The sequence below is a fragment of the Electrophorus electricus genome, chromosome 20, assembly GCF_041902795.1.
Source record: "Electrophorus electricus isolate QZ-2024a chromosome 20, ASM4190279v1, whole genome shotgun sequence".
Lineage (NCBI taxonomy): Eukaryota > Metazoa > Chordata > Actinopteri > Gymnotiformes > Gymnotidae > Electrophorus > Electrophorus electricus.
The window spans coordinates 7,156,298-7,226,600 of record NC_137516.1 but is presented as its reverse complement, the minus strand read 5'-3'; the positions used below and the strand labels follow the sequence as shown (position 1 = coordinate 7,226,600).

The 70,303-nt window shown below is 43.6% G+C and overlaps 3 protein-coding genes, 2 long non-coding RNA genes and 4 other non-coding genes across 16 annotated transcripts in view; 7 read left to right on the top strand and 2 right to left on the bottom strand.

Annotated features, from left to right (window-relative positions):
- The window catches only part of bicd2a (BICD cargo adaptor 2a), a 37,685-nt gene extending 29,455 nt beyond the window's left edge, over positions 1 to 8,230 (top strand). For 2 of the 3 annotated variants that reach the window (XM_081703531.1, XM_035536352.2), the window contains one exon: positions 2,463 to 8,230. In XM_081703531.1, coding sequence (XP_081559657.1) covers positions 2,463 to 2,808 — 346 coding nt within the window. In that variant the 3' untranslated portion in view covers positions 2,809 to 8,230. The remainder of the gene's footprint in view (positions 1 to 2,462) is intronic. The other variant, XM_027015001.3, reaches the window with a different exon arrangement.
- A 1,730-nt stretch (positions 8,231 to 9,960) lies between these two features.
- On the bottom strand, positions 9,961 to 11,327 carry LOC145652580 (uncharacterized). The gene is made up of 2 exons (XR_014118803.1): positions 10,981 to 11,327; positions 9,961 to 10,572 (listed from the first exon to the last, which is right to left on the bottom strand). It is a non-coding gene; the product is annotated as an uncharacterized LOC145652580 (long non-coding RNA).
- A 734-nt stretch (positions 11,328 to 12,061) lies between these two features.
- fgd (faciogenital dysplasia) lies at positions 12,062 to 50,514 on the top strand. Of its 5 annotated transcripts, XM_081703212.1 has the most exons (20): positions 12,112 to 12,245; positions 14,478 to 14,649; positions 33,386 to 33,541; positions 35,232 to 35,385; positions 36,010 to 36,634; positions 39,273 to 39,368; positions 40,994 to 41,130; positions 41,380 to 41,536; positions 43,124 to 43,262; positions 44,340 to 44,398; positions 45,012 to 45,158; positions 45,393 to 45,485; positions 45,570 to 45,649; positions 45,911 to 45,941; positions 46,280 to 46,384; positions 46,748 to 46,798; positions 46,970 to 47,071; positions 47,439 to 47,573; positions 48,247 to 48,387; positions 49,409 to 50,514. In XM_081703212.1, the coding sequence occupies exons 2-20, from the start codon at positions 14,514 to 14,516 to the stop codon at positions 49,646 to 49,648; spliced, it is 2,784 nt and encodes a 927-aa protein (XP_081559338.1). In that variant the 5' UTR covers positions 12,112 to 12,245; positions 14,478 to 14,513; the 3' UTR covers positions 49,649 to 50,514. The 5 variants fall into 5 exon arrangements, with proteins under 5 accessions (XP_026870822.2, XP_081559338.1, XP_081559340.1 ...); XM_027015021.3 differs by lacking the exon at positions 14,478 to 14,649 and having other exon boundaries at positions 12,062 to 12,245; XM_081703214.1 differs by lacking the exon at positions 39,273 to 39,368.
- Positions 50,515 to 53,728: 3,214 nt separating this feature from the next.
- On the top strand, positions 53,729 to 58,570 carry susd3 (sushi domain containing 3). 2 transcript variants are annotated; one of them, XM_027014993.3, is made up of 6 exons: positions 53,729 to 54,218; positions 55,291 to 55,479; positions 56,788 to 56,935; positions 57,310 to 57,540; positions 57,700 to 57,758; positions 57,838 to 58,570. In XM_027014993.3, the coding sequence occupies exons 1-6, from the start codon at positions 53,792 to 53,794 to the stop codon at positions 58,068 to 58,070; spliced, it is 1,287 nt and encodes a 428-aa protein (XP_026870794.2). In that variant the 5' UTR covers positions 53,729 to 53,791; the 3' UTR covers positions 58,071 to 58,570. The 2 variants fall into 2 exon arrangements, with proteins under 2 accessions (XP_026870794.2, XP_026870793.2); XM_027014992.3 differs by having other exon boundaries at positions 53,732 to 54,218; positions 57,700 to 58,570.
- Positions 58,571 to 61,391: 2,821 nt separating this feature from the next.
- The window catches only part of LOC118242957 (uncharacterized), a 40,804-nt gene continuing 31,892 nt past the window's right edge, over positions 61,392 to 70,303 (bottom strand). Inside the window, exons 3-4 of the long non-coding RNA XR_014118772.1 lie at positions 62,659 to 62,822; positions 61,392 to 61,487 (exon numbers count right to left, since the gene is read on the bottom strand). This is a non-coding gene — a long non-coding RNA (uncharacterized LOC118242957). The remainder of the gene's footprint in view (positions 61,488 to 62,658; positions 62,823 to 70,303) is intronic.
- Positions 64,641 to 64,712, top strand: trnat-ugu (transfer RNA threonine (anticodon UGU)). Its single transcript has one exon. It is a non-coding gene; the product is annotated as a tRNA-Thr (tRNA).
- Positions 65,539 to 65,610, top strand: trnaa-cgc (transfer RNA alanine (anticodon CGC)). Its single transcript has one exon. It is a non-coding gene; the product is annotated as a tRNA-Ala (tRNA).
- Positions 68,079 to 68,150, top strand: trnat-ugu (transfer RNA threonine (anticodon UGU)). Its single transcript has one exon. It is a non-coding gene; the product is annotated as a tRNA-Thr (tRNA).
- trnaa-ugc (transfer RNA alanine (anticodon UGC)) lies at positions 68,977 to 69,048 on the top strand. The gene has a single exon. It is a non-coding gene; the product is annotated as a tRNA-Ala (tRNA).

Genomic DNA, 70,303 nt, shown 5'->3' with positions numbered 1-70,303 from the left:
AAATTAGCAGACTTTCAGGCAGGGGGCAGAACTCATTTTCCCACCCTCCCAGCGTGTACATATGGGATGCCGTGTACTGTTCTAGAGTCAGTTCTATCCACTTTTCTAAAAGTGGAAACTAGTAGACATACACTAAAGGCTCGTAGAAATCTGGGGCCAGGACTGTAGGCCTTTTTTAATGGGTTATCATGCAAATGTTTCTGTATCACTCTAGAAGAAGTGAAAGTGTAGGGGATTTGGTGTAGCTGGCAGCCTGGGTAGTATTTAGAGATGAAGCAGGGTGAGTCTCATTCCTTTTTCAGGCATGGCTGGACATGCTTAGGCCCAGAAAAGAAAACAAACACCCTCAGATGAAATAGCATAATTACCTGTATGAGTTTCATTTCCCCACATGCTTTTTAGAAATAAACCCCCAGTTCAAATGCTTGTGTGTACTTGTATGACTGCATCTTGTGCTTTGATTGTATGATTGGGTGCTTTTTTCTTTTTCATGTAACTCACTTTCATTTTCGACTGTTTTTGCATCACATCAGTCCCCATGTTGCCTGTGATCAGCTGAGGCGTGGGGGGGGTACCCATTTGTGAACATTTAAATCCCTTGTGTGCAGTCCCTTTTTGCCCGTCTTGAATATAGCGACCCTGCATCACAATACAACCCCACTCACCCTCACCCAAGCTCCAGAACTCTACTTTCTCTCTCTCTCACACACACACACACACACATATACAAACATGTCTTTTGTGCACCCCTGCACACCCCCCACTTTTCCCGGGAAAACTTTTCCCACCTCCATTTGAGCCCAGCTTTTTTACTAAAGGTTCCCAAGAGAACACTGCACCTAATGGGGCCTCACTGATCTCTATTGTCAGGCAGTGTGTCTGCACAGCATAGCTGACTAGCACACCCCCGTTGGGGGCCTGACCACCCCCAACGGGATGATGTGTGTTCGCCTCGTCTAGACTGACGCTTGGTCACCCCAGGGATCAAAGTTCATCCCGTGGGAAATGGCTGTTAAGCAGTCACTCAATAAAACCCAGAGCAACCAATAGCATCCCATCCTGCACAAGCACTCACAGCCGGCCAGTGAGAACAACCCTTTAATGTAATGATTTGATAAACTTTGCTCCTATTGGCTCACTCCTGTTTACATTGCCCGATGTTGCAGATGTTACTATTTAAATCAAAAAAATTTTTCATTGACCTTTGTATGTTCTTAGTAATTTCTCACCCAGTTACCCAAAACGAGTAAAATCAGTCTTGGCTGATTCATGATTTACAGCAGTAAAGTCCGAAGCAAGTAAGCAAACATTCCTAATATATGCACTCCATTAATCAGGCAGCGCCCCGGCGCGCCCGTCTCTTCCCCCGCCGCGGAGCCGACGTGCTCCGAGGGCCGGGTGGGGCGGCTCGGGGCGAGGGAGCCGCCGTTAAAAAATGATTGTCCAGGCGTGTTCTATCGAAACACGTTCGAGGCGCGAATGCAGAAATGCCATGTAACCTAAAGCCAGAGATGAGGGGAAGCCAGCTAATTAAAGAAAAACGTTACTATGAGTAAACGGCAGCCGGGACTGGTTAGCCTGGCTAATCGGCTTAACGCTAACCAAAGCCATGCTTGTTTCAGAGTGCAGGGTTGGTGTAAGTTAGCATGGGGTAATATGCAATGGGAGAGAGATTAATAAAGAGGGGGATTATTTACCCGGTGGAGGTGCATAAGGAGTGCCGTTTCGTCCTTCCGTCTGTTTATAGGCCGTTCAATCCCAATCACTGTTCAAACCCTAGGCCTCCTATAAATCCTATAATCCTTCATCTTTCTCATCTTCCTATTAAAATGCACACTGCATGGCATGTTTTAGTGAAACGGATAAGACGCTAGAGCCAACCGTCTTTTATGGTGCGTGAGTGTGAGAGAGAAATTGCATGCACTCGTGTTTTCTCTGAGAAGGAATTTGGCATGCTTGGCAACCTAAATGAATTGCAGGAGTCAGCACTGAAATGTTCATTTTGGCATGTAGGGGAAGAATTCTTACACTTAAACACTGCCATCTAGTGGTGTGATAGATCGTGGACTCCATAAAGAATTAAGCTTCATTTGTCTACCTGATCTAACGTGTGTTTATCACATTATTGTACTATTGTTATTATTTATACACAAATTACTCAAATACCCAAACTACTGAAATGTTTATTCAATTTTGTTTATTTAGCTTACTACAAGCTACAAAGACAGTGTCTGTCAGTATTTGCCTAACAGAATGATTCTGAATCAGTGAGTTTTAGAATCAGATGCAACCTACAGCTCATAGTTAAGATGCAAAAACAGTGCCCTCTGTTGGACCATAACTAGAAGTACAGCTGTACTGTCAATAATGTCATATGAAATGTACCAATGACATTTTCAATCACTTTCCCAATGTTTGTTTCAGCATTCTCTCTCATTCGCTTTCTCTTGCTCTTTCTCCAGCTGTGACGAGTATGTTACTCAGCTTGACGAGATGCAGAGGCAGCTAGCAGCGGCGGAGGATGAGAAGAAGACGCTGAACTCGCTGCTCCGCATGGCCATCCAGCAGAAGCTGGCGCTCACCCAGCGTCTCGAAGACCTCGAGTTTGACCACGAGCAGTGCCGCCGGGGCGGAGCCAACGGCCGCAACAAGTCCACCTCCTCCCGGGGCAGGTCCACCCAGAACACCGCCCACTCCAACGTAAGTCCGCCCCTCACCGCCACCTGTGGGGGCCGCGGCGAGCCCAACAGCCTTCTGGGAACGCCGGTGGTGTTCTGCAGCGAGAAGTACAAGATCTACTGCGACTAAAAGCTTCGGGTGTGTTTTAAAATGGCGCTCCTCGGTGTACAAAGCCCCACTCACATGCGCTCTCTTGTCTGCTCTTTTGGTGTATGTACGTGTGTTTAAGGCTTTGTATGGTTATGCCTACAAGTGTACTAGTAGCTAGTCGAATGAAGATGGCTAATATGATAGAGCTAGCTAATGGCTGCCACACAGGTGTTTGTTGGACACAGAGGGCAGGTTGTCTCCTTCTGTACTCATGGTGCTGTATCTTAAGTGGCAGCTTAGTATCTAAATGTGTGTGTGTGTGTGTGTGTGTGTGTGTGTGTGTGTGTGTGTGTGTGTGTGTGTGTGTGTGTGTGTGTGTGTGTGTGTGTGTGTGTGTGTGTGAGTGTGTGAGAGAGAGAGAGAGCGTACACGTTTCCCAATTAGATCGCTAGTCATGTTAGTGGGAGCTAGACGTGAGGGCATCATGTCGTGGTTTTGGCGTAAATCTAGTCGCCCTCCTCGCCTTAGCAGATTTCCTCTTTCTCTTTCACTCTCTCTCCTGGCTCAGAGAAACCAACCTGAACCCGGCAACCCATTGTCCAATCAGGTGACTAATGTTTACATTGATAAACGAACTTGTGAATATGCAAACGCTCCCCCTCCCTACTTACAGTTACGGGAGAACCATGGAAGGTTTTGATATGAATTGAGAAAACGACTCAAAAGTAAAACGATGGGTTTGCCAACTAATTTAGGACTACGGCGTGAGCGTTGTCAGTCCTCGGTCTCACTCAAGTGCAGGTGGGCAGGAGAGGGGTGTTTGTTGTTTTTTCTTGGAACGGCAAGCTTTTTGCCAAAATTCCAAATGGATCACATTTTTTGGCACTTGCATGCAATTTGCGATTGCTAGTGGATTCTTGGCTGCAAAAACATGTCACCCAGCTTTCTTATTAGTTTATTGTCTTAGATTGTCTCCACCTCGAGGATGTGTGAAAAATGGTCCTGCATGATAAAGAAGGGGGACATTTCTCACAGTTGCGCCCTCTCTTCATTGAATCGACCCCCCCCCCAAAAAAAACAAAAAAAACACCGAGGTTTTTCATAGCCATAACACTGGAGAATAAAGGGGACGAGGAAAATCAGCGCTCTCCCTCAAATTCAAGTGCACTTCAGCTAGGGGCCTCAGGTTCCACATTTTGTCGCACAAAAAAAAAAAATTAAAGACAGATTTAAAATATAAACACGCAAAGTCTGATCTGTGGAAAACAAGTTTTTGGTTGGTGGAGAGCCAACTGATCACAAAATAAGAGCACAACGCTTAAGGCACCCTAATCACGGCACCGGCCTAAACGACGATCCTAAACACCCCCGTTGTTAAGTGCCTGTCTCCTGCTTTCTGTCAGAAACTAGCTCCATTTTGGGCTTCGTGTCTCTGAACCCTAGCGCTAATCTCTCTCCCTCCTCTCTCTCTTCCTTCTCCACTTCTCCAGCTGCCTTCGCTAACTGTTAAATCATCTCCTGGGAGCGTGTGTGTGTGTATTTATATTCTCTCGGAAGGCTCTCTCTCTGCTACGCTTCCCATCGACGGCTTGCCGTCAGCAGCTCCCATCCGCCTCGTCGCGCTCCGTGAAATAACGCCAGGCCACGTTTCCGTAAACGCTGGCGCGTAGCGAACTTCGGTAACATGGCGAGGAATCAGTGTGACGTTTCTGTTTGCGATAAACTAGCTGGTTGCCTCGTGTTGTCAAATAAACAAAAAGCTTTAAAGACAGTGGTGAGCAGATTTAAAGAAAAAACAAAAAAAAACAAAACACGAGGCTGGCGCTTGTAGTAAAATAGTAATCCTAAAGTCGTGGATGCTGATTACCATGGTAATGAAAATCACTTTGTTAGCTTTATTACACTAAAAGCAGGGTTGGGGACAGACGAGGAAAGTACCTTTTCTTAATCATGTCATGTGGAAACGATTAGACGTTATTCTCAACGAGATAATAATAATTCAGGTTAACCCTTCCCTTCCTCCTAGCCAGAGGAAGCGTGCGAAGTGGGCAAGAGCCTCGGTCCTCAACTCTGCTTGCGTGTGTGCTGCGTATATGCCCTTGGTAACCTAGGCCTTTAGATAACGTACTGTATTAAACAGACACTCAGCTACGCGCTCATCTCAGACACACACACACACACACACACACACACACACACACAGCTTGGATCTGACCACTCTCGTTTTGTTCCTTCATCCATCCCCATTAGCAACGAGTGAAAACATGACATATAGTTGAAGGGTTTTATCAGACAAGGAGAGACTGAAGGTGCCAGTCTGTTGTCTGATAACATCATGAGATGATTGAGGGGAAAAAAGGCATTCCCAATTTTTGAGAATGGGCTAAAGTGGAAAATTGTTTCATAAATGGAGGTTTTGTTTGTTTGTTTGTTTGTTTTTGTGTTTGTTTGTCATGGGCTCAGAGGACATTGATTCAAATTGTGTTGCTTCCTTGTTATACAACTGATATGCCATTTAAAGTTTATATAGTATTAAGAATTATTAATAATATTTACTCAATGGTATGAAATCAGTGTCCACTGTCCTGAGCCCCGAACATGCTCCTAAGGAACCTACATGAGCATGCAGGCGACTTTTTTGCTCACACATACATTTATTACTGTACATCCCCATTGGTTTACACCACATAACACGCATGCAGAACACTAATTTTATTGTATATTTTTACTAATTTGCTTGGCACTTGAGAAGCTCCGCCCAGCTTTTTCCTATTGGAGGACAGTACGACCGGCGGAGCTTCCTCATGGGTGGAGGTTTGATACTTGTGAGCCCTTGGCTTCCAGCACCTGTCTGTTTTGCCTCAGGACTTTCTCAGTGTCAGCTGTGCTTGGCTTCTGGTGACTAACCCAGTTTTACTCTTGCTGGTGACTAATCTTGGCTCTCCAGCCATACATTTTGATTGCGCGTTCTCTACTTTTTGCTGAGTTCAGCAGTTATTTAACATGCTGCCAGCATGTCTCTGATTTTCAAAGGTGCACTCTTCTATGTTTAACAGTAATGTAATTTCTGTTATCTTTGTTTTTTCCATTTTGCAGTAATGTTCACCCCCTAGCTGTGCTGGGAAGTCGACATTCCATCACTGCTGACAATTTTGGTCTGCCGTAGCAACTAAATTTTTAGCCCAATGGAAATCCACTGGAAGCCTAAACATTTAAACACTATATATTAAAAGATGTGGATATTCAGTATATTTACAACTATTAATATAGCTGACGTGATAAATGATTAAGAACTAAAATTAGCACGGTTAGAGGGGTTTTTGTTTGTTAGTTTATTTGCTAGTTTATAAATAGTCTAGTAGGAAGCCATGCTCACAAATAAAGAAACTCCACCCGTAAGAATTGTGATTGGCTAAGAAAATCTTGCTAAATTAAAATAAGGAAGGAGTTGGGGATTAAATAGAACCTATGCTACATTGGGTTTTTGGTTTTGTTTTTTCTTAACCTGTGCACTTTTAATATAGGAGTATATAGCTTTTATTATTAATCTAGGAAAGGTTTGTAGTGCTTTGGTTTGTGAGTCAGTTCAAGTCTATATACACGTATATATTGATAGTAATAGATTTTTCATATATGCTCTCTGTATGCAAAGAACAGAGAACAACTCACTCACTTATCCAAAACTCACCTTACAAACCAGTCCTATGGTGTTCTGTGAAATGAATCTACATGCATTCATCATTTATATTTCATTTATAATGTTGACAATGTTTTTTTTTCATATTTGTGCTACTGCCATATTTTAAAACAAAATCCCGGGTGGTCAGATGCTGGGCTTTTTTGTCTATTTATTATTCTTAGGAATAGTTCAACATGAATGAGAAGAAACTTGACGCCGTTCTGGCTTAAACACGGTAAAGTGGGCTTCTGAAAAACAAAAGCCGTGCTGCGTGAGACAGTTGCGTGGAATTTTGTTTTTCCTCCAGTGCTTCTTTACTCGAGCTTTCTGGGGATTGCTGACTTCGTGAATTCTCTGCGAGCGTAATCAAATCAATTCCAAATTGGAATGGTCTCATTCTCTCTTTATTTATCGTGCCAAGTCTTGGTGCACCGTTTTACGTTTGATACAAGTATCAATCAATCAGTCCATAAACAGAAAAGATGGAGATCAGAAAGAAGATGGGAAGTTGTTGCGGTGGGTGTGACTGAGAGGCCACTGCTTTCATGCCCTCCATCTGGTTGGTTTTCTGTTTCTGCTCTTCGTTCTAACCAGTAGTGCCTTTCTTTATTTCAAGAGAGAATTCTAGTCTAGATTACAGGTTTTGTAGTTTTGTTTTTTTTTCTATCCTGAAGGTAAGGAAATTGGCAAGGATTTCTTGCCTTTCTGAACGCTTAGAAGCAGCAATAACTGCAGAAGACACAATCTGTTTTGCGACAGTGTGTTTTGTTAGTCTAAGACATTAGGTGAGTAAAACTTAAAATTTGCAGATTGCGGTGAATTCTTGAAATCAGCGATCCCTTTAGCAAATTCAGGGGTTTTAGCAAAAGGTCTTTTTTAATCAAGTGGTGGGAATTCGAGTCCTGTTTTGCCTCATAGTGGAAAAAAAAAAGACTCCACACATGCATGTGTGGTGTTTTGCTGGTCAAGACTGGTGTATCTATAGCTTTGGTGAAGGCAACGTGGTATTGATAGTATTGTTAACAAATGCGTGAACGTGCATCCTCTTTTTGCCCATTATGAGTGTCACTTTTTTGTTTGCTATCTGTTTGGGGTTTTTAAACCTTTTTTTACATAATATTTTTAAGCATTGTAAATTCAGGAAACAGAAAACATTTTGCATCAACAAACTTAAATGGTGCCATTAAAGTCACAGCTTGTTTGTTGAGGCGTAAACATAATTAGTACATTTGGGTAGCTAGTAAAAATGGGTGGTGGTCTGTCAATTAAGTGCAATTTAAAATGCTGATTTACAGAAATGAGGTTTTCTGTTTGCTGAAAGCGATAGCGTTGTGATATTCAGCTAGCCGTGCAACCTTCACATGGTCATATTGTGTTCCAGTATTGATCCGCAAGGAGTTTGATACCTTTATATAAAAACAATGATTACATCCATATGTTGGTATTTATTTGAAATGTCTTGCAGTACTGTATTCTTTATTAATAACGTGCATTACGATCAGTGGCAAAAAAAAGAGAAAAAAAAGAATTCAGATTAAGTCATATGCATGTTTTTCTTCAGCCATGGGACTTTTACACAGGACAGAAAACAAACGTAGAACTTTAAAGAGGTTAGAAAAGAAAAAGGAATCAAAAAATGAAATGTGTTTAGCTCTTAAGCAACGTATTACTGCTGAACTAACCTAGCAGAAAAAGTGTTGTTTTGTTTTCTGTAGTGGGTTTACTCAGTCTGTGTAAAGGTAGTCACGCTGGATTAAATCAATAAACGGGACTAAAACTTTGGTCAGTTTCCTGTTTTCATTTGCTCATTTCCTGTTCTCAGCTTGTGGTTGGTGGATATCCATGTCATTCACGCAAAAGGCTTCCCTCCTTTGTTTCCAAGATGGAAAGAAGGTGCTTTCCCAGCTGTGAATAATGAGCTCATCATTTTATTGGCACATATAAAGCACAAAAAATGAAGTACACAGGCATGGTGAAGGTTTGTTCAGACAAAGTTTGAGTTGTATTTTTTGCAGCAGAGCCCAGTGTACTGGATTGGAATTAGGTTGCGCAGATGAGATTTTAGCCAATCACCATGCTTCTGTCTAACATTTACGATACTAGCCGAACCTTGTTTGAAAAGGACTACGAGAACCACACTACTAGTCTTCTGTACGTTTTTACGTCCACGTGCAGACACCTGACCCAAACACACCCGCAATTCTCTGTTCGTCCAAAGCTACAGTGTCGTGCCAAAGAAGTGCAGAGGTGTTTACTTCATACACCTTCCCTCTTCCTACCTCATATGCGGATTTGTAAATATACATGAAGCTGTGTTCCGAACGGCATGGCGTCTGCATCTCGGAGCTGAAGTGTCCCAGGCCCAGATCAGACATACATCAATGAATGTCAAGATTTTTTTTAAATTCCGTAATACAGGATGGGGAATGTTGCATGCGATGGCCTGTTACGATCATACGCTGGGGTTGTTAGCACATTTCTTTAGTTTCTGAGACTCAGATGTGTAGATTAGGCATACTGGTCTAAGATAATGTCCTAAAGGATACCCATTGGTTGCCCATTACATCATCCACCACCACTGTATAAAAGGGCCCTTCGATCAAGCTCTTCTTTTCTAGATCACTGAACCCAAATTAGGGTCACTGGTGTGCAGTACCCCCTCTGCTGGCAAAGAAATGGAAGGAGAGCTCTCTCAGTGCGGAGCCAAGCAATTGGTCTTGCCATACTCGCATCTAACACAAGGTGGCACTGCAATGCAAACTAAGGTGGGTTCTGGAAATGTTGGCCTTTGACTACTCTTGTGTGTGTGTGTGTGTGAGAGAGAGAGAGCTACAAAGACTCCTCCTTTTCTGTTTGGTATGTCATATGAGCACACATGTGGTGCCCTAAAGGACCACAGGAGGACTCAAATAAGTTAACACGGTTCACCAGCCCTATTACAAATCTAGCAACACACTGGCCTGCAACCTGTTGGTCTTGAAGTTTTTTCCAAGTCCTGCCCTGGATTATATAAAAGCAATTGAAAATAAAATAACACACTGAAGAACTTAACCTCCAGATGCTCGAGAGCTTTGCCCTCCTCTTATGCACGGTTAATGAAATGATCGCACCCAACAGAAAGTGCTATGATGTTAGGACTCAAAGAAGCCAAGCTACAAGACTCTGTCCTGGCACCCAGGTAGGTGGTGAAATGAACTTCCCCAGCTCACCTCTTTACTGAGTCACTAAGCACTTAAATATGCAAATATACACTAAAATACTTTTACTTTCTTCTTTTTACTTTAGCCAGGGCTTTAGCCTGATAATATTATTGGCACTCACATTTCTATGCTCGCGTGAGGAAATGTATTTGATAGAGACTACAAAACACTTCTGTATGTCACCCTAGAAAATGTTGTCTGCCAAATACCGTAAATGTAAAACTGCTCACTTGGTTTAAAAGGAATGTAAGCTCTCGTTTCATGAAGACATGGGATAATTAAAATGTCACATGCCACACATGTGCCGAATACTTAAACAGGTGCCTTCTGCAAAAACCTTTATTTAAACCAGAGCTAGTGAGGCTTTGCAGTATTCTTTTCAGGAATACAGGCTTTATCTTTCTCTAGAATTTTTATCTGTTTATACAAGTTCAAAAAAAGTATTATGACTCGTTCAATACAACACACACTGTTATATTTCTGCCTTAGATCCCCATTTCTAATGTTGTTCTTATCGCTCTGAAACAATTGCAGAGACACTCACTCAGTTATACACGTCCTCACACACACATATAGTCACACTTTCTTTGGGTCTGTAGAAGTGTCTGGCGTTCTGTGTGCTTAGGAGCTAAATAATATTGCACGTGGCGACACTAAAACATCCCCCGATCAACATAAAGCAAAACCAATGTGTGTGCATGAATGTGAACGTCTTAACACTGAAAGGCCTCTGTCGTCTTCTTATCGGCGTGGATGGAAATGGCGTCGGACCCCTTTAAACAGAGGAGTGGCGTGAAGCAGAAAGGACGCTGGTCGAGATCGTCACTTAAGCCTCCACGGAGGCTATACGTCACCTGATCGACCAGCGTCATCATCGTAATCTTGCCCCTGCACCGTTACTAGGAGAACCTTACACTGTCTGACCTAATGCACACAGAAAGCAAAAAGTCTGCTGAATATCACCTTTAAAAGAAACACCATACGCTGAAATGTTTTTGAAAAATCATGTAGTTGACCAGAAGCACCATCCTGAAATGATTAGGGGTATGCTTTAGAGTATTTAGAGTATAATGAAGTATGATTATGTTTTTAAAAAAAGCATTCATTTGATTTAGTGACATTACACCTGGCCTTAAAACCGATTATAGCTATGCCATATGCCTTCATGCATTCGATAAAAAGAGAAATCTTGCTTGCAAGCTATATGTTTTGCAGAGCGTGCATGGAACACAGCCGCATGCCTAGCAACTGGCTAGAGAGGCGGCTATCAACCAGGCCGTCATTACGTGGCTCGACTGGCAACATGTGCGAGGTAATGACACAAAGGCTCACCCAGCCAAGCCCTCCAGCAAGCTTGAGAGGAGTCCCCTTGAGCATCTGGTGAACATCCCCTCAGTATGTGCACAAGGTGCAGGCGCGGGTCTGCTCTGGAAAAGTACCCACACTCAGGATGGGGAGATGTACACAAATCCCACTCTTGAGTTAAATACAGAAATAACATGGCATCACCGTTTAAATGACAACGTGTTCAGAAATGCACTTGAGTTAAAATCTTAAATTGCCTGTACAAAAATCTAAGCAGTGAGAAGTAAAAATTAGAAGTAAAAGTAAAACCAGTGTGTAGGAACTCAAGTATGTCAAGTTTCCTCTAGTTTGTTTGCTGATGACAAACAACATAATCTATGTAAGATGTTTCCATTCTTAAGAAGTAACATTTAATCTTTGGTGGATTAACATCTTAATCCTTTAATCCTGACTTCAGTAAAACTTAAAATGTACATACTTAATGAAGTCATCCCACCAACAAGTTGTAGGCCAAGTTGTAGGACCTCTTTACTGTCCACCCATAGCAAAGGAACCCATGGAGGTACCTAGAATGGTATGAATTCTGATAGGTAATGAACAAAAACATATATTTCAAAGTAAATAGATTATAACGAATAATGTGTGTGAAGAAGATACATGTCAGAAATGTGTCGCTTGATGGCTGACAATGTCTGTTTTGCTCTCTTACCGTTACGAGAGTGCAGTATGCTTAACCCTCCGCCACTGCAGTCAAGATAAACGTCTTAGTAACTGGCCTTAACCTTATCCAGTTTCAGCATATACTGTATTCGTCTTCCATGCAACATTTATGTTGTGCATAATAAAAATGCGTTATGATTATAATTATGGAGGCTTATGTTTCCTAAATGGTGATTTGGGTGTTTTGTGCAAAACTGAAAAACTTCAACAAAGGTTCGAACAGAGAGAGCGAGAGCGAGAGAGAGATTTGAGGGGCTGGAGAGAAGAGAAAAAGAGTGGGAGGGATACGACAGCAGTCCCTACAGGAAACCGGACGAAGCCGCGGGAAGGAGTGAACTAAACGGACTGATGCGCACATGAAAGGGAGAGAAAAGGCGTCAGTCGTGGCGCGCGCGAGGGAGCGAGGTGTCCTTTCCGAGCGCGACGACTTGACGGACGCAGATGGGGAACGACAGCGGCGCAGTTTGAGCAAACCTCAGGAGTGTCCGAGCAAGCCCTACTCGCAGACTGCTTCGTGGTGGAAGAGATGAGCAACTCTCTCGTCGACAAGATGCAGGGAACCCCAACGACCGGTAAATGTTTTCTTTTTCTAACTTTACGTTTGTCATGGCGTTTGGGGGTTAGTGCGCGCCCGGTGCCGTCCTTTACGTCGGTGGACGGCACTCTGTCTGCGGTACAAATCCAGTTTTAAAAGTCTCGGCTACGACGGTGAAACCGTGAGCCTTTCGGCGGTGAACGCGAGTGTTGACACTCGACGCAAAAGGCAGCGGAGTTCAGGATTCCTCGTCTCCGTGGAGCGAATGGTCGGGAACGCGCGCCGCCCGTTTGGGCTTGTGTTCTATAAAGTGGGCTCTTCTGTCACTCTCACGCGTGAGCTAGACGTTTTATTGTGCCAAGAAACAGTTTTGCACCGCATACTCGTAAAAAGAGGAACTCTTAACGCTGAGATTCAAGGTGGGTTTGTCATGAAAAGAGAAGCGATACAGAGAAGTATTAGGCGAATGTGGTTTTAAAAACAAACAAACATGTTCTTAAACAACACCTTCTTCGTGCCGAGGTGTGTAAAAGGTCCCTGCAGCAGCACTCGCTCCTCGCGTCAAGCCATTCGGAAACGTTAGCAGCCGTTTGGCCGAGAGCGTCTAAGCCTATCTTGAGACTGGTTTCCCTGAATGGCAGCTTTGTGTCCGGTCCCCTCTCCCGATGACTTAATCTCATCTGACGTGCGTCCAGCAAAACTCAAGACGTACGAGTGAGCGCTGCAGTAAACGTTTCTGCTGAATTCGGTGACGACGTGGTGACGCAATGGCGACGACATTCTGCTGGTGATTGTGCTCGTTTTCAATGCTCATTTTCAGAAACGGACTGTGTTGTGAATAAAACAACTGGTAACAAATGAATAAAAACATAGTTATTCCGAAAACAGGACAGGATTTCATGCATCAGAGTTTCTAAACTACTCAGAGTTGTCTTAAAGGGGATGGCTAAATGGTGAAAGTTTGGGTCACTGGCCTGGTGTATACTGCAAGCTGCTGTATCGCAGCCTGTCATTATATTTGCTATTGGCAGCTTGTGATTTTGAATGAATGGCTAGCCAGGGAGTTGTTTTCTCTATTTTGTGTGTGTGTATGTGGGGGGTGTAAGCCTCGACTTAGTCCTGCTACTCTTATCATGGGTCTTTCCCATGGGAAACCACATTTCCTCTTACAATCATTAAGCGTGAGAATATAGATTCGACCAGGAAGTGATCGGTAGGCTCTATGGGAGGCAGGGCTGAGGCAGGGACAGAGTGACACAGTGAAGTAACTGGGAGTGTGAGGACTATGCCTATGAATCTCAGGGGCTCTCTCTCTCTCTCTCTCTCTCTCTCTCTCTTCCTCCCCCACACTCTGTCTGTCTGCTCACAGCACCAGCTGGTGAATGAAAATTTGTATTATTATTCTTTTTTTTGGTATTATTATTCTTTGACCATGGGAGCAAGCCGTGCCCAAGGACACACACACATGTAAACACACATGAACACAAGCTGTGTACCCCCCCTTTAATTGTATAAGGAAAAGATTTATGTAAGGCCCTGGGGAAGGGAGGCATGGAGGAGCGGCTTTTTGCTCAAAATGAATGTGTCCACTGAACCCTTTAAAATAAGTCTTCTGAACGTCAAAAAGCAAAATCGTTTTAGCATGCCTAGTGTACCTCCTTCTGTCGCATATGACACTGACATGCAGACCTACTGGTGATTTTAATTCATTTATTTAATACAATTTTGTAGCCGTCTGCTAGTAACGTTGGAGTTGCTTTTGTTGCAGCCTTTAAGCCAGCGACTCATTATTAGTAACCATTATTAGTGACCACTTGCTCACCAAGTCTAACATCATTATATATGGTTGATACTTGTAGGCCTGTATGCACTGGAGCACTTGGGTATTGTAGAGAGGGATTGGAACTTGCATTACTGGGGTAACAGTAAACTTTGGGCCCATTGTCAAAATGAGCCATGTCCTTTATGAAATTACAACTGACAGAATGGCTTTTTTTGTCTGCAATTCAGTAAGTTTTATCGGAGGGCTACCTTTCAACTAGCAGCGTCTTCTCATGAAGGGTCATCCCTGCTGCCAGGCAATGCATGTCAGAGGGCATCAGCCACAGACAAGCAGCGCTTCCTTTTCAGACAGGATGTCTGACTGTAGCTCTGTTCACCCTACATGTCTAATCAAGCCCTGTGTGGCATGGGTGTGCTCTCTCTCTCTCTCGGTGCCTCCCTCCGTCTCTCTCTTACACTCTTCTCTTTCTCCCTCCATCATATTCAGCGACTCATTCAAGGCAGGAAGAAGAGCCCAGAGGATATGGAAGGAAGGAGGACCCTGCAGACTGTCGGTGCTTCATGCTCTAGCTCAGAGGTGCTAGCGTGCGCGCACGCGCTTCTGCATGAGACAGAAGTAGTCACTAGAGCGAAGGCACTGGATTTCAGTTCAGTGGCATGTAAGTTCACAGCAGCAGGTCGTAACGTATGCGATCTACCTCTAAGTAGGCCAGTTGGTGAGGCTGTGGGTGAGGGGTTGGTGAGTGTCGAGGTCGGTGGGTGGGTGGCTGTCTGTGTGTGTGTGTGTGTGTCTGTGTGTGTGTGTAAGCTCTGGCGGAGTGTTTATATATTCAGTATTAATAACAGAAGCTGTTGGCAGTGGCTGGATTTGACTATAAACACTCTCATTTACAACAGAGAGAGAGAGAGAGAAGAGTGAATAGGAGGAAGGGGCGAAGGGACTCCACAGAGAAGAATGGGAGTCGGAAAAGGAGTGTGTGTGTGTGTGTGTGTGTGTGTGTGTGTGTGTGTGTGTGTGTGTGTGTTCATGGGTTGAAAAGAGGATAAATACCTCACTGTCTTTCCATTTGTCTCTGCTTTTCTGTATCTCTCAGCGGACCTCTCCATTTCTCTCGCTCACACACACACACTCCCTTTTTCCTACAGTTTCTCGTTTTTTTCAGACGCTCTCCCCATCTCGCCATCAGCCTGGTAGCGTTCTATCATGACCACATGACTGACTATCCCCCCCCCCTGCTTTCTTTGTAGCTGCAGGACTGATCTCTCTCTCTCTGTAGCTGTAGCACTCTGCCCTGTGTCTCTGGGTCACACTAACATCTGTAATGTTGGTCAGATGGCTGGAGTAGAATCAGCAGAGTGGCTCTGGCAGCCTCTGGTGTGTGTGTGTGTGTGTGTGTGTGTGTGTGTGTGTGTGTGTGTGTGTGTGTGTGTGTGTGGCAGTTTTTGGAAGAATAATGTTTTTCCCCCTCATTGGTCAAACGGAAGGAACGGAAGCTGTTTCTGTTCGGGAGGGATGCACACGTGTGCAAGTGCGAGAAAGGGAGAGAAAGGGAGAAGACAAAAAGTCTGGTGCTTTATTGCGTACTACAGGTGCAATTAGAGGAATCGCACAAACGTCTGCGTAACTTTATTTCTTCCTGAAATAAAGTTTGTGTGCGTACATGCATATCTGTAATGTGTGTTCATGAATGTATGCAGGCAGGCTTGTGTCTTTGTGTGACTATCTGCATTTATTCATGTTTGAATGTAGTGTGTGTGTGTGCGTGCTTTGTGTATGTGCCTTTCCCTTTATGCATGCTTGAATATATGGAAGCAGGTGTGCATGTGTTTGTGACACAGGAGACAGGCTGGTGTTTCCTGTTATCTCCTGGCTTTTGGTCTCTCAGGCTGCCAATATGAGGATTGAGGTCAGCCCCAACACCCACACACCCACACACACACACAAGTATACACGCACACAAATAGGAGGAAGAAACACTGTGTTCTTGTATTGTACCTTGCCCACCTCACCTGCCCACATGCACTAAAGTGTCCGAGTCCAATACCGCGCGTGTGAGCTGCACATGCATGTGCCTGTGGCGTCAAACCAGTTCTAAAGGCCGTGCCTCAGAAACGGCGAACCGTGGAGGAGTCTGCCTCGCCCCGGGGCACTGCCTCAGCACAGTCAGGGTCCAGAGATGCTGGGTCCACCATACTCTGAATGCCATCACGTCACTGAAATGCAGCTGAACTTGAACTTCAGTCGAAATGCTTTCCTCCCCCTTTGACACCCCCTCCCTTAAAGAATCACTCGTACAGACAGCACCTGTCAGCCTGAATACTGTGGGCTTAAAAGAATGTCCTGAAATTAAAACTAGGCTGCCGTAAATGTGGGTGTCCCAGGAGTTTGTGGGAGATACGACGGCAAACAGTTCTGCTGAACTAATTTCATGCATGTTGATGCCTTTTCTTTGCAGTTTACACTTTGGTCTGGTGCAAAAGAGTTTCTAAAGCAACCCGTCGGACGGTCGGTCGCTGTGAATGCAGGCCACATTTGCGGGTCTGTCTGACCACAGCCTTTCTGTCACTCGAGGACCAAGCTGTCGTGAGCTGAGGTTCGGGTGTCCTCGTAGCCTCAGGGGCCCCAGTGAACCGCAGCCAATCGGAGCGTGAGGGTTTGAATTCAGGCTCGGGGTGCCTTGGCGGTGAAATGTGAGAGTAGTGTGTACACACACACACAGTCTTGACACCTGGTATTCTCAGGTGTGTTCAACCATGCACCTTCAGTGAGGTGCCATGGTTTGTATTAGGAGCCGTTTCCACAGATAGCTTTTTCATCATCTTTTTCTCTAGCTCTCTTTTAGGCAGAGTTTCCAGCCACAGATGAGCCTAGTCCTTTAGGGCATTTACATGAATAAACACAAAAGACAGTTACACTATATCTACCTTCATTTGTAGGTGTAAACTAGACCCAAAGAGTACTGTTTATAAATTATACCTTTGTTCCAAAAAAAATAAATAAATAAATAAAAAATCAGTGACATACAACTAAGAGCCACAAGTGCGCAGCAGCCACTCAAATGTCTCATAATATTGATTTTATTTTTGATTGCTAGTGATTTTGTGTCCGAGTGCAAGAGAGCACAAACGCCCACTCTTGAATTAGTGTTCTTTTTCTCAAACCTCCAGCTAATAAGACATTGAAAACTTTCAGCCAGTACTGTCATGGAATCTGGTTCCTCATAACACAGTGGCGCATCACAGGTCAAAAGGCGCCGTTGATTAAACAAATAGTACTTGCGATATTCATAATTCCCGATGACAAATCTCCCACCCAAATGCACGGTATGCATTTCTCTCTCTCTCTCTCTCTCTCTCTCTCAGTCTCATGCTGCCTTTTGGTCCTGTGTTTTCTTGCTCTCTTGTTTCTGGTTCTCTGCTGAGCAACACCAGAAACACAGCAGGCTTTGTCCGTCTTTCATCATCAAAAACTCCATTTCTCTCTCTCTCTCTCTCTCTCTCTCTCTCTCTATTCCTCTCCCCTCCATTCCACATATTTCCCATGGAAACCATGAGAAAAGATCCTGCGTTGGGTTTGGGCGATATATAATGGTATTGTCATGACAATACTTCACAGTGCGCTTTTTCGGAACACGACATGGTTTTCGTCAGTACTCCAAGAGCACAGACCAGTGGCACGATCCATTAAAAAAGTGGAGATTTAGACTAATTGGAAATTGGAGAGGGTCTGTAAACACTGTTGGTGTAACAACAGCCAGTTCATTCTAAATCGAAACAACCAGCCTGTTCCATGAAGGCCCATTATGCTGTTCTTATTTTAACTGTTGATTTCCTCATGTTTCGTTTTAAATGGTGATACAATTTTGTCAAAATTGCTAAATATAATACCCATGTATTTTCATTGCCTATTTAAATGTTGTAGTAGAAGTCATTTGATGGTGCATTGTAACTGTTAGCAAACCTCACGATAACTAAATATTGTGATGCAGATCATTTCATATTATTAGAATCAAGGATCATGATATTGTATTATTCTCTGCTGCCCAGCATGAATTAATATTTTGGAGGAAAGGTAAGATGGTATGAACTGACTGATGTTCCCTAGGAAACGGGGGAGGGATGGATGGAAGCGAGGGATGACACAAGGAAAAAGGAAGAGCTTTTCACAGGCGAGTAATGGCCAGAGAGAGCAGAAGATTGTCTGTCTCTCCGTGCGTGTGTGCGTGTGTGGGGACACGCCGGCCATCACGAGAGCATTGACGTTCCGCTCTGCAGTGCTGACTGTATAGTTAAATAGTTTAATTCTCCTTTTGTTACTTTGGTTCGATAATCTCAGTGCTTGGCTTATTCAGGTGTTTTTGCTATAGGCCATAACCTAACCCTAGCCCTAAATCTAGCACTACTCATTATAGCTCAAACATCAAATGGAAAATGTTTGTCCATGAATATGGAATAAACTGATCATACTTGGGTACCAGTAAAGTCAGACATGAAACCCGATTTAACAAGTTGGCCTTAGTCGGGTGCATCGACACTCTGTGACCACTAGGTAGCAGCACTGCAGTTAGCATGAGGTTAGCTGATTGAAGCCCTGCTCTGGCACACTCGGTACATGGTCTCAATAATTCCTTCCGTCGGCGACGATAACAGGACTGGAGAGATCATTTGTCTACCTGTCTCTACTCGTCTCACGTGGATGTTCTTGGGTATTTATAGGGGAATGCAAAGTGTGAGGATGTTAATGAGGGTGTATAAAGTGTGTGCTAGAGTGTGTGGTGGATTTATAAGTTAAGAAAAGATCAGAAAACCACAAACTGTTTTTTTTTGTTTTTGTTTTTGTTTTTTTGTTCAGATGAAACCACAACTTGCTTGACCACATTACTTGCTACCTTTCCAAATAATTAGGGACGTGACATTCCTAGTTAATCACACCAATTACTCTTAGTGTTCCACTTTAATATATTGCAAGTGTAAATGAGGAAAAGAGAAATATTCTTCTTTTTAAATCTCTAGTCAGTTCTTAGCTGGCTTTTTAACAGTGCTGCTCAGTCCAGCTCCATGTCTATATAAGGATGCGATGATTGTTCTGGCTCCTATATGCTGTGTGTTTCATTGAGTACTTCACTGTGTTTGTGTGTGTGTGTGTGTGTGTGTGTGTGTGTGTGTGTGTGTGTTTGTGTGTAGTCTTTGTCATGACTACTCTCTGTGCAGCTCCTGACTAGACCTGTCATGATCAATCAAAATGATCTGTGGGTGTGTTTGCGCATAAGAGAGAGGGACCTCCTTGTCCAAACAGCACGTACAGGTCAGGTATTGTGGGTTTTTCTGGGCTTGTTTGTTTTGCTCTCTAACCCCGTGTCTCCATCAGTGGTGGTGGGTAAAGGCTGAGGCTGTTCCACCTCCGAACGCTTCCTTCATATCCTCCTCTTCTCATCTCCCCCTCCCTGAGAAATCCCTCCATCGCACCTGTTCGTCTCTTTCCTAATCCCCCTCTCCATCTCTCCCACTCTGGCGTTTCCCCTGCTTAGTCTGGCTGATCCGTGTGGGACAGCCGGCCATCTGGGCCTCGGCGGTACCGCGGTGAGGTTCCCGCAGCCGTCCCCTCGCCCCGACGACCAGCTCCGAGATGGCACAATCTTGCCGGCTCTGCCCGTTTGCCAGCGCCTTCCGCAGATGGACAGCTTGCCTGTCACTCATCTGTTCGCGTGCCTCATCATGTCCATACCGATCCGAAACAGTCCCGCAGAGACCACGTCGTCCGTCAGCCACACCGGTAAATTCGCAAACGCACGGGCTCAGGTTCAGCATAATGCCGCAACAGAACGTGTCTCTTCTCTTGGTTAAACTGCATAATGGAAACAGCGGGGCCATAACTGAATCTGCCAGGGCTCACTGGCCTGTGGTGGTCATGCAACTGTAATGGCCCAAAGATGTTGATCCTCGCTGACTTTATTACGTTAAAGGGTGGACAAACGGCATTTAATCCGGAGTGTTTGATGTTCCTATGGCTCGTGTGTGTGTGTGTGTGTGTGTGTGTGTGTGTGTGTGTGTGTGTGTGGTTTTATTGTTGTTGTCTTATAATGAGAGTAAATGTGGTTGGTTCAAAGTTTAACCCGCCCCTCCCCCGCCTTCTCAGGGCTGGTGTTACCGGTTAGCTCTTCTTCAATGATTGTGGTACACGTGGGGTAGATCAAATGTTCATATTTCCTTAATGCTAAGTGTGTTCATATATTTAGAGCACTATGAGCATTGCTATTCAGAGCAAATTAGGTTGCTGCTAAAGGTATACACACACACACACACACACACACACACACACACACACACACACGTTTGTGTGTGTGTGAGAGAGAGAGAGAGTGAGTGAGTGTGTGTTTGTGAGAGTGTGTCTGCTTTAATAATATCCCTATATTCTTTTGGAGGAGTTTTGAGCACAATTAGAAAATGAAACATTTTGATAGGAAAACTAAACCTGACTTGTTCGTGTGTGTGTGTGATTTGTAGTGACTTTGCTGTAAACAAAATGCCATTGTTCCTGGTTTAGCACCTGGTTACATTTATTCAAAGCTAAATTTAAAAAATAAAATAAATAAAATAAAATTTAAAAGCTTGATGAAAGGTTAGCATGATGATGGTGGGGGCAGAAATGAAAGTCCCTGTTAGCTGGTAGAAAGGAGGTGTTATAAGATCAGACCTTTTGTGCAGGTCTGAGATTGTTAGGTCCTAGTGTGCGTGCGTGTGTGCGTGCGTGTGTGCGCGCGTGCGTGTGCGCGTGTGTGTGCGTGTGTGTGTGTGTCCTGACACAGATGTTTCAACAAGACACAGACAAACTCGAGGTCAGTGCAGAGGAACAGTCTGGTTGAGATATCACCGACCTTCAGCCATAGGGAGTGCAGTAGAGCCTATAGACACACACACACACACACGCCTCCACACATACCCCCACCCAAAATATAAAATGCTAAAATGGTCCTTAACGTCCAACAAACCAAATTAAACATTGAATAAATGAGGTGTTGTCATGGCACTGTGTCCTGGTGTGTTTGTCTTGGCTGGAGTGCAGAGTGGCCGGATGGTCCCGGAAGGAGGACACTGGGCTGTTGTCATGGAAACCCTGCCAACATTCCACAGCATGCTGACCGAACTCCAAGACTCCTTAATCGTACCAAAGCCAGGCAAACCTTCCTCTCACATTACGACGCCCAATAACCCTCCTCTGTCTGAACAGATCTATCTACACACACACTTACTTACTTACTTGTGTGGTGTCACTCTTATCAGGTTGATTCGTTTGACGTTGGTATTAGAAATCATGATTTCTCAAGAAACATGCACACAGAGAAAGGGGGGAGGGCGATGAAAAAATCTAATCACACAACTGATTGCATTGTGACCTCGGTGTGTGGGGATTTAAGATTTATAAAGCTACAAACATCCACCATGAAATGAACATCATGATTACTGATTACGGATACCAGCTGTTACTGATTCATAATACTGCTTAGTGGGGATATTTGTGTGTGTCGAGCTCCTGTAAGTTGGTAAAAGATCACCCTGACAAGCTTGTGAACTGTAGCAGTTCCATAATTCAGGTAAAAGGTTCCCTTTTTCATGTTCTGACCATTTGCCTCTACTTAAGTATATTGCATTACTGGAAGGCTGCGACCTGTCTTGAGTTCAGAGTTAAGATTCTAGAACATTTGTACACAAATAAACAAAAGTTATACACTCCTTCTTAGGCACACGTATGCATCCACACTCATGAATGCATGTGCATGCAGGGACATCCGAATATTTAGTCTGGACATGGTTACACTCTCAAATGGCCACATGCATTTGCTCACACACACACAAACACAGCCATACACCATATACCATCTACACACGGGATCAGCTCAAATCCTATTTCACAAATCTCATTTCCTCTCTTTTTGAAATGCTGTTCACCATTTCCCAGTTTCACTTTTGCAGCTGTGCCCAACAAACTTCTCCCACTTTCTCCTCTCCTCCGTAGCTAAATCCTGTTTAAAATGCCCATGGTTCTCATTGGCTCCTAGCGTTTCCACGGTGATCGAACCGATTCAGCTGTGACCATGTGACGGTGCATGTGGGAAAGCGGCGACGTCGCCGTTGCCTGTCCGTCACTCTTGGGTCTGGCTGGAGGGTGGGAGGGAGGGATGAAGAGGGAAACTGAGGACGAGAAGAAAGCAGGAACAATTGAATACGCTGGTGAAGGAGGCCCTTAGCAGCTTACATCAGTGTCACGGCAGCTTTTGTGGGTTTTCCGGTCTGACACACACACACACACACACACACACACACCCAACAAGTGAATGGAGAAAGTAAGAGCTTGTGATGATGCACGATAAAAGGAATTTGTGGATGCCCACTTTTTTCCAAGAAGGCAGGAATTATAGGAGCGTCATCTCTGATAAAATGCATTCCTTCTGTTTCCCTCGATCTGAGTGTCAGTTTCTCTCTCTCTCTCTCATTGCCCCTGTCCGTCTTCCTCCTGGCTCATCGCGCACCCCCCCCCCCCTCACTCTCCTCTCCCCCACTGTCATTAGTTGCTATGGAGACCGCTCAGTGGCATTATTGCGGGTAGGTTTGGTAGGTTGGGGGCGGGGTGAGGTGGGGAGGAGGAACATGCTCCTGAAAAGCCTGGCTGGGGGTGGGGTGGGGGGGCAAATTTTGAGGTCGGACCAAATTATTGTGTGGTGGGGGGAGGAGGAGAGGGCAGAGGGGAGGAGTGAGAGAGAGAGAGAGAGAGAGAGAGTGTCAGCAAGTAGAAGTGGTTGTGAGAGACCATGCAGCCGTCTGTGTGTGCGCACGTTCCAGAGAGAGAGTGTGTTTGTGTGAAAGAGCTTCAGTCCTCTCGACTGGTCCTGCTTTTGCTCATTACTTCGCAGATCCTTTTTATGGAGTGAACTCAGTCATGTGTGTGTGTGTGTGTGTGTGTGAGAGAGAGAGATAGAGAGAGAGCAGGAGCACGTGGAGGTTTGCTACAGGGTGAGCGCAGAGACAAGAAGTCAGAAAGGGTGAGCTTAGTCGGTGAGTATGTGCGCTTTTTTTATGGAAGATGAGTGTTGGCATGGAGGGTGTGTGTGTGTGTGTGTGTGTGAGAGAGAGAGAGAGAGGTAGATTAGTAGGCTCTGTGTGTGGTAAAATGCTGTGTGTTCTTGAGTGTGTGGCAGCAACAGGCTTGCTCTTATGTCTTTAGGTCAAATTGACGAATGTTCCCTGCCTTTGTATTCAGCTGATAGGTGTATGTGTGTCCGCATGTATGTGTGTGTGTCTGTAATAGTAGTAGTTATAGTTGTAGTAGCAGTAATGGTTGTTAATAAAGGTTATTGAACTCTGGCCCCCAGAAAGGAGCTGATTTATTCCGTAATGATGTCCGGGTGAATTTGCATTAATTATTTATTTTATCAGATCCATGGTCATACATTGGCTTGCAACATTCTACCGCTGATTTCCTCCTTTGAAAGAACACTTTGATAGGCTATTTTAATTTGTGTACAATTTGAATAAAGGACACCTGTGCTTGGGTGTGGAGAACTGACAGGACACAGGAAAAGGTTAACTCCTCATCAGGAAGTGCTTTCTTATCAAATGGGTGTATTTTGTAGAGAAAAGGTGTTTAAGTGTGAGACTTCACAGGTTTGAGGGTGTGTGTCTCCATCACCCAGCTGCTTGTGTCTGTGTGAAGCTGGCAGCAGCTGCCTCGTCCATGTTCAGTTGAATCCTAACTCGTGCCCTTTTGACCTTGGATCAATTAAAAACTTAAGCCGTTGCATGCGCTGACTGCTTTAACCAGAACCATGTAGATAAACTTTTACTTCTACTTTACTTGGCAGTTTAACTAAGACATAAGCAAACAAACAAGAAAATGAATGAATGAATAAATAAATAAATAAATAAATAGATCTGTTATTTTTGATTCTTTGGTGAAGGGCTGTGAGTAGGTTTGAAGCGTGTGGTGGGGTTGGGGGGGGTTGTTGATGAACACAGTGAAGGACTGTAAGTAGGTTTGAAGCGTGTGGTGGGGTTGGGTAGAGAGGTTGTTAATGAACACGGTGAAGGACTGTAAGTAGGTTTGAAGCGTGTGGTGGGGTTGGGAGGATATTAATGAACACAGTGAAGGACTGTGAGTAGGTTTGATGCGTGTGGTGGGGTTGGGTAGAGAGGTTGTTAATGAAAATGGTGAAGGGCTGTGAGTAGGTTTGAAGCGTGTGGTGGGGTTGGGGGGGGTTGTTAATGAACACAGTGAAGTACTGTAAGTAGGTTTGAAGCGTGTGGTGGGGTTGGGTAGAGAGGTTGTTAATGAACACGATGAAGGGCTGTGAGTAGGTTTGAAGCGTGTGGTGGGGTTGGGTAGAGAGGTTGTTAATGAACACGATGAAGGACTGTGAGTAGGTTTGAAGCGTGTGGTGGGGTTGGGTAGAGAGGTTGTTAATGAACACGATGAAGGGCTGTGAGTAGGTTTGAAGCGTGTGGTGGGGTTGGGTAGAGAGGTTGTTAATGAACACGATGAAGGGCTGTGAGTAGGTTTGATGCGTGTGGTGGGGTTGGGTAGAGAGGTTGTTAATGAACATGGTGAAGGACTGTGAGTAGGTTTGATGCGTGTGGTGGGGTTGGGTAGAGAGGTTGTTAATGAACATGGTGAAGGACTGTGAGTAGGTTTGATGCGTGTGGTGGGGTTGGGTAGAGAGGTTGTTAATGAACATGGTGAAGGGCTGTGAGTAGGTTTGAAGCGTGTGGTGGGGTTGGGTAGAGAGGTTGTTAATGAACATGGTGAAGGACTGTGAGTAGGTTTGAAGCGTGTGGTGGGGTTGGGTAGAGAGGTTGTTAATGAACATGGTGAAGGGCTGTGAGTAGGTTTGAAGCGTGTGGTGGGGTTGGGTAGAGAGGTTGTTAATGAACATGGTGAAGGGCTGTGAGTAGGTTTGATGCGTGTGGTGGGGTTGGGAGGATGTTAATGAACACAGTGAAGGACTGTGAGTAGGTTTGATGCGTGTGGTGGGGTTGGGAGGATGTTAATGAACACAGTGAAGGACTGTGAGTAGGTTTGATGCGTGTGGTGGGGTTGGGAGGATGTTAATGAACACAGTGAAGGACTGTGAGTAGGTTTGATGCGTGTGGTGGGGTTGGGAGGATGTTAATGAACACAGTGAAGGACTGTGAGTAGGTTTGATGCGTGTGGTGGGGTTGGGAGGATGTTAATGAACACAGTGAAGGACTGTGAGTAGGTTTGATGCGTGTGGTGGGGTTGGGAGGATGTTAATGAACACAGTGAAGGACTGAGTAGGTTTGATGCGTGTGGTGGGGTTGGGAGGATATTAATGAACACAGTGAAGGACTGTGAGTAGGTTTGATGCGTGTGGTGGGGTTGGGAGGATATTAATGAACACAGTGAAGGACTGTGAGTAGGTTTGATGCGTGTGGTGGGGTTGGGAGGATATTAATGAACACAGTGAAGGACTGTGAGTAGGTTTGATGCGTGTGGTGGGGTTGGGAGGATATTAATGAACACAGTGAAGGACTGTGAGTAGGTTTGATGCGTGTGGTGGGGTTGGGAGGATATTGATGAACACAGTGAAGGACTGTGAGTAGGTTTGATGCGTGTGGTGGGGTTGGGAGGATATTAATGAACACAGTGAAGGACTGTGAGTAGGTTTGATGCGTGTGGTGGGGTTGGGAGGATATTAATGAACACAGTGAAGGACTGTGAGTAGGTTTGATGCGTGTGGTGGGGTTGGGAGGATGTTAATGAACACAGTGAAGGACTGTGAGTAGGTTTGATGCGTGTGGTGGGGTTGGGAGGATGTTAATGAACACAGTGAAGGACTGTGAGTAGGTTTGATGCGTGTGGTGGGGTTGGGAGGATGTTAATGAACACAGTGAAGGACTGTGAGTAGGTTTGATGCGTGTGGTGGGGTTGGGAGGATGTTAATGAACACAGTGAAGGACTGTGAGTAGGTTTGATGCGTGTGGTGGGGTTGGGAGGATGTTAATGAACACAGTGAAGGACTGTGAGTAGGTTTGATGCGTGTGGTGGGGTTGGGAGGATGTTAATGAACACAGTGAAGGACTGTGAGTAGGTTTGATGCGTGTGGTGGGGTTGGGAGGATGTTAATGAACACAGTGAAGGACTGTGAGTAGGTTTGATGCGTGTGGTGGGGTTGGGAGGATGTTAATGAACACAGTGAAGGACTGTGAGTAGGTTTGATGCGTGTGGTGGGGTTGGGAGGATGTTAATGAACACAGTGAAGGACTGAGTAGGTTTGATGCGTGTGGTGGGGTTGGGAGGTTGTTAATGAACACAGTGAAGGACTGTGAGTAGGTTTGATGCGTGTGGTGGGGTTGGGAGGTTGTTAATGAACACAGTGAAGGACTGTGAGTAGGTTTGATGCGTGTGGTGGGGTTGGGAGGTTGTTAATGAACACAGTGAAGGACTGTGAGTAGGTTTGATGCGTGTGGTGGGGTTGGGAGGATATTAATGAACACAGTGAAGGACTGTGAGTAGGTTTGATGCGTGTGGTGGGGTTGGGAGGATATTAATGAACACAGTGAAGGACTGTGAGTAGGTTTGATGCGTGTGGTGGGGTTGGGAGGATATTAATGAACACAGTGAAGGACTGTGAGTAGGTTTGAAGCGTGTGGTGGGGTTGGGAGGATATTAATGAACACAGTGAAGGACTGTGAGTGGGTTTGATGCGTGTGGTGGGGTTGGGAGGTTGTTAATGAAGGTTGCCACAGAGCCACAACCTATGAGAAGCTCTGCCTGGAGGTTGGTTGTCATAGTAACAATGGTCCCTATCTTAGCTCGGTCTGAACTTTCTCTCAAATACCAAGACCTGTCGTGTGTGTGTGTGTGTGTGTGTGTGTGTGTGTGTGTGTGTGTGTGTGTTTTTTTTAGTTTTTTTTTTTAAATATACACACATATATATAAAAATACATACACACACACAAATACATACACACCCGCATACCCACAGGTATCGGGCTGAATTACATTATCTGTCCTGTAGTAAAATGATGTACTGTAATAAAAGTGAACTTCAAAGTACAGCTTCCCCTTACTGTGTGTGTGCGTGTGTATGTTCATCACTGTAGTTGGCTCTCCTGCAGAGAACCCTTAGCTTTTTTTTTAGCAGTTATTTCACACAGACACACACACACACACACACAGACAAGAAACCCTTAAAACCCTTGGTCTGTTCCACTCACACCCACATAGACACCTTCCTCTTAGGAGGGCTTTTAAGTAGTCTCTAATGCTGAAATCCAGTATTGGCTGTTTCAGATCCCCATCGCACCCATACTGAAGCCCTGAAGTGAAACAGCTGTGTGTGTGTGTGTGTGTGTGTGTGTGTGTGTCTTTGTGCTTGCCTTATTAAGTTTCTTTGGGGGAATGGTGTGTATTCATACATCATTACCCTGATGTGCTAAGATTATAGGCAGTTGTAGATAAAGCATGATCTCATGACATCCAGTGACTGTTTAACCAGTGGACTAAGAAGGATAAGTGGCCATTTAAGATCCATACAGAATCCAAAAACCATAAAACACTGATATGAGCTCCACCTAAAATGAACTCTGAGGTCAATTCAAACATTTTGTATTTGTTTCTATTTTTAAATGCTGAATTTTAAGAGTGTGTGTGTGTGTGTGTGTGTGTGTGTGTGTGTGTGTGTGTGTGAACCATATAATCTTTTTGTATTTACATACATACTGGCATAATTATTTCTCATTGCCTGGCCCTTACTGCTTTTTCCAGTTGCTCATGATCAAACTGCCCTTTCTGCTCTGAGTCATCCTGATATTAGCACTGTAGCATGGGCAGACATTTTGGATCAGAGTGGAGCCAGGGTAGATGTAAGGAGGCCATGTTGTATTTTAGTCCTGATTTTTAGTATCTTAATTACTACAACTGAATGTAATACTTAATGGCAATTAAGGCAAGGAAAAGATGTACAAGCTCACAGTGCAATGGCCTGTGTGTGTGTGTTCACTCAGTAAGGATCCCTTTAGACCAGTAAGACTTTCATCAGAGAGGCGTACTCAGGACACACCTCAGGACATCTCTCTCTCTCTCTCTCTCTCACACACGTGCACACACACACTCTGCGTCAGAAAGGGTCAGAGGGCACTTTTTTGGGCAAGACCGTTAGGAAGCATTGGTACACCCCTCGTCTCCTTTTTGCTGACCCGTTTCCGATTTCAGCCATCCAGAGAGAATTTAGGTCGGCTGTGTGTGGGTGGCGGTGCTTGAATCTCCCTATGTCTGTCAGCTGATGTTTTCGATGCCAGCAGGATGAGCTGGGTGGCTTGCAAGTCCTTTTCCAGCTGCACATGCGCACTGCGGTGCACGTGTTGGTATTTGTTGCCTGGAGATATTTGGTTCTCGCTAGCTGTGCTAAAGGTAATTATCGGGTGGCATATTGTGCATCACACAGACTGCTTCTCCCCCCCCCCTCCTCCCTGCGGAGATGATGGTCTGCAGTCTCTCCTTCTTCCCCTCGTTAGCTCGTCCTTTACCCTTCTTCATTTTTTTGCTCCTCTTCCTCAGAACCTTTTTTTTGTTGTTGTTGTTATTTGTCTGTTTCTTTGTTTCGTTGGCGTAGCTCAGCGGTTAAGGTACTTGACTTGTAATAGGAAGGTTGCCAGTTCAAGGCCCTTAACCCTCAGTTGCTCAAGGTGTACTCAGTCATAATTGTCAGCTAAATGCCATAAATGTAAATATGTACATTTTTGTACAGATCAGTACAAAAATCTGTCCAGGCCACTTTGCAAGTATAATTAACGGCGCTTCCTATATTTTGAGGTTAGTTGGATAATGTAGTAGGTCTGTACGTGCGTTTTTGTGCCTGAGTTGGGAATAATCACCTTGCGCACTGCCTTTGCCTTGAGTCCTTGCAATCAGGCGTGCCGGAGTACGCGAAAGCCAGCCTGAGTCATGGAAGTTGCTGGGGTTTTCCGGTAGCTTCATGTGAGACACACACATGTGCAGAAGTGATTTTTGCTACCTGGTTCCTCCAACTACATATTTGCGAGAGTTCAAATTACGTGCACTCTGGAGACGCGCCTACGGTCCGCTGAGATCGGCCAATGAGACTCGTACCCTACAAGCATGTTTTTCCTGCTGTGCGGAAGGCAGTGTCCCATTGACGCCACAGGAAATGTGGCATTGGGCTCATACTGTGGACTGTGGCAGTTAACGTGAAGGGCGTGATTTTTAAAGCCAAGTGCTGTGTTTGTTTACGTTGCCACAATGATGGTGTCCACCCCTTTATTCCTGGCTGAAGGTGGATACACACAGTTTAGATGATGTCATTTACTCTTGATATTTGCCTGTTTGTACCTTTTTTTGGTTTTGTTTTCTCTTTCTCTCTCTGACACACACACACACACACACACACACGTTAAACTGGTTAGTTAGGGACAGACATGGATAGCCTTCTGAAGGAAGGAGAGAACCATGTGCCTCTGGCCTACATTGGGCAACGCTCTGCATGCGTGTGGGGAGTCTTCTCCTTGAAAAACACGACGACGCACCTGTGCACTGAACTTCAGCAGCGTCTCCCTTTTTTTGCTTCTCTCACGCTGTCGTCTTTTTCTCCTTTCTAATTTCTCCTCGAAGTGTCTGTCCACGGTCGCTCCAGCTTTAAGTGACCTGATTTTTAAAAATGGAATTAACACCAGTCACTTGTAGGTCTCCTCTCCCACCAGACGTGAAAGAGCCGATGCTTCTGGGATCACGGTCAACGTGGCCAACGTCTTTTGCGCACGCGCGCACATGCACGCAGAAAACAAGATCAAGGTCAAAAAGCTCGTTTTTGGAAAAGTTTTTTTTTGGTGTCAGAGGAGGAGAACGAAGAAACAGTTCTTTCCCTTCATCTATCTCTCTCTCTCTCTCTCATAGATTTGTATGCTGGGTGGTGTCAGAATGAGGCCAATCCAAGAATAGAGCAACAGAGTAGTGTTTTTACCATGTAACTGTCTCTGCTAGAAGGACCTAAACTAACCACACACACACACACACGTACACCTAAACACCACCACCATTTTCACAGTAGCGAGGTAGTTACTGGGACTGCGTTTCAGTATAAACTGGATGAATGACGAGACAAATAAAATAGCTGCAGGCACGTCCCATTATACTCACATCTGAGACATGCCATCGGAGTGCCGTAGGGCAAGTGAAGTGAAGTGCTTTTTCTTCATGTTTAAAGGTCTAACACTGGTGACATCTTGAACATTTTGGTCGTTCCACTGACTCTACAAACATGTCTCCATAGTTAAAACTATTCATACCAAATATATCGCTCTATTAATACTTAGTGACCCAGAAATGTGCTCTGAATACTCTTATATTACAGTACAGTATCTTCTCATGGAAGTTCCTTATATTCGAAATAAGCAATTTAACCAAATGTATGACACTTAGATCACCAAGTGTCCTCGTGACTTTGGGCCACTGGGACAGTTGTTTACTCACTGCAGCTAGCTAAGTTCTCAGGACGAATGCCAAACAAACTGTAGCCATTTTTATGCTGTTGGGTATTGTTAATCAGTTAGCTAGATATAGTGTACAATATTCAGGAGCCCTTTTGTTTACTTAATAGTAGTTTCTTCATTGAAGCACAAAATGTTTCCCCTGTGAGGCGGGAATGTTTTAGAAGACGGGGTTGTTTCTAAAAAAACAACAACAACAAAACAACAACAACAAAAAAAACAACCGAACCAAGTCCAGGCTCTATCGCTGATCTCAGCACAGATGAGACATTACTGAGCCACCAGTAGGTCAGGAGAGGGCCTTTGGATCTGGTTCCCTTTATGTGTAGCCCCTGACCATGTTTGGCTCACCTGCCACTTCAATACAGGTAAATTTGAGCGTAGCATTGCATGTATTATAGTAATAATCAGTTTGCCTCTTATAGAAAGGTCAGTGTTTATACATTGTTAAATTAAAGTAGATTTAGCAATCTTAAAAGGGGTTCTCACTGATTTCCTGACTCCCATACTGGTTTTTCTGCTCCTTTGTGCTTTGCTTAGACACAAGCTCACATCTGTGTGTAGAGCAGGTTTGGCAGGTGCTTTTCCTGACTGCTTAGACAGCAGGTGCATTCCCACAACACAGGTGTTTTTACGCTTACCTGGCAACCGGTCTTTTATTTATTTATTTTTAAAATCTGTATGTGTGCGCATGTGTGTGCATGAAACGGCAGGTTGAAGTGGGAGGGAACTAAGTTCAGGTGCTTGCTTTTGCTCACACACAAGTGAACACGGACTGGGTTTGGAGGGAGTGTTTAGCAGGGTGAAATTGACTGAACTGGTCTGGGAGTAGACAGGATAACGCGGAGAAGGAAACAAGTAAAATATATGCACCCCTCCATGGTGAGAAATACGGCTCTTTCACGGTTTGGACTGTCGTTCAGGGTAAACGCTGATTTGGCTTAGTTTTGGTTTAACAACTGGACTCTTACTAATGTTTTACTTACGGTTTTACTGTTTGGGGGGAAACAATGAGTGTAATGTTAAATGTAACGTCAAATGTAATGTTACTTGCTCATACTTAAAAGACTATACTATTGTATATGAAACAATGTCTTGCCAAGAACTCATTTTCTTGAGATTTTGATTGTTAGCTTTGAATTTAATATTGTGAAAAGGATTATATTGTATAGCCCAGTCCAGTGAATTTAACACAAATAACACTAATTTAAACAGTAATCTTGAAGTCTCAGTTTTGTAAGGAAAGAAGCTTAGTTTAGCATATTTCATAGGCTCAGAAGGTCTGATTTTCCAACAACATTAACATATATAATAACGAGTAATAGGAAAACTAGCTAAAACATTGTAAATCACAGTCTGTGAATAGGAGTATTATTAATGGATTCTATGGTAACAGTATAGGGTAGTGATAGAAGCTATGATTACAATGTCAGTAGAAGAGATTATTACCCAAGGAATGCCTGCTTTTGTTGCATAGGGTAAGCTCTGTTTTATAACCTGTAAAAATACAACACTATAAAAGCACTGCAGAATAGGTTTTGTCCTAGATAAAGCCCAAAGATTTTTACATGAAATTGGTTTTATTTTTAAGGTCTTTCTCATTTAAATTACCATGAATTTGCCCTGTGGCAGAGCCGATCTAGGATGCTTCACCTTTTCCTGAGGGATTTGTACTTGCTTTCGGAATGAGACTCTAGAAAATTGGAGAATTTTCCAGTGCTGGCACCGTGGAAGGGCTGGTGGGAATTCTGGGGCAATTCAGAATGTCAGCGGGGCGGGAAGCGAAACGGGATTCATTAAGGGGGAAAGAGGAAGGCTGATTGAACGCTGGCCTAAAGCACTGTGCCATTCCAGGATGCCTGGACCTTCAAGGTGTGGGTGTGTACTGTCTGGTTCCTGAAGGCTTAAAACTGACTGTGGGTGTGGGTGTGTCTCAACAGAACACTTTCTTCTTGCTACACATTTTAATATTGCAAAGATATACACTGTAGGTTGTAAGCCTGACAGAACTGACAGAACACTCTTACTCATCCACTCTTAGACACACACAAACACACACAAACTGACTGTTACTGGCCATCAGGAACAAGCAACACACAATTTCCATTTGATTATGCTATAGAAAGTGTGGATGTTCGTGGCTCCATATTCTGAAATGGCATTGTTGTCGCACTAAATGAAGACATTTAACAGTACACACGCATACCATCAGCAAAGAGTGATAACAAACATTCACTACTTACTTTATTTTTTTTTTAAGAAAGGCATGTACAGCCACTGGGCAGTCAGGTACACCTGCCCCAGGTGAGTGCATTTTATCTGGTGCCATGCGCACTTTCTCAGACATTTGTCCTACCCGTAAACCGTTCGTCAGTTTCTGACTGTGGCACCGCTGCCGACTGGCTGTGTGATTAGAGCGGCGGAGCATTCGCAGCATGGGCCGCTGGCCAAGAGTCGGAGTTCTGCAGAAAACCCGCCGTGCCTGGCAGGAGTATGCACCGTAGCCTCCAACCATCCACCTGCGAGTCCTTTCTGATGGAGTGAGGAGTGGGTGTGGGGGGGTTTGAAAGGAGGAGTTTGAGAGGATTCGCCACCACCACATTCAGGATGCGGTTCGTTGTAAGCGTCCTTGTTTCGGGACCTCTGGGAGGCCGCTATTGATTGGCCGATCGATAGGTGCCGTCTCCCGCGCTGCCAGAGAGGTATTTCTGGTGAATAGGTGTCCTGCTGAAGGTCGAGCCTCTCCTCAAGTTTCAAATATTTGAACAGGAGTGGGAGCAACTGTGTGTGTGTGTGTGTGTGTGTGTGTGTGCTGGGATTTAATTCTCTTTCTCTCTCCCTCTTTTTTAAAAAAATTTTTTTATTGTGCATCTCTAGACCTCTCCCCCTCGGTCCTACAGTATTCATATGGATCAGTGGACTTGGTGCTGAAAAGGAAAACCCTGCCTCCTCCCAGACCATGCCACACCCACACTGTCGGGAAGCTCCACCCCCAGCCCGCAACCAGGAAGCCGGCCTCACAGAAACCTCAAGGTAGTGAACCCAGCCCTCAGTCATCTGGATCACCCCATACGTTATTCGTTATTCATACAGGGCCATAAAAAAAAGATGTGCACCTTCATTTGTCTGCAGTCCAAGAGAAACTTAAGATGTTTGTCTTTTTTTTGGTCTATGAGGTCACCGTTGAAGTCAGAATGTTCACTGGGATATTTATATCACTCATTTAGAGTATTTTCACAATCACATCTATCGTCCTGTCAAGTTCTCTTCAGCAGCAAGGTGTAAAAGCCTCTAAAAAGGTGTAAAAGTTTGCCAGAATTGCGGAAAAGCGTTGTCTGCCTAAGGCTGCACATGATTTGTTTTGACCTGACAGAAACAGCATGCCTTAGATTCAAACAACCGTAGATAAGCATGAGTTGAACACTGTCAGGGTGTTCAGAGGTTAATACCTGAAAATCCAAAAAGCACAGCACAATTAAAGAACCGCCTGAAGTCAACGGAAAGTCGTCACCTGGAGCAAAGGAGACACCGATCAGGAAGCGTTGGGTTGCAGCCTCCGCAAAGTGGCATCAGCCGACGCTGCCAAAGATTGCGACGGCTTTATTGCACCTTTTTTCTTTTTCCGTTTCCTTTCCAGTGTATGGTGCTTAACTTTAAGCCATTTTACGTTACGAGTTCAGTGTTAAGTGCTGATTGAAGTTTATCTAATGCACCGATAGTTTTCCTCAGCTCGGGTAACTCAGGTATGCTCGGCATAGCCCGGCATTCTGGAAGAGAGCCGGATTCGCTAAACCAAACGTTTCTACTTCATGTTTCTGTTGCATATAAAAAGGAGACATTTTTTATGTTCTTCAGGCTTTGTGCACAGTGTGCTCGTACACTTTTGAAGAATGTTTTTATACTTTTGTTCTGACTATGGGAGGAGATTTAAAAAGGGAAAAGATGTGCAGACAGATTACATTTCAATTAAAAAAAAAAGCTTTCCGGTGTCTGCATTATGCTGTAGGAAGCACATTTCTGATAGGTTATATTTGCTCTTCCTATGCAGCATTTTGAAGTAAAGGCCAACCTAAAGTTAGCTCGATGGCCCTGCCATCACGGTGTCAGTCTTTCAGAGCAAGAGAAGACTGGAGCAAGAGGAAGGAAGCGGCAGTATTTAGCTCAGCAACATGGTCCGCACACACACACACACACACGTCCATCGTGTTTGTAGCCTGCATGGATGTCACTGTATCCCCAGACTACAGCCCACGTGTGCACCGAGAGCGGCTGGCGAAAAATATCAAACGTACACTCATTTTTATAAGCTTTGCATGCTTGGGCTTCGTGCAGAGACTTTTGCATTGTAGGTGAAGTGTCCCTGCTCCCTTCTGCGGACGTGCATGCGTGCGCGTATGTGCGCGCGTATGTGTGAGTGTGAGACTTTACAGTTGTGCAACTGCAGCTGAATAATTTCTACTTCCTGATCACAAAGCAGGAAATCAGTCAGTCGCTGGGCCAAGTGTTCACCATTCGGTCCTCTCTTCAGGGCTCTTATTTCCGCCTCATTCCGCACGTTTTCGGTCGTGTGCACGTGGATTTGACTGTGGCGGCATGGGGACCACGTCCCTTGAGTGCGTGCGAAGGAGTGCGAGGTGTGCAGTCACTGCCTGCGTGGTCCCAGGACTGCTCTGACGCTTTCCCTGTGTGTCTCCTCTCTCTCGTGGCTGGGGGTTACACCCAGTGCCCCCTAAGCCCGCGTACCTGCAGGCTGTGGGGCAGGACCAGCGGTCAGTCCCTCCTGTGCCCCGCCGCCCACTCCCGATCCCACCGCCCAAGCCCCAAGCGCTCGCTGCGCAGAGCGTGGGCATCCTCATCGAGAAGTTTGAGAACGCCAGGTAAGAGCAGAGTGTGTGAGAGAGAGAGTGTGTTTCTTTGCTCATTAGAGATCTGAATCCAAACATAAAGCTGCTTTGTGACGTGTTCTAAAAATATATACAATTTAATGACTTGACGTGTGTGTGCGTGTGTGTGTGCGTGTGTGTGTGTTCTCATTGTGGATGATATTGCTTTGTGTGCAGATGTTGCTTGTGTTGCAGATGATGGTTTTATGATGTACAGGCCAACTCCATGCACTGGCACTGCTGTCTTTTCTGCTTGTTCCTGCTTTTTATGCTCCCCTCTCTCTCTCTCTCTCTCTCTCTCTCTCTCTGGCCAACACAATGCTCTTAATTAGTCATTCAGTCCCTAACATGGGTTCAGTACCACACTTCAGAGCTAAACCATAAGATATTAAAGTCGTTTTCAAAGACACTGTCTCAGGATTATGCTTGGAAGAGTGTTCACAAGATGTGCCAAAGGGAAAATGTAGAAGCTGAAGGTGGCTATTTAGTTTACATATGTTGTTGTAAGGATCACTCATCACAAAGAAAAATCTAGTGTACTTCCAGAATCCTGCAGTTTTTATCATGTGAATGTTTGTTGACTTGTTTGTTTGTCTGTGTGTGTTGGTTGCTTCTCAGGGTCCCGATTCTGGGAGTCCACCCTAGGAATCCCCTCCGGCCAAATCGGAGCATGGAGGCTCGTCCCCAAGAACCAGAAACCGCTGGGCTCGGCGAGCCAGGGGCGAGCGATCCTGGGAGGTCCTGCTCCACGGATGAACTGGTGCTCCGTCCCTGTGACGGGTCTGGGATTACAGAGTTACCTGCGTTGGACCGCTTGAGAATAAACTGTACGAAGGACAGGGCCAGCCAGGAAAACCTGGACATACATTGCCGCAGCAGGGACTCGGCCACCAATTTTGGTGACACGCACGGCGACCAGAGCGACCCGGACTGCAACCCCAGCAGCGCGGAGCCCGGCGGCCCGGCAGGCGGAGCCTGCGTGGAGCGTGACAGCGGAGCAGCGGAAGCCGGCGGAAAGGCGCCCAACCGTGACAGCGGGATCGACAGCCCCTCCTGCGGCGGTGACGTGGAGGCCTTCCCCAACGAGGACCCCATCGAGGAAGAGGAGAAGAACGACAGCATCGCCACAGAGACGGAGAGCGTGTCCTGCGTGGGCTCGGGCAATAAGCGGGACTCGACGCAGGATGAGGACAGTGACCTGGATGAAGGGAGCAGTGAGGAACCAGAGTGCCTGGAAAGCAAGGTAAGAATAAACACCTTTTAAAACACCTTTATCTGGTGTCTTCTAGGTGCCCTTCCACTGTTCTCTAATTGACTGTTGTATGGAATAGTTCATGTTTGCTTCAGGTTTCTGTAATAAGAATAGATGATCCAGGCTTGCTCAGGGTGAATGGTTGGAATTACAGTTACAGTAAAGCATGAGTAGATTTGAATCAGGTTCTATTTACAGTAGCGCAGCTCAGGGTGCGTCATGAGGAATAGTGTCCTGTGAGTAACAGCTGCAGCTCATGACAACTTCCTGTTTATCCCATCCAGCTTCCTCATGAAGCTGTGCTATACCTCACCTCGGTATCAGTGGACACTACAGTTACGTGTCACCTGCTGGGGTGTGTACGTGTATGCATGTGGGTTTTTGTCTGGCAAAAGGCTGTCACTGAAAGAAATTCCTTATGGATAAATGTTTGGCACTGCATATTCCATGACACTGCAAAAGGTAGAACTAACACCATCTCATTCTAAACAATTTCAGCAATAATAGACATTTATGTTTCTGGACAGATGAAGCCTGACTTTCTTACCTGGCTACTTTAAATAATAGCACGTAGCATGGGACTTTTTTTTTTGTTAGTACTGGAAGAAGAGAGTGTATAAGAGAACAAGTTATGAAAGCAGATGACTGACAGACCAAGCTTCTCTGCTTCTGCGTTGAGATGCTGGTTTGGCTGTCTTTAGGTCCTCGCTGCAGCCTTAGCATTACTGGTTTTGGCCTCGAACAGGTCGTCTTGGTCGTCACCAGTGTGCTGGTTGGTTGGTAACGTGCCATTTGCTTCATGTCATCTCATGCTTAGATGCTGGTCTCTTCCCATTTTGAGTTAAGAAGTGACAAGCTGACAAATCAGTATCAGCTCGTGTGCCTTTCTCACACGCTCTCTCTTTAACTCTCGTTCCATCTGTCTCTATCTATCAATTTATCTACATGTAGGTGCCTAGTTAGCTGTCTCTATGCCCATCTGTCTGCCTACAAGTACATTTAAGCATTGCCTGAAGCATTATGAAAATACAGAACAATGAACTCTAAGCCGCCATAGGAAGAGTCTGCGCAGGGACACTTTTACAGGTACCGGAACGAACGTCCTCGGCTGACATTCAAAACACAGAAGCCGTTTTCAGAGCAAGCCCTAGCGGCGCGCTGGTCCTGGGTCCGTTTCCCCTGAGGCTACAGGACACGAAGGCAGTATGCGAGTTGCACTTGAGATGAATTCGATTGATGGAGGTCTTTTAGACTGCCAGGGACACCGCTGTCCTGTTACAGGGTTGAGGGATCGACTTAAGGAATCTGATCCGCACACGACCTGCGTGCGCACACAGTGGTGATATTGGTTGCTATTCCAAGTCTAAGCACATAAGATCTTCCTGTAAAAAGACCTGCTAAATATTGTATTAAACAGAGAGAGGCTCACTCAGAAAGATGAGTTAGAGCGAGGAAGTGAGTGAGAGACAGACAGACAGACACAGACAGACACACACAGACAGACCGCCCGACACACACACACACACACACACACACACACACACACACACACACACACACACACACACACACACACACAAAGACTGTGGGTGTGTTAATGGTTTTACTAAGCCCAGGTGTGTCGGGGAGCTTAACTACTCTGTTTCCTATCCTGTCTGAAGAAAACACCCCAAGCATAAACACCGACACATAGACACATACATACACATGAAACACACCCTAATGACTGGATACACACGAACTAATAGCAGTATGCTGGCGTGTGTCTGTCTGTACCTCCCCTCTTCACACACACATGCACACACCTTTTCCTTAGTTGTTTTTTTTCCAGTTAATTGCCAGAGAACACCCATTTGCAAATGCTAGCAACGCCTCTCCTGTTTCCTGATGGCCTGGGCCGTGACTACCTATGACTGTGACTGACTACGGTTTCTCAGAGGAACTGAGTGCGTGTCCGTCCGTGTGCACGCACGCGTCTCTGTGTTTGTGTGTGAGCGAAAGGGAGAAAGAGACAGCTGACATGTTGATGGGTTTTTTTTTAATGACTCTACTGTCAAACAGGATGTGGGCAAGAGCTTTGCGCGTTACACAAGGACCAGAGAGAGAGGGAAAGAGGCTGAAGATAGCAATGAGGACAGAGCGGGAAGAGATAGCGAGACAGAACATGAACCCCATTGCAATCTGACCCATGCTTCCGAGAGAGCCTCGCAGCTTGATGCGTCGTCGTCGCGTTGTTGGATGTGTCTGCCCATGCAGTCGCTTCCATGCCTCTTGCTGTTTCCTGACGCGCCCCCTGCCTCGTGTGCACGTACGAGTGTGTGTGCACCAGCATCACGGCTTTAAAGTCCCTGACACGTTTCTTCTTGCAGAGATGACCATGCTATGCACCAATCTGTGCCCTCCATTTAATAAGTGAACGGTTTATTTAGAATCCGTAGTGCAGAGATTCATTTTAGTCGACAGCCCGAGAGAGGACATGTAATGTAAGGGAACAACTTTACCTTATAATAAATGCATACAATTCTCACTTGGTCTTGGTTAAAGGCATGGCAGCAGTTCTTAACATGCAAATGCTAACACATGTTTTCTTTACTCAAAAAAACAACATGAAGATCTCTGTCTGTCTCAGGGCCTGCAGTCTGAGTCTCAGAAGCTCTTTAACATTGCTAAAGAACTTCTCCACACAGAGGAAGCATATGTTAAAAGACTCAACCTCTTGGACCAGGTATCAGACACACACACACACACACACACACACACACACACACACACACACACACACACACACACACACACACACACACTTTTGTGCACCCCACACACACACACACACACACACACACACACACACACTATGTAATTGATTTTTGTCTGACAAAAATAAGCAGGTAATTTGAGTGCTCTTCACCATCAGCAAGGTGGGGACCAGGATCGACTAAGATCGAATAGATCCTGCACATATACCAATATATAAACATACAGCCAGCGTAATAATTGTAGCTGTGTCTATTTCTTACACACACAACTTCCTTTTTTCACTTTGTACTTCTGCTCAAATTGGTCTCCATCTGTAACATATTACATATTCATTCTTCAGACACGACAAGTGAAATTAACATTTCCATTATAGAAATGAATGGATCCAAAAGAAATATACAAATGTTATCAGTGGTGTTATCAGTGTTATCAGTCACTACCTACACAAATGTTGGGCTTACATTCCCATATCAGTTACAAGGTTTTCTATAAGATTGACCAAGGTGAAGGAGCCTTTCCCAAGCTCAGCTTTACTTCTGGGCCTTTGGAATAAGACCTGGATGTAAATATTATTCAAACCCGCATGCTGCAGTGTCATGAGCGATTGAAGAAATTGTAGGTCTTCAACGTGGAGGACTGAATAAACCCTTCACGTCCTCAGTCATGCTGAAAAGGAATCTCACACACTGCACAGTGGTAGTTCACGGGTTAAGGTACTTGACTAGTAATCAGAAGGTTGCTGGTTCAAGTCCCACCACTGCCAAGTTGTCACTGTTGTGCCCCTGAGCAAGACCCTTAACCCTCAATTGCTCAAGTTGTATTCCGTTAGAATTTTAAGTCACTTTGGATAAACGCGTCAGCTGAATGCGGTAATTGTAAATAATAGCGCTCTTCGCACTGGACACTTCTCTAACGGAGGAATGCGGAAAGGGAACAAAGGATGTTCAGTTTCTAAAACACCTGTTTGATGAGAAATGTGTAAGCACCTTAAGGTCATGCTCATCTTGTTTCAATCAGTTCCATTTGAGTTATATAGAACTTTTTACAATACACTTTATCCCCAAGAAGCTTTGCAGTGGGGGGGACCGAACTCCGAAGGAAAGCCCTCCTCCGTTGGGCAATCCTGGATAAGCCTTAGAAGCACACTTGCTTGGCTGGACCGCGGCTTTTAAAAAGACATTAGCTTCAGACTAACTGGCAGCTATCTCATTTATTACCTAAATCTCGTCGGCTACCGTTTCTCTGTGGTTTGTTTTAAAAAATGGTCAATGCAAGGATTCACAATTCAAACCAGAAAACCACAAGCTGGTCATCGGTAGTAACAATGTGGATCTGTGGATGAGGAGTGGGTGGCTCACCGCTGTGCTGGGAAGAAGTGTAGGGTGTTTTAGGACCATTATTAGCTTTCACCGCACCGATTATAGCTGCAAACATATAGTGAGTTTAGATTTGTTCTTAATTTGTTGGCACACGAGTTCTGGGTTTGTGTATAAAGGTATGCATGTTCTACTGTTCATGTCACTTGTCTGATTACAACTTGTGAACACATTAGGACAGGTGTGTTTCATCTCTCATTCTTCTTTCTTTCTGTAGGTGTTCTGTACAAAGCTGACAGAGGCAGGTATTAATCAAGAAGTGATCACAGGTATTTTCTCAAACATCTCCTCAATCTACTGCTTCCATCACCAGTTCCTGCTGCCAGAACTACAGATGCGTATAACACAAGAGTGGTGAGAGTTCTCTCTCTCTTTGTGAAAAGCACATAAATATATAGATTTGTGAAGGGTAGGCATTACCATGAATGCTTTGTTTGTGAAATTCATTTTTGTGGTTACCTCTTTTTTTGTAATTGCTGTGAGTGTACATGTCTGTGAGTGTGTGATGGGCAAGATTATCAGATGTTCTCAGTTCACACCAGGGGATTTCATAGCTATCTCATTTACAGTATGACTTATATAGTGTGTGTGTGTGTGTTACAGGAACACAAATCCACGAATAGGGGACATCTTACAGAAATTGGCTCCATTTATGAAGATGTATGGAGAGTATGTGAAAAACTTTGATCGGGCCATGGACCTGGTTAACACGTGGACCCAAAGATCGACCCAGTTCAAAAGTGTGGTGCAGAATATCCAGGTTGGAGTTTATGTATGCATGACAACAAGCCCATTCATGAGCTAGAAAGAGAGAATGGATGGGGCTATGGAAACAAAAACATGTTTGTATTTAAAGAATAAATAAGGTTTCTTATCCAGCAAGTTAATTCTGAAAATAATATCCTCCTTTAGCAGTTTTCTATTATTATATAAAGTTGTAAACATTGTTCATATATTCAATTTGCTTCTGAATCCTATGCAAGTAAACAGATGTGCAAATGTGATATAAATCAACATAAATCAAGGGGTTCGGGACACACTGACCAGCTCCACCCAGTAGGACCTGCTGTTTTGTATGTTTTTGAGGCCTCAGAAGGTAGCTAGTTTAAATCCTCATTTGCCAAGGATTAAGGAGGTTGTATTTTTGGGGACAGTGGCTTACATGTGTGAGGGAATGACCTATTACAGTGGGAATGGATCAAGTTTGAAGTTCCTAAACCAATCCAGTGCTTTGGGAAGGCGGAGCTCCGAGCCAGAGCAGTGAGCACCAGGTGTGTTATCGAGGACCAGTACCTGTTGATGCCCATTCAGTACAAAATGCTAGGTTAGACATGAGAAGAAAAGGCATCTGAGCCGCTTCTGTAACAAGCTGGTTTTTTGGGCAATATAATGCAAAAAGATGGAACGTGGGCCATATGATTTAACAATAGCCACCTGAAGGATAATAATAACATAATACAAGTAGCTGGGTGTCCAGCAAAACGCGTGTAGCTGTGGTATCAGCTGTGTGGAAACAGTTCTCACTAAAGGAGAAGTCATGGCATACTGTTGACTGTGCATTTGTTCTTGTAGCATTAGTCAGGGAAGTCTGAGCACTTCGAGGACTTCGTTTTAAAGGAAGTGCTTCAGTTCAAAATGACTTTTTTTTAAATAATTTTTTTCAAGCATCATTCTTTTTCTAGAGAAATATTGAACTGGTATTTCTATCATCTGGTTCTCAAGCTTTTGGTAAAGGTACCGGAAAAGAAAAAGGGTTATTGACCCATCGCTAATGTGAAGTGTTTCCAGTGGCCTTTGTGCTTTGATAACATCTTGAATCGATCAAAAGGAATGAAACGGTATTTCCTTAAACATCTGTTCAGAAGCTTGAACATTATTGATAGTTGGAGCAAACCTAGTTCTGGTTCTCCCAGTGCTATGGAGCGTTCTCCAGTTAAAGGTGCGGAGGCTGGGTGATGGCAGGGAGCCGGCGTAGAGGGGAAGTCCCTGCCGTTGGCCTTGCTGGGCAGACGATTTTGTGTTCAACAGTGACTCTTGTGCATGGGCTCCCCATTACAAGATCACATCTGGCTCTGCTAGACTAGTGCAAAAATAACTTCAAGAAATCAGTGGCCTATCATCCTGTAGGTGTTTCGTGCACTTTAAAGGGACAGTGTTTAGCTCCTGTCTAATGCATCAAGGCTGAGGAGTGCTGGTACTGCGCTTGCTATCTGCTAAAATATGCATTCACACTACTACTGTTGGACCCATCAGGTCATTGACACGTTTGCTCAGTTTTGCTGCTTTGGCAGGAGAAGACTCATGTGTGTGCATGCATGTGTTTGTGCGTGTGTGTGTCGGCCTGCAGAAGCAGGATGTGTGCGGTAACTTGACACTGCAGCATCACATGCTCGAGCCAGTGCAGCGCATCCCTCGCTATGAGCTCCTCCTCAAAGACTACCTGAAGAAGCTTCCCAATGACGCACTAGACAGGAAGGACACAGAGAGTAAGTTAGCCAATCATATGCACCCTTTCTTTTTGTCACTGGCTAGCAAGTACATTACGTCCAGCGCTCTTTTTGTCATGTGTGTTCGTGGGTGTGTGTGTGTGGGGGTGTGTGCATGCTTGTATAACCCCAATTTCAACCCGTAAAACCCCCCTACACCATCCTCTTTTGGGAATAAATTTGCCCATTTAAGGATAATAAAGTGTACCTTTATCTTGTCACACTGGCTTAACTTCTTTGCTATAAAAGTGTATCCTTACTTTAAAGGGCACACTGGTAAATTTGCCATTAAGTCTATGTACAGGGTGTTTGACACCCCAGCTTTACCATTTGTAGTTTGCTGCCAAAATATGCTGAAGGTCAAATGACCGACCCAGTGAGGGTTAAATGTTTGCTAGAATGATCTTATAGCCATAAAAGGTGATTCCATTCAGAGCATTTTTCACAGTGTTTATGTCTGTGTCTACTGTCAAGTCTTCCAGGTGGTGTAAAAACTCTCTCTGCATCCATTTTTTTTAACCTCACCCCCCCCCCCCCATGCAGGGTGTGTGTGTTGGCTGGGTGTATGTGTGCAGAAACACTGTGGTGTTTCTGCCTTAAGTATAGTGTGTGTGTGTGTGTGTGTGTGTGTGTGTGTGTGTGTGTGTGTGTGTGTGTGTGTACTCACACTCTCTCTCTCCTCTCTATCTATCTCTCTATCTGTGTGTGTGTGTGTGTGTGTGTGTGTGTGTGTGTGTGTGTGTGTGTACTCACACTCTCTCTCTCCTCTCTATCTATCTCTCTATCTATCTGTGTGTGTGTGTGTGTACTCACACTCTCTCTCTCCTCTCTATCTATCTCTCTATCTATCTGTGTGTGTGTGTGTGTACTCACACTCTCTCTCTCCTCTCTATCTATCTCTCTATCTATCTGTGTGTGTGTGTGTGTGTGTGTGTGTGTGTGTGTGTGTGTGTGTGTGTGTGTGTGTGTATGTATATATATATGTATGTGTGTGTGTGTGTGTGTGTGTGTGTGTGTGTGTGTGTGTATATATGTGTGTGTCTGTGCACGTGACCTTTTTCTCTGCATCTCCCTCAGAGGCTCTGGATTTGATCTCCACAGCAGCTAACCATTCTAATGCCGCCATCAGAAAGATGGTAAGTGTAGCAGCTTCTAGTCTACAAAAGCCTTGTCTACGACTGACAGACAGGATGTATTGCTTCCACTTCCTGTCTGTGTTGACAGATATTCTCTTGTGTAAATGCCTCTGTCACTTTTTTACTTCTTCTCCTTCTTTCACGTTGTTTTCTCCTTTTGCTTAGAATTATTTTTCTTCTATGGTTTTTGTTTGTTTTTGTTTTTTTTTTTTACAGTTTCATATCTATAAGATTTTAGAGTACACAAGGTTTTCAGAGAAATGTATGTATGTATGTATGTATGTATAAGGTGTACACAATCAGAACCAATAGAAACAACATGGAACATATGAATAAATGTATAAATGTGTACTTTATAGCCACAGTAATGTGTGTGGATGTAGCCATTTCGAACTAATTTATGGCCAAAGGTTAATGGCCAACCTGTGTACATTTGTCATGTCAGTCAAGATATAAAAAATCTTACCTAAACAGTGAACGTTTTAATATTTCCAAAACCTGCCACCTCTTCTATAACATTTTGTTTCATCTATGTCTGTCTGTGCATGTGTGCATGCGTGTGCATATATGTGTGTGTGTGTGTGTGTGTGTGTGTGTGTGCGTGTATGTGTAGGAGAAGATGCACAAATTGTTGGAGGTTTATGAGCGATTGGATGGTGAGGAAGACATTGTTAATCCAGCCAATGAACTTATTAAAGAAGGCCATATAAAGAAGATGTCTGCTAAAAATGGCACCGCTCAGGACAGATACCTCTACCTGGTGAGTCTGTACCTCTAGGAATTCGAATCCCAGAGCCAAACCCCGTGAGGACGATCCATGTGAATCAGAAACATGATCCTAAAGTTTCAGTGTGATAATTGTATGAATTCAGATGAATAAATCAAGAATCTTCGGCCGTGGGGTTAAAATAGGTCTTACGCTAAAGGTTTGTCACTGTGTGCTGCAGTTTGTCATTTAGGGGTGTGTGTGTGTGTGTGTGTGTCCTCTCCACAGTTCAATAACATGTTGCTGTACTGTGTGCCCAAGCTGAGACTGATGGGACAGAAGCTTAGCGTACGAGAGAGGATTGACATCACAGGCCTGGAGGTATACTGCAGGATGGGAGTGTTTGGGGGGGGTTTGTGTTGGAGCTGAGAGAGTAAACTAATGAATCACTGTTTTTTATTTTAGGTTCAGGAGAATGTTAAACTGAACCTCCCTTTCACTTTCACCATTACTGGAAAGCAACGCTCTCTCGAACTGCAGGCCAGGTTTGTGTGTGTGTAAATGGGGGTGGGCTGTGCACATCTGGGCATGCTATTGAAAAAACAAAAGGAACACTTGTATGAAACTTTTCAGGTACATGTTAGTAAATGCCAGTTCCTATTGTGACATGCTGTCAACAACTATGGCTTTTTTGTTAATTTATTTTTTGTGGTATTATAATAGTTACTCTGGTTGTAAATATAGGTTCTGTATTTCGTTCGAATGTGTTTGATCGTTGATTTTAATCATTTTGGTCCTTTTTATAGAACTGCTGAAGAAAAGGAGGATTGGATACAGGTAAGCCTCTTAATTGCACTGAAGGTAGGGAGGGAGAGTGTTTGCTAGTGCTGTGAGTGGTTTTGGTAAAATAATGGAATATCCACACAAAATACAGATACACAGAGACACAAACAGCCAAGCTCGTTAGGATATTGTGGTTAGGACAAAATTCCCAGGACATCAACGCAGGCATACACGAGAAGTCATTGCGTGAACTACACACACAATGAAGTTGTGGTGTTTTATATGAATGCAAGAGGCAGTTGGGCTGGCTGTACTGAACAAAGTAGCTTTGTCCTTTGGCCAATAGAAACTCCAGCTACCTCTCTCTCCTCTGGCTCTCTCCATCCTTCTAGGTGATCACAGCCACCATCGAAAAGCATAAACAGAACAGCGAAACATTTAACAAAGCCTTCAACAGCTCCTTATCCCGTGACGAGGAACACACACCGGACTCCCCGGTAAAATCACCTCTCATTCTCGGCTTCCTCTCCCTTGGCTGGATGAGTAAATGCATCTCAGTCCGAGTTTGTGTGCACCGCGCGTCTCTGATTATACAGACGTTTCATAGTCTGTGCTTCCAGTTGTTTTCGTCATTCTCTGTTTACTAAAAACAATTATTTATCATCATGCACTTTAGCTAATGAAAGAATTTGGGTCCTTTGTAAAACGCAGTCTGTGTGTGTGTGCGCGTCTGTGCATTTTTATAAAGAGCCACATGACCTACTAAACACAAATGTGTTTTATGTTTGTTTATTCTACTGCTAGGTTCTTGCCGTCTTCCATTGTCACAGTTCTAAGCATGACTTTCTTGTTCTGCACAGGGACTGTGGAATAATGTATTAGTAGATTCAGACGGTGGTGTACATGAGCGGGTGAGTGGACATACCTGTGCAATTAACATCTTCATACATTTAATGTAGGTCTTGCATGCTTATTGGCTGTCATAGGGCTGGATTATTAGGGACAGAAATCCTTTACTGTATTGGCATGCTAGGTTAAGATGTCTGTCTGTGTGTGTGTCTGTGTGTGTGTTCATTCTTTAGAGGAGTTCAAAGAAGAGAGACAAGGAGAAGGAGACCTGTAAGGGCTGTAATGACTCCTTCCACTTCACCAAGCGAAAGCACCATTGCAAGAACTGTGGAGCGGTCAGTATGTGTGGGTGGGTTTGTTGGTGGGGGGCATTGATGTAGTTCAGGCTGCTCTGTTATGATGAATTTATACCTTTTTTGGGGGGGTTGATTTTTCATTTCTCTTAGTTTTATGTTCAGTACCATATTCCATTTATAAATCAAATTCAGTGTGATGAACTGAAACCCACTCTGGAAGTCAAATCCAGTTAAGACGCTGTGGTACTTATTATACTGTGTGTGTGCTGAAAACACAAGCAATGTTGGGGCCCTGATTAGTATAAAGTCATAACTTCACAAATCAAGCCGGCAGTTGAAGTGCTTTTGTAACGCTCGCGTTTCATTTGTTTTTTGTTTTTTTCCTTCTCTCTGCTGCCCTCTGTAGGCTATCTGTGGTAAATGCTCCAAGGTGGCCGAGAGCAAGAACACACGCATGTGTAGACCGTGTTATGAGGCCCTGTTAGGACCCGAAGGGCCTCCAGATGGCACTACTGAGCCAAAGAAAAAAGCAGTTACTGAGGTGAACCCCTAACCTAATCAAAGGCCCGACGCATTCATCTTTGGTGAGGTTTTGGTAAACATGCCCCAAGAGTGCCAGGAAAAGTACTTTCCTCTCAGTTTTTATTTTGCACTTATTAGTGAATTATGACTAAAAACAGGACTATTGTCAAATTATCTGCAGTATGAGCACATGCAGATTTCCCCCAGACATATGCGCTTAAACTACTATTCGCGTAAACTCTTACTCATATAAACCACTAGTCACACAAACATCTACTTGCAAATGCACCTCCCACACCTTTTTTAAGTGCATCTGTGGTGCACTTGTTTTCTGTTGTACAATAGCAGAGAGCATACTATGAGTAGATAAGCAAACAAATCGTGATTAAACACTCACACGGCCAATTCTTTCACAAAGCACCCCACCAAATGTGGCACAACTTCATGAATGTACATATATAAAATATATGAATTCTTTGCTACAGTTTTCACGCACTACATGAGTTAGAACATGCACAGAACACAAGGCTCTCACTTTTTTTGTGCAATTTTGATTTCTCTGCACTGCAAGTGGGATTCAGACCTCTGTGGGGAGCCACCATTGGATTTCAAGTCCGGCACCTTAACCTCTCGAGTGTGCACGACCTGATACTGTGTGTCTGACCTCCGTGTGGTGCGGGCCTGTTTTGCAGAAGCAGCTCTCCGTGATGCGGGATAGCTGGGTACTGTGCAGCCATCTCCTGGTTCAGGAAAAAGGAAAGAGCTGGACCAAGACCTGGGCAGCCATCACCAAATCAGAACCACTAGTACTTTACCTACACACCAACAGCCAGGTTGTGTGTGTGTGTGTGTGTGTGTGTGTGTGTGTGTGTGTGTGTGTGTGTGTGTGTGTACTGGGTAGCGCATCTCCTGTGGGACAGTGCGGTTCACTCCCCTTTTGTGTTAGTACGCTACACTTGGTCAAGTGTCCTGGGGCAGGACTCCTAACATTACATTCACCTGTGTAACATGGTTGAAACTGTAAGTTGCTCTGGATAAGAGCCTCTGCCAAATGCATTTACATGTATGTGTGTGCCCCTACTCCTTTAAGGAGACTGAGGTCAAGCGGTTTATCCTGACCAGAGCTTGACTGACTTATCCAACTCTGTTGGTTTTTTTGTATCTCATCAGTTTCAATGTCTGTATTGTTTATTTCTCTCTTCCTTCTGCTGTTTTATTACAAAACCATCAAAAAAAGATTAAAGACAATGTCCCATAGTTTTCAGTAGTGGGGGACAGTTCTGCGTACACGTTCTCCTCAGTAATTATGAGCCTGTGCGCCTGCCCATACACAACACATGCACTGCTCTATATAAATATACTTCATTGTGTATGTTCGTAAGTGAAATCATCAGTTAGCCTGATTAGGACTCAAACAGTAGTAATACAGACAAATCCAAACTCATCCACTGTAATTTATATTATAGTTCACTGAAAATATTGCTTTGTGTCCAGGTTACAGCTTTTTTGAAAGTATCATCTGATTCTGCTTTCTTATAAAGTTCATATGGCGATCAGTTTAACATTACTTGCTACAGTGTGGCAGGGATTTGGTGAAATAATGTTTTTAGGAATCTAAGTCCTTGGCTGTTTGCATCTTTTTTAATGGAATAGTTGCCATCCAGTATATGTATATTCAACCAGTGTTTTTATTTATGTTTGACTATAGACATATTTTTACTAATGTAACAGTAACAGCCTAACATGAATTATGAATTGCTGCGTTTTCTGTATCCTAAATGTTTGAGCCCAAATCCAGTGAATATGATTGGTTTTGTATCTGATCAAATGGTTGCGTTTATCATGTATCAACAGGACACACGTGCTGCACGGATGATCCCTCTTCCCGGTTATGAGGTCAGCACATCGTTATCACCTTCAGAGAAATCAGAGGGGAAACATGTGTTCAAGCTCAGTCACTCCCAGCATTCACTGCTGTTCAGCGCTCAGGATTCAGAATTAATGGCCAAGTGGGTTGAGCTTCTTTCCCTTGCTACAAAAGGTGAGGTCTCAGACACATCAGACAACCCGACAGAGCCCCAGAAGAACCAATGAGGCAAGCTGCCGCAGGACATTAGAGCCCTCCCCTGCCCCTGGAACCATGTCTTTTGTACAGAACGTGTTACTTGAATTCACATCATCTTCAGCACTTTTCCTTTTTTAAAAAAAAAACAAAAAAACGTTTTTAGTTCCTCCTTCATCTCTATTTTGCCCCTTTCACAAAATCACAGGATGCACATGCGCACACACAGCTTCGCACCAGTACACACACTGTTTGAACACGTCTTCCACTGTTGTGCTGTTGTAAAGCCATGTCTCGATGCACTATTATTTCCTTTCCGAGAAGACTTGTTCAGAGGGTTTTTTGTTTTTGTTTTTGTTTTTTTTTGTATTACAGTGGCTGTTGTTGATTTCTATGAAAGATTATAGGATGGATGTTTTTACCATTTTTTAAGGCTGTTTGTAAATGACATGATTATTTCAGAAGCATTAAGTTATCTTTCAAATGTAAAAGAAGGAGCTCCATTTTAAATAAAGAACGTGGAGGGTTATGGCTGTTCAGAGCCTGATCTCCTCCTCCGAATAGTTTCTCTCCTACATGGTTTTCCCCCCCCCATTTGTGCCAACGTACAGCCCAAACCCCTGGTACTGCGGCTAGAGAACCAGTACTGTAGAGTAAGTGCTCCATTCCCTGGCTTGCACCATGAAATGCAACTCATGGGTCCTTCTGAGAACTCGATGAACTTGGGTGTCTACGTGTTTGTAACATTCCCTATTTACATGTCATGCTTTTAAATATTCTGCAAGCTATTTGTCAAGAACCAGTATTACTATCTTAGGGTGTTTTTTTACCAGAAATGTTCGCAAAAGGAAATGTCTCTAGAATATCACTTAATAAAAGAACATCTGGGCTCCACGTATCACATGGGAATGTTAGTTTATGTATGTATGTATTTATTTATTTCCCTGTGCTATGTCATCTTTTTCATTTTGTTGTCATCTGAGTTTGATCTATTTTTGGCAACAGAGGGTAACAGAACACGGCAACATGGAGAACATTTTTAGTGTTTATCTTCTTTGTAAATTGTTGGTGGAAGAAATGGCTTAGTGTTGCCAGTCAGTATTTCCTATGGTTTAGTTGATATCTACACAAAGGGAAATCAATTGGAAGCATCAGTTTTGATCTTTTGTATTTTACAGTGGGTTGTCTGAGCTTATCATTATACGCCCCAATATTAAATCAAGTGTGTGTGTGTGTGTGTGTTTTCTCAGTGCTGCGGTGTTTCAGATATGTGGTTAGACTTACAATTACAGAGCGATCTACACACAGGTGTTAAAAGGAACGGAAATCGTCACATTTCAGGAAATATAGGCAGAAATGAAACTAGACAATGAAATGAAAGACAAGTGAGGCAAAGCTTTATGGGTGATGCAAGCTGTTTAAAATGTGTTTGTCAAAGTAGCTTCTCAATACTCTCCATGGAATCACTTGACTGATATTTTATAGATTCATGTACATGTTCATTGTTTGCCTGGAACCAAATGTACTCTCCACACTTCATTTGAAGTCCTTGAAATTCTGTGCTTCTATGCTTAAATATCAATTACTCTTAAGTATTACAATTCTCTGCCTTCCCCATTTGGAATGTTAGTATTACTATATTTTAGCTTTGCAAAAAAGTCACACCAAAAGTGACCAGAGGTTCAGAGCAGTTGGAATACACACAAACACAGACAACAAAAAGAATGCCAAGCGCTGTGTTGATAGTAGAAGGTTTTACATTTGGCAGTATGTGGGTAGATTTCCAATCCCATATAAATTTTGGGTTTGTCTGTCTCTCCTGTATCTGTATCTACACTATCTACATCAGTGTGTGGGTGAGTGTGTCTATGATGATGATTCTTTTATGTCATTAGTAAATGTGTCCGTTGGGCAGTGAAGGATAAACTGTGCATGTTCACACCAACCATTGTCAGCTTCTGATAACGGGTCACTTCTGACTGTAATTTGTTTAACCAGTTAATTTAATCTTTTGTCATGAACTTCAAATACCAAATGCATGTGTCTGACTGCTCATGGATGTGTGCAGAGTCTTTGGGGCCACTGTGTCTCATCACATGTCGAATGAAAGTTAATGATGTGGTCCAGAAGCTGTTTGTCCCTGCACATGCTATGCTGCTGTTTTTAGCTGTGTGATGGAGCATTCCCCTCCAGCATGGTCACTAGGTCAGAGATGGACAAGGAGAGGAGAACATCTCTCTCTCCTTTTTTTTTTTTTTTTTTGCACATTCACTCATTTCTCTTCTGATTTTCAGAACGTGTTTGTATATCTACATCTTAATGTGTAGGTAAATCCGGTTTAAAGGGATGGCTGCAGCCCTGCCGTGCATTATGGACACACTGCAGTTGACCTGTCAGTCCAAAGGAGCTGTTGCTGTGGTAACTGTTCCAAGAAGGGCTGCATTCATTTGGAGAAATGGACCATGTGTCCACCAGGTTCCCTTATGCAGTGCACATGAAAGTATGTATATTACTATTAAGTGTGTGAATTATATTTTCACCTCACTACAGACCCAAACAGTAAACACTGCACAGGGTGCACACATGAATTTGCTTTAGTTAGCTGTGTCAACCCGTGCCTGTAAGTTCCTATAATTCATTTCACTGAGTCCTTTCCAAGTAGGGCCATAAAACTCTATAGTCCATACGCAACACAGTCATTTATTCGGAAAAGTGACCCCCATCGTGTGTGTGTGTGTGTGTGTGTTTGTGTTTTACTCATGGGTGTTCAGAAACATTTCCACTTGCATACCATGTTTCCCATCAGTTTTAGTACAGATAAATATATTACATTAGCGCTCCATCATTATATTACTGGACATGCATATCCCAACTGAAGCGGTGCTGATCCCTTTAGTTCTGTCTTGGAGGGTCCTGAGCTTAGCAGGTTTTATATTATGCCAGATGAATTAGAGTTTTTTTGGCCAGTCACTGGAAAAGCTAACAGACTTTTCAATGTGCCTTTGTCTTCTGGTCCACTTTCTACTTGTCCGTTTTATGTATGAAGTCTTATATTATCCTGTTAGGTTCAAGGTCTGATTTCCAGAATCTCCAACAAGTGGAAGTACATTGGTGGTTTGACTGATGAAAATGTCAAGGAGGATTTATTGGTTTCTCCTCACAGTCGTGTAGGCTGCCATCACATCAGTGCACAGCAGGTGGCCTTGCCATGCCTCTAGACATGTCTGTCTTCCTCTACTGCCATATCCTAATTTATCTCATCGAGGTTTGAGTGTAGGTGCGAGAGAACGCATGCATGTGTAAGTATGTCAGTGTGTCTGTGCGCGTAACTATGCACGTATGCATGAATGCGCATTGCCATGGTGCTGTGGTTTTGTCTCATGTATTACGAGTAACGCAAACTCTTGTTAGGACAATATTGGGGCAGAGGGAACAAAAAATGGGACCAGATTCGAGAGAAGACTTTTAAAAACGGGAGACCTTATAAACACCAAAGAGCCCCAGTGCTGAATTGCGGTTTTTAGATTTCATTCGCGCCTTACTGGACACAAATACATACACGCCACTGGTGTTGATTCAATACGGACAATTTTTATGTAGGATGGTCGAAGTCTTGTCAGTATTATTAGGATGTGACCCTCTGTAGAAGTCAATTAATATTCGATTACATCCGAGATGGTTTTATACTACAGTGTATAACGTTACAACAATGCTTGTTTGTTTGTAGTTAGACAGTAGTGGCCACTCTTTTACATAATGCCAAACAATTCTGACTCGTGTTTTGTACCAGAGAAAGGATGAACCTTTCCTTCATAGGTTCTGTTTTAATCGTGATTTTTGACCCGCAGCTGTGTGTGTGTGTGTGTGTGTGTGTGTGTGTGTGAGTGAGTGAGAGTGTGAGAACATTGCAGCACTCCATGCCACATATCACAACCTACAGAAAACGAGCCTCTGTCTGGATGCACGCAGCTTGTGCTCTTAGTTTACAACCAACGGAAATGAAAGAAGAAACACTAACATTTCAAACGTCCAATTACAGTTCAGTTGTATGAAGATGCCATACTTTGCAACCGTTACACAAATAGCTATTCACATTCATGCTGCTATATCTTTTTAAAAGCGAATCTGCTTAGCGGCGGTTTAGTTATGATTTGAGTATAGTGCATCAATTTGTCATGGCTGCGACAAAAGAAAGCGCTAAATACAACGGCAACCTCTTTGAAGGTGCCACCCAAGACAACACGCCACTTCCTGACAGATTTGTAACTGATGACACGCCGTCTTGTTCTGCTAGCGGAACCCCAGACTGTATCCCTACCGCGTATGGACTCGTCCAGGACGCCGTGTCCTACTGGGTTCCTAATACTCACGTCCTTACCAGACCGGCAGACCTCTCGGCGCTACTACCCGCTGACATTGAGCCAGTTCGTCGGAACTGGTGGACGAACCGAGTTGTCCGTAGCTCTGTGCTCCAAGCGCAAGTTTTTCGGTTACGCGCGAAGACAGGTGAACGCTTGGGGCTGATGGAATCGTTCAACGCGTCGGTACCCGATGAGTCCAAGTCGCAACTCGCCGTGGAAGGGCGATCCAGTAACCAGAAAGGTAACTAAAATAAAAAAAAAAACAAAAAAAACCAACAGTAGATCAATATTGCACATAATAGTCATTCGTGTTCAGAATCTTTGTATTTTGTCGATTACTTATTACCTAGGATTTTTTATTGCAGATCTATATATCCAGAACTTAGGACACGTCTGCATTGTTTAGTCAGTCACCCTGCGTATATTTTACATATAATAGAAAACCCCAAAGTGACCTAGTAGGAAATAAGGAAATAATATAACAGTAGCACTGAAACATTTTCTATGTCAGGCTTCAGCATTTTATAAATTAAGCACAACGCTCCTTGGGAGTAAGATATATGCAACAACACACCCTAGTCGGCAAATTGCAAGGATCTATGCTTTTAAAAGTCCAGTTTACAAATGAAATGACAGAAATTACAAACATTACGGAAACAGGAAACAAGAAGTGTTTGACAGTGTGCACGGGAAATGTGTGTGCCTGCTGATCACTGCTCCCTGGGTCGCAGTTTACGTTGCTTGGTCAAGCACGTTAAACAAGTCTATTTGAATTTTTTAATCATAATTTTTAAAATTTAAATATAACAAGGGGCTCTGTTTCCAGTCGACATTACATGTGGACGTTATCGGGTTTTTTGCCCAAAAATTGTGCAATTTCTAATTTGCAAGGATGTCATTTGGACAACATTGTCAGGAAGTTATAAGACAAGAAGATAAAGGCTTGCTTTCAGTGTTTCCCTAGCAAATAAAATGCTAATAATAGAATTAATTGTGCTAAAATATGTGTGTACAAATATATTCTAAATATGACGCGTTATGCTTTAGCAATCTTAAGGGTTTGTACTTTGCATAAACCACTAAAACCTTTGCGGATAATGCTTTGCTTTCAGCATCCTAATCCTGCTGGTTCTGTAATTATCTAAAAGTATCAGGAGAATATTCTAGATTTTAAACAATTTTGCATGCAGTTAATGAGTTTCAGGAAACTCTAATCTAAAGTACTGTGGACTGATCATGTTGCACTTCTTTTGGCTTTAGCATTCCAAAGCTGTGTGTGCGATGTCTTGTGAGGATAATTTCTTCGTCTACAGATCAGTGCACTCCTATGCAGTCTCCCCCTTTGGGGACACTTAAGTTAGTGGCAGGAAATGGTACAAGCATCGGCACGGTGATGACCTTACAGTGCCCCTACACACACCGCGCTGTCAGCGGTGGCCGGGTCATGTGCATGCAGGACAGCAACAGAGTACAGTGGACCGGCGGAGTACCTGAGTGTAAACGTAAGCCAAATACACACACACAGATCCATCCTACGCATGGCCCTAGCACACTCTTTTGAGAGTTCCCATGGATAGATCACTCAATGTAGAAAATATGCCACATTCCAAAAATGTTAGAAATGACATCATTAGCATCCTTTGGCGGATGGTGGTGCGACTGAAGAGTGTGAGCGCATCTGTGCACTAGCATGAGAGAGAGAAGAGGAGATGGTATCTAGCACGAAGGCGGTAGCGCGAGTGTGACAGAGTAAAAATAGGCACCTTTCCTCTAAACCTCTCTTCTCCACATTCTGTGTGATACAGAGAGCATGCACAGTAAGGTAAATGCTTAGAGAATCTTAAGCAGGAAAACGGGCAGAACTGCAGAGCCTGCAGAATGTACCAGCCTTCATTCATTTACTCCAACACCTTCCATATAACTCTCAAAAATCTGATGCTTTAAAATGCTTTAGGTCATATTTGTCATGTCGAGCTCTGTTGCGCTATCGTGCGTTTTCCTAATCAACTGCCTTATACTGGTTCTCTTTTCTTATGCACAGGCCAGCACACTTTTGATTTGGTCTTCCAACATGTTTTTCTTTCCTTTTTTAAAAACCCCCAGAAACTTGTTGTTTTGTACTGTATGTACAATTTTGGCAGTTTGTTACTTTCTTTATTTATACAATTTAATCCCTTTTTTTTCTTTTCTTCCTATTAACAAAAACCAAAATTCATGTATTTTCCAATTGTGATTCTAAGGAAGTTATCACAAAGTGGTAGCCATTAAAAACAGAGTGGAAAACTGAAAACAACAAACTGAACTTGAGTTGAAAAAATGCATGTGGAAAACAAAAGATATTTGAATTCAAGTAGCAATGAAACCAAGCCAGTCTAGTGCATACATCCAGTGTATTCACTATTACTGATGTAATGAAATGGCAATAACATCTTAACAACCTAAATGTAGAAATGTAGTGACATTCTGTATCTTCTCACCCAAAGATCTGTTTTTATTAAAGATGGCTGTATAAGATCAGAAGATAGAAATTCTTTTTTTAATTAGCGAAAATGTAGGAAAGGATTCTTTATGCTCTATTGGAGTATTGGAACTTCAACTTTAGTTGTGGTCTTCTGTGTAACAGAGTTGGTTATACCTTGGAGACATGCTTGTATAAACATGCACAGATCTTATAAACTGAGTTTTTGCATATAGCAAATGTAATGGAATTGCAAATATCTCCTGCTCCAATTAGTCACTGTGAAATGTACATTGCTAATTAATTGAGGTATTTATTTATTTATTTGCATTTCCTGTTTTCCCACTTCTAGCACTTTCGCGTTATGAGGGCCAGGGCTTCCGTCTGGCTGTATTTGCTTCCATCGTCAGCTTGGCCATCATCATCTTCATGAGCGTGATCTTCATCACCTCCTGCCTGCTGAACCACGTGAGGAGAGAGGAAACTAAACGACGGGAGAGGTGAGAAGAGAGAGGAGGTGCAGAGGAGAGGAGGATGGGCGGAGGAGGTGGGGAGATGGACTGGAGAGAAAGCAAGCAAAGAGAGGAGAGGAGGATGGGCGGAGGAGGTGGGGAGATGGACTGGAGAGAAAGCAAGCAAAGAGAGGAGAGGAGGATGGGCGGAGGAGGTGGGGAGATGGACTGGAGAGAAAGCAAGCAAAGAGAGGAGAGAAGGATGGGCGGAGGAGGTGGGGAGATGGACTGGAGAGAAAGCAAGCAAAGAGAGGAGAGGGTTACATATGGAAAAGCGGAGAAGAGAATGGGAGGAGAGGTCACGTGAAGAGGAGAAGAACTGTGTGAAACGTAACTGATTTGATTTGTGTGTGTGTTTGTAGAGAGAGGAAGCGGGAGGCTGCAGAATTGTGGGCCCAAATGGACCACCAGAACTTTGAGGAGCAGAGAGTAGCTTTCCATGGCCCTACGGGCAGAAATAACAACAACAACAACAACAGCAACAACAACAACACCAGCAATGGCAGCAGACCGGCGCAACATACCCAGCATGCTCTAGTTCGGCCTGCACTCAGCACCCAGCAGCCATGTAACAATCAGCCTGCAGCATGCAGGTATGATGCCTAACATCAACTCAGACATCAGCATTCTCTCTCCACACACATGATACAGATAGAAACATCACCCATGTACATGTGCGGGTGCTGGTGTAAGATCTAGACCAAAACAGGATTACAGGCAGTATTACACGTTTGTTTTTGTCTGTTTCACAGATGGCATCAGGAACGTTTGAGGACTTCCCACCCATCCAACCTTCCCCCAGTGCCCAGGGGTACGCCACATGTAAACACACAGACTTCCTGTGCCCTACAATCACATAGCATGCGCTTACAGACAGGTCTTCTCTGCAGTGGATGTGACCGTACCTTGGAAGAGCAACCATGGGATCGACCCTCACCACTACCAGTGGACACGCAGGACTGGTTCTCTGATACAACTGGGCAGAGCTTGGAGGGCGTGGAGGACCCGTTCCAGAAAGGCCAACACTCACTTGGCCCCCAAAGCCCACCCATGTGGGTTATATCTGTATAAAGAATCCAGTTTCCTCTATAGCAATGAATTACTTTGGGGGGGGGAGTACTAATTGACTTGGTGTGCTAAATATAAAAGGATTGCCAGACAAAGTAAAAGGGTGTCTTTGTGATCAACATGTTTCTTGTCTCGAGCAACATGAAACTTTATTTCAGCATTACACTCAAATGAGAATTTCTGTTTTCACTTGTGCCTTAAAAAAGTTTGTTTTTTGTATTTGAATGTACTATGATGGCTAGAACTCTATATGGAGCATTGCCAGCCTGTGTGTTAAACTGTTATGATTATCCTGTATATGTAATGTAACATTTCATAGTTGATTCTGTCACTTGTACTCAACTACAGTTGTAACTCTTTGTTCTTGAAAGCCAGTCAGTGACAAGTTGAGTAAGCATGTTAGCCTGTCACACTTTTACGAAAGCTAAGAAAGCTGCTGATCAAGTTTTGCTTCAACAGAAAATAATAATAATAATAATAATAAACATGGTGGATTCATGTGGATATAATACTTGGGTAGGTTTAACTTGCAATAGATCGTTTTTTTTCTTTCCCTCTTACACATCTGTGTAAAAGTATAAGCATCCTGTTACTATATGTATGTGGTAAAAAGTAACTACATTCAGTATAGCCCAACACTGGATCCACATTAGCTTTTGACTGGATGTACTATATCTGAGTGTGTAACGATAAACACATGAGACAAATTGTGATACATAAGAGCCTACAAGAACTGGATTTGTAATGTCTTCCTGATTAAATGATTCTTTGAAAAAATGGCACAAGTATTCTAAACTGGTCATTTGAGCATGCTACGCACTTTAGCTGTGCATTAAATAGCGCCCTCCACTGGACATTTTGGTCGGGGAGCCTACAAAGCATTTAGGATCATTTCACTTTGGGTGCTCTGTGATTTCAGTGACAGTGGTCATAAAAATCCACTAAAAAGTTATCTTATGGCAGGTTAGTTGGTTTCTAGCCTGCTTGTCGCCATTCTTGTGATTTTAGATTAGTATCTTAATTTGACTGCAGTATTGAGCATGATTTGTTGAAATGTTGGGAAAAAAAATAACTTAAGCAAAATAAACGGAAGAAGTTCCACACAGGTTTCTATGTGTATATCTGGAAGCACAAGAATGGTGAGACAAGCAGGTTTTTGAAACTGTTTTTGCAACTACTATTTACATTTCGTTCTATTAAAATGCGTCTGCACTCAAATGAAAAATCATGAGATTTTACATGCATGCGTGATTACATTTCTAGATCCATTTACACCATATGTTTTACCACAAGGAAGAATGTTGAGCTAAAATTATTTTTGATTATTTGATTAACGTGCAGTAGTCTTTTATGTATGGTTTAGGAGACGGTTAAATCACATCGGTCAGTGTAAACGATTATGGCTTGGAATCCATCCACTGCTCTTGATTCCCTGTTAACCAGATGGGGTTTATTTTGTTGACATTATTCTCACGTCCAGTCCCTTGGATGATAAAACCTGGGTGTCAATTTGAATGTTTTCGCGTTACGGTCGCATGACATGGGCAAGCGCTGGCACAAGGATTTGTATGTTAATTTCCTATAAATGAAAAATCGTGCCGATGTTGCAGTGTAACAACCATATGTGACTGTGTCACGAAATACACACTCCCATTTACGTGACTGTACGACAGTGACTGCAGTCCTAATCAGGTTGTGTGTGTGCGTGCATTATTCCTCCACCGCTATGTTTGCACCCTTCTATTTATGCACCACAGCTTGTTTACGACTGTTTCTGTCAACGTCCAGTACAAAAGCTCTGATCTATCCTCATGTCATCATAGTCAGATTGTGAGCTGAACCAACAGATTCAACAGATTACTGTATTTTCGAAATGTTTTTAGTGGTGCAAAACATCCCATGTATTAGTATGGAACCAAAGGGAATGAAGGAAGACAAAAACGAAGTACACATCTCGGGTCCCAGAGATTTTGGAATATGTGTTGTATCAAATTAAGTCCAACAATTGTTGCTGTCAGCTGGTGACAGTAAAAAAGTAAAAACAAGTAAATGTTGTTTTAAGAGGTTGATATCTTGCTGAGATTTCAAGGTTTGTTATAATTCCAGATATTTGGCACTGATTTTTTTCTAAGAACACATGTAAGGGTCTCTCTATTGATTGCCAGTTTTAAAACATCTTGAATTAATACATGTTTGAATTATATTTAGTTTTAAGGTTTTCCTTGCATATCATGACACAGATGTAAAGATTTGAATAATCTGAATATTATATTTAAAGCTCTTATACAGTTGGGTTGACAGATTCCATACAGTACTGAAGAGAAGTGTTTAACCTATGAACTGACCAATTTATAATTGACTTACATTATTTAATATTAGATTGATAGCTCTTTATTTTGATTGGTGGAAAAGGCCAGCCATTCTCACAAATACAGAGAAGTGTTTGTGATGTTTGTGGGAGTTTAAACCTCTTAATTTGATTCCTGAGATTAAGGTTAGGGTTATCTTTAGGATTACGCTTAGACAATTCTTTTTGTATGATTATTTACATACAGGTAGAATGGGAGTCATGTATGTTGTGTTGTATTTGTATGCACAATGCTTTATGGAAGAATAGAACTGGTCAAAGCAACAGTCTGCAGAGGTCATCTTTCAGTGGAGGCCAAAATGGAAATGATGTGGTTTTGCCAAAAAAAAATAAAAAAAATTCTAGCTTGCAAAGGAAAGCGTGTGTAAAATAGAGCAGCCAGATTTAAATATAAATCCAATACTTGACAAGAGTTGGAGGGAAGCTATGCTTGTTAGATTCCGTTTCATTACAAAACACCCCTCAATGACCTTTAGTATGTTTAGCCAAGTAGTTGATAAACAGCTAGTTGCATGTGAATGATACCCATATGCAATATGTGTAATTCGATGTCCAGAAAATTCATAAAAGATCATCTTTTCATGCAATTGTCTGTAGCAGATATGTACTTGCACTCAATTTTTTAAAAAAAAACAAATGCTTGGCCCTCAGGAATTTCCCCTGATGGGTACAAGCTGTGTTTTACAGAATATTTTAGGGTCTCAGGCAACTGCTTTTAAAATGCAAAATGTGCATTATGTAAGAACTGTGTTTTAGCAATTGTGCAAAAATAACTTTCCATATCCAATGTATTATCCTTTCAGAGAGACTAGAATATTACAGCAAGCAGTATGGGAAATTTCTAGAAAAACAAATGCTAACATCAGACCCCACAATGTTCTATATAAATATTTAAATTGTTTTGCACAAGATGTAGTGTGCAGGATTGTGTCTGTGTGTTTATGTGTGTGTTTGTGCATGCATGCATGCATATCTTTGTGCATGAGTGAATGTTAAGTATCAGTACTTACCAAGGCAGTGTGCTGTTGCAGTTCAACAAGGAACTCTAGAGGGTGTACTTTCTCCACATAACTTTCTTCTTCAACAGTGCCCAGATACCTGAAACTGTCCAGATTCAGTCTGCTAGTTAAGATAGTGAACCAAATAGGTCTTCACATATTAGTATATGTGAGGCTTTGAAAGCAGTACATACTTGATCAGACTGTGCGTTCAATAGCATGTATTTATGAAGGTCATTTTAATGTAACAAGGAAGTAGAAAGAAATGAAGGTCAAAATGAATTAAAATCTCTCTCTCTATATATTCCCCCCCCCCCCCCATGTGTGTGTGTGTGAGTGTGTGTGTGTGTGCGTGCACATGGGCATTCACATCTTCCATTGCATGTCTGAGAAAGCAATCATACAGAGAGACGGAAGATATAAAGTGCCATGGAGGTATTTACACATCAAAGAATAAACCAGGATTTTTATCTGTGCTCCTAAATTTCCTATCGCTTCAATTTTTTCCTTTCTAAATTATACATGGACTTTTATGACTGAGGTTAAATTGCAGACTCAGAAACCTTCCTTCTTTAGCATCATATCTCTCTAAAACCAATTAGATGTTGAGACCAAGTATTTCTGAAATTTACCATTACACTGTAAAATGACCCCATACATGTGATTTGCTTGCGCAAATGGTCTATGCCTTATTTATGTGAGGACTGGGGTTTTTGTGGGAGGCAGGTGATACCCACACAAAAACAAATGCACACACACACATACTCACACATGTATACATAATGATGTATGGACATGAACAGGAAATTGAACCTACATCTATAAATGGTACTAAATCTATAAAATGTCCTAAGCTGATTTTCACTTGATGTGATTTGTCTGTGGTTTTGAATCAATTCTCATATGGATCTCAAGCCTGTGAAAAGGTGAATATAGTTTGCTCGTGTTGCAAATTCAATTCTGAGAAGACTACATTTAAATACTTATTAAAATAATGAAATGTGACTGATTTTGACATTCTACACATGACATTGAGACAATGAATAGGTTATAAGAGCATTTAATAAAGCTATGGTGGCATATATTTACCTATAACTTTACTTCAAGTTTGACTAAATTTGATCTATTTGCTGCATCTACAGTATGTACCCAGGCCTTCATGAAACAGTGTTGTAATGCACTGAGATTGTGTATCTGGTTGTGTATATGTGTTATGTGTGTATGTGAAAAGTAAATATATTTGGCATACTTTATTACTGTGTGTGTTTGGTGTATACCTGTAAATTATGATGCACAAATTATTCATTCTGGTTAGGCTATTGAACCCCGAATGCTGTGACAAAGACATTGATTACCAAAATGTTGAAAATGCACCCTGTGGCAAAATTCTCAATGAAATTTAGCTGGTGATGCATTCCTTCATCATTCAGATTCCATTTCACTGTAACAAACATTTGAAACACAAATACATTTTAAGTATTTAACAAATCTTAGTTGACCTTTAAAGGAAAAGATTGGGTGCAAAGATGAGCTTGAGTACTCATCTGTGATCAAGTTTATTTCTATGTCTACAGATTCATTGCAAAAAAATAAAGTACAAACCTCATGGACTCCAAAGCATTGACCCAATGGGCATGTACACTCATAAGTTAAAGTGAGAATGGCTGACCCTAAATTAATATTTTTGTTTTCCTTGAGATACCCTAAATAAAACATTAAATAAAAACAAAGTATGATAGTTCATGTGGGTCCAAAAGCTTTCAGGATTTAAATTCCAGGTGTTCCCAAACCAGTCTAATAAAAGATGTTGTTTAAAGTTAAAGCTAAAAACAAATGTTTGCAGTAATTCTTTTCACCACTGCTGCCTCTGAAACATGTAAGAGTGGGGGAACAGAGATGAGGTGATGAACATGCATAAAATGGAGTAGTCAAATATGCAGCAATTGTAACAAAGGGACTGAATATAGGGTTTGAGCGGTTACTCCAAATAAATGTCAATGTGGTGCTAAGACTAGGGGGTATGATTACTGTTTGTGACCTTTTGGAGCCATTTGAGGGAAACACTGCTAAAAGTAGTCACGGAAGGGAGCCACAGTTCCTGAGGTGACAAAGTCTGCCACTGTGCTGTTCAGTACCAAGCATCTCTATAAAGGCTCTTATAGACTGAAAACAAATGCGAAGGAAGTGCCAGAAACTGTCTGTCCTCTTGATTGCCCTTCAACATAGGTGCCCTATCTTTAGTGAGTCTGAAAGAAAGCTAAGGAGCTCTTTCGAACTTGTGATTGTCACAGACATGTGCCACACTCATACTTAAGAAGCCTTTTCCCACTGCTGTGTTTGATCTGTGCTTTGTGTTCTATTTCCAACTTCAACGCAAGGCATGAGGACCTAGTGGCAAGGTGGTGTTCTTTAAAACTGAAGAGCACAGGTACAATCACTGTCTGCGGCCTTGAGAAGCCGTTTGAGAGAAGCGCTGCTAAAAGTAATCATCGAAGGGAGCCACAGTCCCAGACGTGACATGCTCTGCAACTGTGCTCCCGTTTGTCATCTTGTTCCCCCATCTACTACACCCACAGGCAACCATAACCTTTGTTTTTGTGCTTTTAATGCTACTAACTGAGATTACAAGCAGGTTTACATGTGGTACAGTGTGTAGAAGTGGAAATTGGGGTTTGCCAGATAACAACAACTCCATTGCTATTCCAGGTAGGTTCCAACTCACTTCACATTAAAACCCTGTCCCAAGTGCTCCTTCTTGGGTCACTAGGCTTCCTTGGTGATCTTGACCAGAGGAACAAGGTCCCCCAGTGAGTAAATACATGTAAATACATTTGGCTAATTACCAAACATTTGGAGTCACTATTTTCAATGCTATTATCCTATAACTTGGCAAGAGAAGGGGATGTAGATCAGTGCTAGAGCGCATGCTTTGCATGTATGAGGTCCAGCGTTCAATCCCCTGCATCTCCACTAGTGTTAAGTTATGGCATGACAAGCTACTCTAATGCCGTTGCTTGACAATAACTCATGTTGGGATGGCAATCGAGTCCTATGCATTTCTATCGAGTAGACTTTTAATCCTCTTACTTTCAACATATGCCATTGATCGACAGAGAACAAGAAGTATCTACTCACAGTTATACATGGGTCAGAACAGTGTCCTGACTTTGAGCACGTTCGCGATCCTAATGCTGACGCAGGTAACGCGTTCACTTGTAGGCTACTATGTGGGTCACATCTTACCTACATTTTGACCCTGGGCATGGTGGCCAAGCGGCAAGGCGTCGGTCTTGTAAACCGAAGACCACGGGTTCGATCCCCGTTCGTGCCTTTTACAACAGCGTAAGTGGACAACTAAGTCAACAATGTTTACGGAAATGATAGCAGCTGACGTGGCACTGGCAAATTCTCCAATGCCTACCCCCTTCGTGCAGCGTCTCCTTCTCTTGCATTGGCAAGCCACCATCAGTCCACTTCTTGCATTGGACAAAACATATTTGTACAAGATCCAGGACTCCTCTATCTCACAAATAGTGACTAAAATGTCATTGCTGTCAGCGCCACGTTGAGCAAACGTGCTCTTATTAGTGATGATTGTCTGCTTTGCTTCAATGACAGGTGCCATTGTCCCATAGGTTCCATAAAACTGATAGGGAGACTCAAAGAAACCGGACCTTGCTTAGTCAAAAGATGAAATGGGAGGTGACCTCATGCTGGCATATTCTTGAGTGAACTGACTTAAACCGTCTTACCAGGAAGCTTATTATTCTCTTCTTTTTATTTGTAATCTTGGAAATCTACAAAATATGAAATTGGGGATTTGCCTTGTTTGTTCAGTCACCATTGCTGTAAGATGTGTACGGCACATTGACGCTTCCTACTTGCAGTATTCAATGATTTTAAGGTTGTTCTTATTTCTAGCCTTCTTGGCTGAACAACTGAGCCTTCAGGCCTGCAAAGTCTTGGCCAACATAACTTTTTAAAGTACTTTGTCAGTTTTCTATTCTGTTCTTGGTTTTTGCAAATTTGTTCTTCTGGATTTGCTGCTGGCGAACGATAACGAGACTAATCGACTCATCGTGCGACTGCTTCTTGCATCATTATTTACTGTTTACTGTGCCTGTATCTTTCAGATTTCAAAATGCTTGCGCTCCCGTGGGGATGTAGCTCAGAGGTAGAGCACATGCTTCGCATGTATGAGGTCCTGGGTTCAATCCCCAGCATCTCCATAAAGGCTGTCTTATAGAATGAAAGTGCCAGCAACTGCATCTGTCTGCTTGGTTGCTCTTCAACATATATTCCCTATTTTGGGTCAGTCTGAATCAGAGCTAAGGAGCTCTTACGTACTTGTCGCTCACATGTTCCACACTCTTCCACTTAAGACACCACAGGTACAATCACTGTTTGCACCCTTGCGTCCTTAAGAAGCCGTTTGAGAGAAGCACTGCCAGATAACAAGAGCTCCACTGCTATTCCAGGTAGGTTCCAACTCACTTCACATTAAAACACTATCCCAAGTGCTCCTTCTTGGGTCACTTGGCTTCCTTGGTGATCTTGACCAGAGGAACAAGGTCCCCCAGTGAGGAAATACATGTGCATATTTTATCATAACTTACGGATTTACAGATCATCAAAGTCTATGTGAAGAGTCACAAACATTCCTGATGATGAGGCAGGCCTTTCTGACCCATCAAAGAGTTTTGACAATTAAGGATACTCGTGGCCAATTGACAAACATTTGGAGTCACTATTTTCAATGCTATTACCCTATAACTTGGCAAGAGAAAGGGATGTAGATCAGTGCTAGAGCGCATGCTTTGAATGTATGAGGTCCAGCATTCAATCCCCTGCATTTCCACTAGTGTTAAGTTATGGCACGAGAACCTCGCTGACATCATCAGTGCTGTGCCGGAACATGTCCCAGTCCGCGTCATCCAGAGCGTCCTGCAGAGCGGCCACCGATTGGTCTGTCCAGCGCTAACCTCAAGCGTGCAGTGCCCAACCTTTACCACCACGTAACCTTCCCCACCAGGGGAAATAGGACACTCGACCACTGCTACACCCCATACAAGGACAGCTACAAGGCACTAGCTCATCCACCGTTTGGTAAGTCGGACCACGCTGCCATCTTCCTCATAGCAAAATATAAACAAAGGCTGAAACGGGAAGCTCCGGTTCAGAAGGAGGTCGCGCGCTGGACAGACCAATCGCTGGCCTCTCTGCAGGACGCTCTGGATGACGCGGACTGGGACATGTCCCGGCACAGCACTAATGATGTCAGCGAGTTTACGGAGGCAGTAGTAGGGTTTATTGGGAAACTGGTGGACGATACGATTCCAAGAGCCGCCATCAAGAAGTTTCCCAACCAGAAGCCCTGGGTGGACAAACTCTGAACTCTCGCACTGCTGCCTACAACACGGAGATCATCAGCAGGAACATGGATGAGTACAAGTCTGTGGCAAACGGAGTGCGCAGGGCGCTGAGGGAGGCCAAGCGGCGCTACGGGAGGAAACTGGAGACACAGTTCCAGCAGAGTGGCTCTAGATCCCTGTGGCAGGGACTACGGACGATCACGGACTACAGGAGCCCACCCTCCGGACTGATGACTGCGGATGAGTCTTTGGCGAACGAGCTAAACACGTTCTTCGCTCCATTCCAGGCGACATCTAGCATCGCTAGCGCTAACAACGCAGATGGTGCTATCGGCGCAGCCAATGATGCACGCCAGAAACTGACTCTGTCCTCTTGATTGCCCTTCAACAGAGGTTCCCTGTCTTGGGTCAGCCTGAAACAGAGCTAAGGAGCTCTTTCAAACTTGTATTTGTCACTCAAATGTGCCACACTCTCCCATTTAGGAAGCCACAGGTACAATCACTGGTTTGCGCCCTTGAGAAGCCATTTGAGAGAAGCGCTGCTAAAAGTAATCATCGAAGGGAGCCACAGTCCCAGACGTGACATGCTCTGCAACTGTGCTCCCGTTTGTCATCTTGTTCCCCCATCTACTACACCCACAGGCAACCATAACCTTTGTTTTTGTGCTTTTAATGCTACTAACTGAGATTACAAGCAGGTTTACATGTGGTACAGTGTGTAGAAGTGGAAATTGGGGTTTGCCAGATAACAACAACTCCATTGCTATTCCAGGTAGGTTCCAACTCACTTCACATTAAAACCCTGTCCCAAGTGCTCCTTCTTGGGTCACTAGGCTTCCTTGGTGATCTTGACCAGAGGAACAAGGTCCCCCAGTGAGTAAATACATGTAAATACATTTGGCTAATTACCAAACATTTGGAGTCACTATTTTCAATGCTATTATCCTATAACTTGGCAAGAGAAGGGGATGTAGATCAGTGCTAGAGCGCATGCTTTGCATGTATGAGGTCCAGCGTTCAATCCCCTGCATCTCCACTAGTGTTAAGTTATGGCATGACAAGCTACTCTAATGCCGTTGCTTGACAATAACTCATGTTGGGATGGCAATCGAGTCCTATGCATTTCTATCGAGTAGACTTTTAATCCTCTTACTTTCAACATATGCCATTGATCGACAGAGAACAAGAAGTATCTACTCACAGTTATACATGGGTCAGAACAGTGTCCTGACTTTGAGCACGTTCGCGATCCTAATGCTGACGCAGGTAACGCGTTCACTTGTAGGCTACTATGTGGGTCACATCTTACCTACATTTTGACCCCGGGCATGGTGGCCAAGCGGCAAGGCGTCGGTCTTGTAAACCGAAGACCACGGGTTCGATCCCCGTTCGTGCCTTTTACAACAGCGTAAGTGGACAACTAAGTCAACAATGTTTACGGAAATGATAGCAGCTGACGTGGCACTGGCAAATTCTCCAATGCCTACCCCCTTCGTGCAGCGTCTCCTTCTCTTGCATTGGCAAGCCACCATCAGTCCACTTCTTGCATTGGACAAAACATATTTGTACAAGATCCAGGACTCCTCTATCTCACAAATAGTGACTATAATGTCATTGCTGTCAGCGCCACGTTGAGCCAACGTGCTCTTATTAGTGATGTTTGTCTGCTTTGCTTCAATGACAGGTGCCATTGTCCCATAGGTTCCATAAAACTGATAGGGAGACTCAAAGAAACCGGACCTTGCTTAGTCAAAAGATGAAATGGGAGGTGACCTCATGCTGGCATATTCTTCAGTGAACTGACTTAAACCGTCTTACCAGGAAGCTTATTATTCTCTTCTTTTTATTTGTAATCTTGGAAATCTACAAAATATGAAATTGGGGATTTGCCTTGTTTGTTCAGTCACCATTGCTGTAAGATGTGTACGGCACATTGACGCTTCCTACTTGCAGTATTCAATGATTTTAAGGTTGTTCTTATTTCTAGCCTTCTTGGCTGAACAACTGAGCCTTCAGGCCTGCAAAGTCTTGGCCAACATAACTTTTTAAAGTACTTTGTCAGTTTTCTATTCTGTTCTTGGTTTTTGCAAATTTGTTCTTCTGGATTTGCTGCTGGCGAACGATAACGAGACTAATCGACTCATCGTGCGACTGCTTCTTGCATCATTATTTACTGTTTACTGTGCCTGTGTCTTTCAGATTTCAAAATGCGTGCGCTCCCGTGGGGATGTAGCTCAGAGGTAGAGCACATGCTTTGCATGTATGAGGTCCTGGGTTCAATCCCCAGCATCTCCATGAAGTCTGTCTTATAGAATGAAAGTGCTTGTTAAGAAAGTGCCAGCAACTGCATCTGTCTGCTTGGTTGCTCTTCAACATATATTCCCTATTTTTGGTCAGTCTGAATCAGAGCTAAGGAGCTCTTACGAACTTGTACTTGTCGCTCACATGTTCCACACTCTTCCACTTAAGACACCACAGGTACAATCACTGTTTGCACCCTTGCGTCCTTAAGAAGCCGTTTGAGAGAAGCACTGCCAGATAACAAGAGCTCCACTGCTATTCCAGGTAGGTTCCAACTCACTTCACATTAAAACACTATCCCAAGTGCTCCTTCTTGGGTCACTTGGCTTCCTTGGTGATCTTGACCAGAGGAACAAGGTCCCCCAGTGAGGAAATACATGTGCATATTTTATCATAACTTACGGATTTACAGATCATCAAAGTCTATGTGAAGAGTCACAAACATTCCTGATGATGAGGCAGGCCTTTCTGACCCATCACAGAGTTTTGACAATTCAGGATACTCGTGGCCAATTGACAAACATTTGGAGTCACTATTTTCAATGCTATTACCCTATAACTTGGCAAGAGAAAGGGATGTAGATCAGTGCTAGAGCGCATGCTTTGCATGTATGAGGTCCAGCGTTCAATCCCCTGCATTTCCACTAGTGTTAAGTTATGGCACGAGAACCTCGCTGACATCATCAGTGCTGTGCCGGAACATGTCCCAGTCCGCGTCATCCAGAGCGTCCTGCAGAGCGGCCACCGATTGGTCTGTCCAGCGCTAACCTCAAGCGTGCAGTGCCCAACCTTTACCATCACGTAACCTTCCCCACCAGGGGAAATAGGACACTCGACCACTGCTACACCCCATACAAGGACAGCTACAAGGCACTAGCTCATCCACCGTTTGGTAAGTCGGACCACGCTGCCATCTTCCTCATAGCAAAATATAAACAAAGGCTGAAACGGGAAGCTCCGGTTCAGAAGGAGGTCGCGCGCTGGACAGACCAATCGCTGGCCTCTCTGCAGGACGCTCTGGATGACGCGGACTGGGACATGTCCCGGCACAGCACTGATGATGTCAGCGAGTTTACGGAGGCAGTAGTAGGGTTTATTGGGAAACTGGTGGACGATACGATTCCAAGAGCCGCCATCAAGAAGTTTCCCAACCAGAAGCCCTGGGTGGACAAACTCTGAACTCTCGCACTGCTGCCTACAACACGGAGATCATCAGCGGGAACATGGATGAGTACAAGTCAGTGGCAAA

Excerpts from the sequence above, each read along its gene's own strand:
- fgd (XM_081703212.1), top strand. The coding sequence starts at position 14,514 with ATGGAAGGAAGGAGGACCCTGCAGACTGTCGGTGCTTCATGCTCTAGC. Across the intron at positions 45,486-45,569 it reads TTGACATCACAGGCCTGGAG|GTTCAGGAGAATGTTAAACT; the intron begins GTATACTGCAGG and ends TTTTTATTTTAG. Across the intron at positions 47,072-47,438 it reads ATTGCAAGAACTGTGGAGCG|GCTATCTGTGGTAAATGCTC; the intron begins GTCAGTATGTGT and ends TGCCCTCTGTAG.
- susd3 (XM_027014992.3), top strand. The coding sequence starts at position 53,792 with ATGGCTGCGACAAAAGAAAGCGCTAAATACAACGGCAACCTCTTTGAA. Across the intron at positions 54,219-55,290 it reads GCGATCCAGTAACCAGAAAG|ATCAGTGCACTCCTATGCAG; the intron begins GTAACTAAAATA and ends CTTCGTCTACAG. Across the intron at positions 57,541-57,699 it reads AATCAGCCTGCAGCATGCAG|ATGGCATCAGGAACGTTTGA; the intron begins GTATGATGCCTA and ends TCTGTTTCACAG.